The 70,066-nt window shown below is 33.2% G+C and overlaps 9 protein-coding genes across 14 annotated transcripts in view; 5 read left to right on the forward strand and 4 right to left on the reverse strand.

The window, feature by feature from the left end:
• The first annotated feature begins 4,423 nt into the window (after positions 1 to 4,423).
• On the forward strand, positions 4,424 to 7,743 carry LOC129313623 (protein AUXIN SIGNALING F-BOX 2-like). The gene is made up of 3 exons (XM_054956892.1): positions 4,424 to 5,761; positions 6,313 to 6,808; positions 6,891 to 7,743. Exons 1-3 carry the CDS (start codon positions 5,307 to 5,309, stop codon positions 7,647 to 7,649), a joined length of 1,710 nt encoding a protein of 569 aa, XP_054812867.1. The 5' UTR covers positions 4,424 to 5,306; the 3' UTR covers positions 7,650 to 7,743.
• Positions 7,744 to 9,563: 1,820 nt separating this feature from the next.
• LOC129313635 (protein CYSTEINE-RICH TRANSMEMBRANE MODULE 7-like) lies at positions 9,564 to 12,002 on the reverse strand. Of its 2 annotated transcripts, XR_008594020.1 has the most exons (4): positions 11,832 to 12,002; positions 11,466 to 11,706; positions 10,289 to 10,417; positions 9,564 to 9,929 (listed from the first exon to the last, which is right to left on the reverse strand). XR_008594020.1 is itself a non-coding variant. In XM_054956903.1 (3 exons), exons 1-3 carry the CDS (start codon positions 11,875 to 11,877, stop codon positions 9,881 to 9,883), a joined length of 336 nt encoding a protein of 111 aa, XP_054812878.1. In that variant the 5' UTR covers positions 11,878 to 11,991; the 3' UTR covers positions 9,564 to 9,880. The 2 variants fall into 2 exon arrangements, 1 of the variants encoding a protein (XP_054812878.1); XM_054956903.1 differs by lacking the exon at positions 10,289 to 10,417 and having other exon boundaries at positions 11,832 to 11,991.
• Positions 12,003 to 15,326: 3,324 nt separating this feature from the next.
• LOC129290455 (GEM-like protein 5) lies at positions 15,327 to 16,560 on the forward strand. The gene is made up of 3 exons (XM_054927231.1): positions 15,327 to 15,668; positions 15,761 to 16,035; positions 16,151 to 16,560. Exons 1-3 carry the CDS (start codon positions 15,422 to 15,424, stop codon positions 16,361 to 16,363), a joined length of 735 nt encoding a protein of 244 aa, XP_054783206.1. The 5' UTR covers positions 15,327 to 15,421; the 3' UTR covers positions 16,364 to 16,560.
• A 14,302-nt stretch (positions 16,561 to 30,862) lies between these two features.
• LOC129302471 (uncharacterized) lies at positions 30,863 to 31,351 on the forward strand. The gene has a single exon (XM_054941390.1). It carries the CDS (start codon positions 30,863 to 30,865, stop codon positions 31,349 to 31,351), a length of 489 nt encoding a protein of 162 aa, XP_054797365.1.
• A 2,296-nt stretch (positions 31,352 to 33,647) lies between these two features.
• On the forward strand, positions 33,648 to 37,186 carry LOC129322740 (uncharacterized). 4 transcript variants are annotated; one of them, XM_054969106.1, is made up of 12 exons: positions 33,648 to 33,796; positions 34,223 to 34,509; positions 34,676 to 34,750; positions 34,840 to 34,898; positions 34,986 to 35,121; positions 35,241 to 35,337; positions 35,438 to 35,504; positions 35,728 to 35,826; positions 35,992 to 36,081; positions 36,174 to 36,328; positions 36,411 to 36,512; positions 36,603 to 37,186. In XM_054969106.1, exons 2-12 carry the CDS (start codon positions 34,314 to 34,316, stop codon positions 36,796 to 36,798), a joined length of 1,272 nt encoding a protein of 423 aa, XP_054825081.1. In that variant the 5' UTR covers positions 33,648 to 33,796; positions 34,223 to 34,313; the 3' UTR covers positions 36,799 to 37,186. The 4 variants fall into 4 exon arrangements, 3 of the variants coding, with proteins under 3 accessions (XP_054825081.1, XP_054825100.1, XP_054825088.1); XR_008596284.1 differs by lacking the exon at positions 36,603 to 37,186 and having other exon boundaries at positions 33,656 to 33,796; positions 36,265 to 36,328; XM_054969113.1 differs by lacking the exon at positions 33,648 to 33,796 and having other exon boundaries at positions 33,902 to 34,509.
• A 1,568-nt stretch (positions 37,187 to 38,754) lies between these two features.
• Positions 38,755 to 39,722, reverse strand: LOC129322762 (CASP-like protein 1F2). The gene is made up of 3 exons (XM_054969136.1): positions 39,409 to 39,722; positions 39,187 to 39,319; positions 38,755 to 39,092 (listed from the first exon to the last, which is right to left on the reverse strand). The coding sequence occupies exons 1-3, from the start codon at positions 39,630 to 39,632 to the stop codon at positions 38,856 to 38,858; spliced, it is 594 nt and encodes a 197-aa protein (XP_054825111.1). The 5' UTR covers positions 39,633 to 39,722; the 3' UTR covers positions 38,755 to 38,855.
• Positions 39,723 to 47,963: 8,241 nt separating this feature from the next.
• LOC129319778 (phytyl ester synthase 2, chloroplastic-like) lies at positions 47,964 to 57,363 on the forward strand. Its single transcript, XM_054964846.1, has 14 exons — positions 47,964 to 48,461; positions 52,952 to 53,003; positions 53,214 to 53,269; positions 53,567 to 53,725; positions 54,027 to 54,131; positions 54,397 to 54,503; positions 54,784 to 54,905; positions 55,247 to 55,355; positions 55,528 to 55,658; positions 55,853 to 56,222; positions 56,359 to 56,472; positions 56,598 to 56,683; positions 56,806 to 56,915; positions 57,026 to 57,363. Exons 1-14 carry the CDS (start codon positions 48,074 to 48,076, stop codon positions 57,214 to 57,216), a joined length of 2,100 nt encoding a protein of 699 aa, XP_054820821.1. The 5' UTR covers positions 47,964 to 48,073; the 3' UTR covers positions 57,217 to 57,363.
• A 4,251-nt stretch (positions 57,364 to 61,614) lies between these two features.
• Positions 61,615 to 62,364, reverse strand: LOC129307163 (zinc finger protein KNUCKLES-like). The gene has a single exon (XM_054948048.1). It carries the CDS (start codon positions 62,131 to 62,133, stop codon positions 61,744 to 61,746), a length of 390 nt encoding a protein of 129 aa, XP_054804023.1. The 5' UTR covers positions 62,134 to 62,364; the 3' UTR covers positions 61,615 to 61,743.
• Positions 62,365 to 64,148: 1,784 nt separating this feature from the next.
• The window catches only part of LOC129311681 (uncharacterized), a 6,536-nt gene continuing 618 nt past the window's right edge, over positions 64,149 to 70,066 (reverse strand). The window contains exons 1-6 of one of the 2 annotated variants that reach the window (XM_054954095.1): positions 69,918 to 70,066; positions 67,849 to 69,539; positions 67,485 to 67,736; positions 67,147 to 67,227; positions 64,582 to 65,211; positions 64,149 to 64,367 (exon numbers count right to left, since the gene is read on the reverse strand). The exon at positions 69,918 to 70,066 is cut by the window's right edge and continues 618 nt beyond it. In XM_054954095.1, coding sequence (XP_054810070.1) covers positions 64,314 to 64,367; positions 64,582 to 65,211; positions 67,147 to 67,227; positions 67,485 to 67,736; positions 67,849 to 69,111 — 2,280 coding nt within the window. In that variant the 5' untranslated portion in view covers positions 69,112 to 69,539; positions 69,918 to 70,066 and the 3' untranslated portion in view covers positions 64,149 to 64,313. The remainder of the gene's footprint in view (positions 64,368 to 64,581; positions 65,212 to 67,146; positions 67,228 to 67,484; positions 67,737 to 67,848; positions 69,540 to 69,917) is intronic. The other variant, XM_054954086.1, reaches the window with a different exon arrangement.

Here is a 70,066-nt window from a genome sequence, read left to right on the forward strand (position 1 = left end):
AATATAATAAATTTAATTTATTTTACATTTTTTATTTGAATATATTATTTAAAATTGACTATTATCTGTCAATTAAATTTTCAAATAATAAACTTCTTAATTTGGACCGTACATGTACTTTTTACAATTGGCGATTTTTTTTTACCAGCGACAATTTGTGAAATTTAAAATCTGTAATTTTATTGCATGACACGCACTTACTTTCTACGGTAACTCCCACCACCAATATTCATTTTCTTATTATGGCCGTCGCACAACAAATTTTAAAAGGTCCTTGATGGTGGATTTGTTTGTTACCAATTGCAAGTTTTCTATTAGTGTCATCTAGGCTCATATATGTATCCAAACTGATTTGAACAGTTCCGATCCGCCTAAATCACTCAATCTAAGAATCGCATAGTGATTATGAATGGGAACAGACAGAAAAGGTTAGGGAAAGTATCGCTTAAGAACTATATTGAGGGTATTTAATGCTAACTAAGGATAAAAAAAATCTAAAATATCATTACAGAACTGGAAATTGATTTGAAGATAATTTTAGACAAGAAAAAACTATAGTGCCACTACCTCTTTTTTTTTTTTTGAATTGACAAGTATCCACTTGTGAATTAATAAATATTTATTTACATTTAACATCAAGTTATTTGACAAGTTTAATAACATGAACGAATTTGACTGTAAGAAAGAATAATTATAGATCATGTTTCAACAAGTAACAATTTATTAATTAATAAGTACTCATTCGTATTTAATAAGAAGTTATTCGTTTATTGATAAATTTAATGATTTCAAAGAATTTGGTTGTGGGAGGGAGCAAGTATAGATTATATTTTAACAAGTAGGCATTCATTAATTAAATAGTATTCATTTATATTTAATAAGAAGTCATTCATTAATTGACAAATTTAAAAATTTGGAAAGACTTGGTCATGGGAAAGAACAAGCGTATATCATGTTTCAATAAGTAATCAATCACCAATTAATAAATACTCATTTACAATTAACAAGAAGCTAGTCATTTGTTGACAAGTTTTAAATTAAAAAAAAGTAAGGATATTATAGTATTTTTTAATCCAAGACCATTTTCAAATCAGGGCGTTGATCCTGTATTAATATTTAGATTCTTTTGATGAATGTTCGAGTATTAAATTACTTTCATGGTGCTTAAATGGTATTTCCCCAAAAAAAAAAAATCTTATAGGAGGGTAATAATGTCGCTGACCAATCACGTGATGCACGCAAACTGCAGTAAATCAGTGACAAAATGGACTCGCACGAAAGCAAGCAGTCTGCAGATATGGTCAAGGGCGGGAATGATTAGGTTAATTATATGTAATTAGAATAAAGAAGGGGCGTGCGACAGAGTGAGAGAGAATTGGCGAGGGACGTGCGTGTGGACCAAAGTAAAGTGTTTTTGACATTAACTGAGGAAATTGAAAAGTTTGAAAATATTCCAGGACGTGGCATCTAGTCAGAGTAACGATGATTATGAAAGATATATCTCCCAAGTAATAATGATAATAACATAAAAGGGTCAGTGCCGGAATCATCATACAACCTAATTTAGCTCACTCTCTTGCAACATTTTTCAGAAACTCAAGGATCCTACAAATTCCCATATTTTCTCTCTCTAAATCCCAAAAACAGGAAAAAAGATTCACCTTTATACATGTATACTTGGACACGTACATTTAATGATCATTTGTTAGTGGTGGAAGTATGGCAGGAGTATCAAGTGAGGGACGAGGATGGATGTCAATTGTCAAGCAATGAATGGAAACACAAATCCAACATTTAACGGGCAGAGAAACAGGTAAACCTCCATTGAAATTGATTTCACGCATCACAATTGAGATTTGAGATTGTACGTACTCGCTTGACGCTCACAATCTCCAATTCCAAACAGTGCGAACTTCAATCATTCGTCATTCCTGGGTTCCTGTTTCCTCTCCATTATTTATGTCTCCGACCAATCAGTAGATATTCCTCGGCAAATAATTTTCTCCCATTCATTTTTTATAATTTTTCTTTCCTGCGAAACAAACACTGTCAATCTCTCCCGCCATTATTGTTGTATTATTCCAGAGCTGTCCGTTTCTGATGATGCACTGCCCAATCAACAAATTTCTCTCTCCCCCCTCTCTCTCTCTCGCGTCGACGTCGGTACGGTTTCTCTATCATGGGACTTGCTTTGCCACCAGATTGATGTGATTGATGAAGTGATGTGAGAGACCGAATGCGAGGTCATGGTTTAGTCGTAGAATGGACCTGAGCATACCCGATTAGCACTGCTTTGTAACTTTTTCCATGCCATCACCCTCATGGTCCGTAACACTTAAATATTGTCTTTCATTTTGTCAACATCATTTTCCGTCGCTTTAGATGGCCTCGAAGTATACCTCATTTCTCATCCCTCATGTTCCCCTTCCTTACGATGATCGAACTGGGCATCTTAAGGATTCATTTGATATGATGAAAGTGAAAGGCATGAAAATGGAAATGAAATTAAAGTTAAAAAGAATATTTATTTGATATAATGGAATTGAATTTTTTTTAATTTCATTTCCACTAAAACATGTGAATTTGATTTTCATAATAAGATATAAGAATTTCAAATTCTATATTCTCTATCTCATTTTTACCCTCGTCATTTAGTCATAGTGTTGCTCATCAACCTCCTTAAAGTCCGACCCTCTCCCCCCTCCCCGTCGATGACCTTCTCCCCACTCTTCATGGGCGACCTTCTCCCCCCTCCTGCCAACGACCTTTTTTACACTCTTGGCTGACGACCTTTTGACCTTCTCTCTCCTCATTGTCGACGACCTTCTCCCTACTCCTTGCAGGTGACCTTTTCCCACCCTCTCGTCGGTGACCTTCTCCACACTCCTCTTTGGCAACCTTCTGACCTTCTCCCCCCCACTGTCGATTCCATTTTCCAAACCATTATCGTTGAGCAAAATCTAGATTTGCCTCCAAAGAAGTAGCGTCAAAGTAATGAACATCACAGTGGAAGGAGGCCAAAACAAGTGGCGGATGTTGTAGCAATCGATCAAGAGGGAGTTCTACTCAACAAGAGCTACGCTCAAATTTCAAGCAGTGGTGAGCACCGGTTAGCACCGTCATCATAGAGCAAAGCATGATAGAATAGTGGTTCTATTTTTTTTTGGTTAAAAATTTTGGATTGCAATTGTAATTTTGCATCAGATAATTAGTGGGTTTGATTTGAGGAAAATAAATTTCATTGCTTTCATTTGTAGACTAGAACTAGATGGTGGTTTTTTCTTTTTGGGCAAGATTGGATGTAGTTTAAGGAGGGTATTTTGGTCCTTTGAATGACAATTATATTATGATTTCATAGACACACCAAACATATTTTTAAACCTCACTTTTATATCCATTTTTATTTTTATTAAAATCAATTCTAACATACCAAACAGGGTATAAGATGTCAAGCTTCAGCTTAGCCATTAGGGCCAGCTTCACTGGTTTGAAGGGCTTCATTACCCAATCATTAAAACGCCCATTTTCGAACACAAAGCACTTAGAAATCCGTATTTATTATTTTTAGATACTCAATCTTGAATTTTGAAATTAATAGCCATAAATTTTTTAGAAGCAGACCAAAAATTTTTCCTAAAAAAAAAAGAGTAGCAGACCAATATTAGTAAAACTGTCTGTGTAAACAAAGAGTAAAACAGTAAAAATTACTCCCAAAATTAAAATATAATATTGATAATTAATTTACAGTTTTTAAAAATATTAGTTAAAATCTCAATTTCTTAAAAAATTTATATTTTTTCAATTATACTTTCTTTAAATATCTTATGTAAGAGCCTTGATTATAATAATTAAAGTTTTAATACATAATTTTTTTAAAACAATAAATCAGGAATATAATTAAAAAATTAACTAACATTTTATTTTTTAAATCAAGTAAATTTTTTAACAGATGATTTATATTATCAGACGGAGGGAGTATAACTTCTTCCAAAAATTTAAGGGATGGTTGACTAGATTTATTAGGGGTTAAGCACAAAAGCTGACGGTCATAAATCATTTGCTTAATACTGTATTTTTTTTTTGGGTATAAATAGGCTGTGGAGACAAAAATTCTGCGGAATCAGTAAAATTTAAGAAGGGAAGATTGAATTAATGATGTTCTCCGCGAGTACTAAATTAATTGTACTCGCTCCTTTTGATGAACAGCTGTCATACTAGGGCAAAAGCTTCCGTCTCCGTCACAATCTCGCAAGATAAAAATAGGACGGTCAAACGCCGCGAGTCCATTTATTTGGGTGGTAATTTCGTAGTTTTACAATGAAACGGTGGCAATTATGTAGCGGGCCGCTTTCCCGTTTTCGTATTTCTCGAATCTCTGGGACTCTTTCTGGCTCCAAGAGAGAGAAAAATAAGGACTTTTTGCAGAGGAGGCTCACTTGGAAAGCAGGGAAAAGGACATATGCATGCTTATCCTCTCAACGGTCAAGATTCTCTCAATCCCCCAAAAAAGATCGGTGCCTACCGTTCGATTCAAAAGTCTGACTTTTGTGGAAGAGGGTAACCATGGCCAGGTATTAGCCCAATCAATTGGGTTCCGCATTGTTCTCCGACTTAGTTCAGCTTTGGCATGGGTATGCGAGGGAAGAGAGAAGGGCTGAGTTGCTAACTCCTACCTCTCCTCTGGGATGGTTTAGCCTTTTGACTGTAGAATACCATTTGTGGAAATTATGGATTCTGATATCTATTAGCTTCGTCTTTCCTTTTCTTCAATGCTTATTTATCCAACGTAATCATCACCGTTTTATTTGCGGATGATTGGTCACTCCGGGATTTTTCTGTTGTTCTCTTCTTCGTAATTTCAGTTTCCCCTTGTTTTTTCATGAGATAATTTAAGTTCCTCCTCCTTGTTTTGGGTTTTCCCCACTTATATACCAGATCCATATAGCAGATCCAGGCTGCGAAATCTCAAATCTGCAGTTTTTTTTTTTTAATAGTTCCATTTTGCTTCGTTAAGTCATTAGTAGTTTTTCGATCTCCCACTCTGTTGCAGAGTTTAAGTTATTTCGCGAATGCGATTGGAGAGAGTTATCTTACTCTTTTTGTGGCCCAAGATCTGACTTCCCAGTTTTCATCGTTTTTCTCTGATGTTGTTGCGAATATCAGGGTTTGGATCTTGAGTCTGTTATTGTGATATAGGTCTTCCGAGATAAAGTCTTGGCACTTGCTTCTTTACAACATTTTATTTCCTTCAAGAATATGTATATTTTCTGTGAAAGTTGTGGAATCTGGATCGCGAAGTAGGGAAAATGATGAATTACTTTCCGGAGGAGGTATTAGAGCACGTGTTCGACTTCGTGACGTCCCATCGCGACCGGAATGCGGTGTCTCTGGTGTGCAAAACGTGGTACAGAATAGAAAGATGTAGCCGGCAAAAGGTCTTCATAGGGAACTGTTACTCGATCAGCCCGGAGAGGTTGATCCAGAGGTTTCCTAGACTAAAATCTCTGACTCTGAAGGGGAAGCCTCATTTTGCGGACTTCAATCTAGTTCCTGATGATTGGGGAGGCTTTGTCTTCCCTTGGATTGAAGCACTGGCGAAGAACCGGGTGGGATTGGAGGAGCTTAGGTTGAAGAGAATGGTGGTCTCGGATGAGAGCCTGGAGCTACTTTCCCGTTCCTTCTCGAATTTCAAGTCTTTAGTTCTTGTGAGCTGTGAAGGGTTCACCGCCGATGGCCTGGCAGCAATAGCTGCAAATTGCAAGTGAGCAGAATTTCTTGGGTCTCTTGTATGTTTGTAGGTGCCATTGTCTTTAGTTTGATAACAAGGGCTTTTGATTTGGCGAATGTTAGTACCGTTGGTTGTGGATTATGGTTCATGCTTGTCTATGTTTTGGAAAGCCTCGGCTTGAAGTAGCGGCTTTGCCGTTATCAATGTCTAGATATCGTGTCCAGTTTTAATCTGTTCTGCGGTTTTGCTACTTTTTAGTTTATTGTTGTTGGGTATTATTATGTCCTCAAGTTAGATGGAGGAGATCTAAAATTTGAACAAAGTAGGTAATTACAAACTTCTCTGTATGATGGCTTTACCCGTCAACTTGTTCTGGTTTGCTAACAAATTAGTGCTCGTAGCATCTCGACAACTTGATTCATATATTTATCATTTTTGTTTGCTATCCCCTTATAATTTTTCTTTGGGGGGGATTTTTCTAGTGGTATCGCTGAAGTAGGTGAAGGTGATCATGGGAAATCTCTTGTGCTGATGTTAAGCATATGGAATTGACTCTTCAATTTTCTGCCTCTTTTGAAATGTAGGTTTCTTACAGAGCTGGACCTGCAAGAATATGAAATTGAGGATCACAAAGGGCAATGGCTAAGCTGCTTTCCTGACACTTGTACATCACTGGTCTCTCTCAATTTTACTTGTCTCAAAGGAGAGATCAATTCGGGAGCTCTTGAAAGGCTTGTGGCCAGATCTCCTAACCTTAGGAGTTTGAGGTTAAATCCTTCTGTGCCCCTTGACACACTCCAAAGGATATTGATGCGAGCACCTCAGCTGGTTGACCTGGGTACTGGGTCTTTTGTTGATGATCCAGATTCTGGGACGTATGCGGAGCTTAAAAGTACCATTTTAAAGTGTAAATCAATAACCAGCTTGTCGGGGTTTTTGGAGGTTGCTCCTCGCTGCCTGCCTGCTATATATCCTATTTGCTCGAACTTGACATCCTTGAATCTGAGCTATGCAGCAGGGATTGAGGGTAAAGAGCTGAGAAAACTAATTCACCACTGTGGGAAACTTCAGCGATTATGGGTGAATCTAATTAGCTACAAAATCTTTTTTGCTTTTGTTACTAAGCACTACTTTGGTGAGTGCTAATGATTTATGTATGCAGATACTGGATTGGATTGGAGACGAAGGACTAGGCGTTGTAGCTGTTACTTGCAAAGATTTGCAAGAATTGAGGGTTTTCCCATGTGATGAATGGGATGGATCTGTAACGGAAAATGGACTTGTTGCTATATCAATGGGTTGCCCCAAGCTTCACTCACTGCTTTACTTCTGCCAACGGATGACTAATGCTGCCCTCATAACAGTGGCCAAGAACTGCCCAAATTTTATCCGCTTTAGGCTGTGCATCCTGGATCCCGCAAAACCTGACCCAGAAACATTGCAGCCACTAGATGAAGGTTTTGGGGCAATAGTACAGTCTTGCAGGCGTCTCAAGCGCTTTTCACTCTCCGGCTTGTTGACCGATAAAGTCTTCCTTTACATAGGGATGTATGCTGAGCAGCTGGAAATGCTGTCCATTGCATTTGCTGGAGAAAGTGACAAGGGGATGCTATACGTGCTGAATGGATGCAAGAAGCTCAGGAAGCTTGAGATAAGAGATTGCCCTTTCGGCAACACGGCACTTCTAAGGGACGTAGGTAAGTATGAAACAATGCGATCCCTTTGGATGTCGTCCTGCGAAGTCACCCTTGGGGCCTGCAAGGCACTGGCTCGGAAGATGCCAAGGCTTAATGTGGAGATCATAAATGAGGATGAACAGGAAGAGTGTAGCATGGATGGGCAGAGAGTAAAGAAGATGTACCTGTATCGAACTCTAGTAGGGAAGAGGAAAGATGCACCAGAATTTGTGTGGACTCTGTAGGTATTCTAGGCCATTTTAATTGTCCTTTTATTGAGCAGGCTGTACTTGCTTAGGTTGACCGGTTAATGGAAATTTAGCCAGGTGTTCTGTTTTATTCTGCAATCTCTACTCATTTATCCGTCCTTTGAGACATGCCGCTTTCGACCCTCATTGAAATCGTATTGTGGGGAAGTCATACGCGACGAGAAAGGAAATTGAAAAATTGAATAATGAGATTTTTAAAGTAGTTTAACTATCGTCTTAATATTACAGCAGAATTATTAGACATTCTAGAAGGTCTCAATTTTTGTTGGATTGCAAAACTCATTAAAATTAATTTACACGATGATTATATGGAAGTCCTTTCACTCAAACAATATAACTTTTTGATAATTATCTCCGAACATCAAAAAAATTAGGGAGTTGGCTATAAGAGATTGGACTGTCATTTTTTATTATGTCTTCAAAAAAGCAAACAACTCACATGCCAAATTACTCATGACAACTCTGATCTCATTATAATAAATTGCCTATAAGTTGTAGGATTATCTTGAATTTTGATATGACTTAATTTTTATAACTTTTGTACAGTTTTTATTGTGGCTTTGCATAAAAAAAAATCATATTATTTTGTGATGACAATTCAATAACTTAATCGATAGAACCATGCTTGTCATTTTTTATCATGTCTTCAATAAAGCAAACAACTTGCATGCCAAATTATTCATGACAACTCCAATCTCATTATAATAACTGCCTATAGGTTGCAAGATCACCTTGAATTCAGATATAACCTAACTTTTATAACTCTTGTACAGTTTTTACCGTGCCATTGTATTAAAAAAAAAAATCATATCATTCTGTGATGGCAATTCAATAATTTAATTGATAGAACCACGCCTGTCAGACTAATATCGGGGGATTAGTTGATAACTTTGTTTTATTGGCCAGATGATACTTGTTCAGTTCTTATCTTGTTAGACATCACAATATTATTCGTGATACATCATTAGTTGAGATGACTGATAATTTGAAGTGGCCATGTCACTGACTCGTTAAAGCTAATGATTAGTTTTGGATTTCCATGTTTGACTGGTTAATTTCCTACAGGACGGACGGTACAATTGAGAGAAACTCATCGTGTATGACGCGACCGTTTATTTGCCCTGATCTGGAATCACACTCCACCCCGTAAAATTGAAGCGAATCTTTGAGAAATTCTTTTGGTAAATGATTTATGAGCTGTTTAATAAAAATATAACACTTAAATAATATTAAATATAAATTAATTATGATATTAATAATAGTAAAGTGAGAAAAAGTAAAAAAAAATATGAATTATATTATAAGAATAAAATTAATTAAACATAAAATTTTATCTAACTTAAAACACTTTAATTGAATAGATTACAAATAACATGACATTGAGCCTACTTAAATTTCTCACGAATTTTTTTGGCGTCTTTGGAAGCCAAGTATCATAGCTCTTCATTTCCACAAGTGCAGATAAAGAGAGAACCAATGAAGAAATTTGCATCCATTTATAACATCAAACTTCGGCGGCTCACTTTTCCGTACAAGAAATCATGTCTGCAAATATACATCTTTCTCTATATATAAGAGGAAAAATATGTTTTTAATCAAAATCCATTAAAATAGCAATTTTTAATTTTGAACTGTGTCTATTCTGTAGAACGTAATTTGTAGAGAAGTTGGTTAGAAAATTTGAAGATCCGTAAGCCCGGAAGCTGATCGAAGCCTATTTGCTCAGGGTGGAAGCAACATGAAATAAATCGGATATTACATTACACTTGTCTTTTGAGGGATGAAAGTGTCTAGGTTTAAAGAGGTTCAGGTATCATTTCATCAGAAAAAGCACAGAAAAGTTAAGAGCTTTAAACCCCCTGGGGGGGGGGGGAGTGATTGAACTAAGTCTTCCGAGAAAGAACAGGTGAAATATATAATAGTATATTATAATCTGTCTGTGCGTGTGTGCTTCATATTAGCTAAATGGAGATCCTCTGAACATGTAAGTTGATATCGGACTGCATATCAAGCTTGCATGCGATGATATATACACATATATATAGGCCCCTTGGACAAACCAAATCATGGCCTATAGACATAACAGCACTGACCGAACAAGGACGATAAAAACGACAGATCCCGGATTCCCGGTATCCCACACTTCTCAGAGGAGTGCCGTAACACAACTGCAGAAACGGCTCATTATCATTTTATAAACGTGACTATCAAAAACAACACTCCTCTAGCACACAGCAGCAACAGAGTGCTGCCAAGCTGCAAAAGCAAGAAGAACCACATTAGTTGACAGCAAAAGAAATGAACAGGACAGGCATATAAAAGACTGATCCTTCAAAGTAACTCAAAAAGATACGAATCCCCCATCAATAATTTTGATACCTTAGGCCTAATTGGTATGGCGATATCAAATATTTAAACCTGTTATGATCAGATATGGGTCACAGGATATGCGTAAAGAGCAAGTCAAATGTCATGGTCAAATCTTTGATCGAGCTGTCCAAGTTCAAGCACAACAAGGAACATATTGAAAAAAGCACGTATGTTGCAAATCAGTGTCTATCATCTTGATCATCGCATTTTAATTTATGACAAAGTATGTCATTTGCTTCTCTAACCTGGCCATCGTAGCTTGTTTAGAATATCAGACTCAATGGGAAGAAGCATCGCCTTAATTATCACAGTAATTTGTCATGAATTACAATGCTTGATCATCGCATTGTAATTTATGAATTGGAACTCGAGTCCTGATACAAAAGCCTGAAAATTGTTTCTACCAGTGGAAGCATAATATGTACTTAAAAAGGAAAATACATTGATTTGTCACAGTAAATAAGATGAAAGTCTAAATTTCAGACTAGCACACAAACATCAGTATCCATTATTTAACTCCAAACAGGCAAAACAACTACAGACAATGTAACTAATTCCCATCTAAATTAATAATCAAGATTGAAACATTTTGGAAACGAGTGCAATATCTCTTTTTTCATTCCATCTTAGTGAATCAAAGGACGGAGATTTTCTAAAGGCAAGATACTCTTTCCCAATCTGCTATGTTGGCCCTGCAGGCTGCAGCCCCATTCTGATACTAATGATAACCAACCCACAAATGCCTATGAAATTCATTACTTACAGGAACCGGAATCCGAACCAAGAAACTCATATCAGTATACATCGTTAGGGAGATTTCTCCCTGGTCCAAGGCAACAGATGTAATTATAAGTCGCAGGGTGTGCGAATAGTGCTGTCAGATTCTTATGCTTAGCTAGCGAGAACAACTCATCGATAAAACAAAATTGTGAAATGATAAGAGTTTATGGTGCCTTGGTGTGACAAGACAAAATGAGCATGGCTGTATGGGGGCTTATATCCCATTGTGGTTGGAACTCTGTTTCAAAGGCAACCTTTGCCACAGTTCGAATTCTACCCTGCTCTATATTTTTTTTCAACAGAATCCGAACTGTAGTTAATTTGGACGAGATCGGAGGGACAAAAATGTAGTGACCGGAAAGGAAAAAATATAAGAGCTTTGAGAGTGTAAAAACAGTGAAAATTGCAGAGAAAACCCGAGTTTATTTAACCATTTATGAGGTGAAATAAATTCACAAAGAAGGGTTCTAATTGTGACGAACTATGGGGTGAGACAAGTTTCAAGATAAATAAATTACTTACAAATTGGAAATGAAATCAGGGTTCAAGATACTAATTCAACCAGATAATAAAGAAAGAAACCCATACTTGAAAATTCAAACACGAAAGCAGGGCAGAAAGTTCATAAGAAGGAAAGCGTACCAGCCTCGCAAGACGGAATGACAGTCGGTCTCATGGTGTTGATGATAGTGACTGGGATATGGTTGAGGAGGTTGTTGATACTGGTCATTGAAATAACCCTGGTACCCTTGATACTGGGGACGCTGAGGAGGCCGCGGCGGAGGGTATCCGGAATACACGGGCGTCGGATAACCTTCGTAAGGAGGCGGCCGCCAGGAGGGGTCCGGCGGAGGGGGAGGGGGAGGATAGGCAGATCCTTGCCCTGGGTGAAAAATGAAAATTCAACGATGAAGAGAAGAAAATTAGAATTGAGATCGGAAAAAGAAAGAAGGAAGAACGAAAGAATAGGATTAGAAAAGCAGCGGGAGAGGAAGGAGGAGGAAGAACCTGGAGGAGGGTAGTCTTGGCGGTGGGCAATGTGGTAACTAGTCATTGTTGGGCGTCACGAGATACGATGTCGACGATGAGAGTCTGAGACTGAAAGGAAATATAGAATGATCCGCCTTTTCAACGCTCCTCGCTTCGATATCCGCGCGCCACGTTACCCGCGCACGCTTTCCCTCTAAACCAGCTTTGCCTTGAGCCTGTGACAAATGAAGGCCTTTTGGAATTTACAAAACTGGTTGATCAAAATATTTCTTTTATTTAGTATGTAATATAAATCTGCATCAAATTATAGGATTCATGGACAGTCAATAATGAGAATTTCTTTAAAATTTTTATGATATATAAAAAGGTATATCGTGAGAATCAATAAAATAAATGTTTGATATATAATATTAGAATTTAGATCGATGGATAAATTGATAAAAGTGATTCCATGACAGGGAGAGAAAAAGAAGGTAATAAACAAAAAGACAATTGGTGGCGTGCTTGGCGTGGGAAGTTTCTGAACTCCTCCTCGTCATGAACGGAAATCTAATGGAGGTTTTTTGTTTTTTTTTTTTTTTTTGTTTTTGTTTTTTGGGGGAAGAGATAATGCTGTGCAGATTCATGTCGCTCTCCCTTGTTCACCAAGTGCTCGGCGTGTTTTGGCCTTTTGGGGCTCGGGCCTTGGGACCGCGAGAGCAGAAGTATTTAACACGTAATTTATCCTATCTCATTTATAAAACATGTTTTGAAAAATCTATTCCCCCCATTAAAAAAATATAAAATATTTTTAAAAAGTTGAATATTAAAAAAATATAAAATATTTTTAATTTTTTAACATATAATTATTATTTTTAAAAAATATTCTTATTAATGATAACTTTATATTTATTGTAAGATGTTTAATATGAGTAAATAAAAAAAATAAGATTAGTTTGAAAGTAAATAATTACTTTATTGAAGGATGAGATTTAATTAAAAATACTTTGTATTTTTAAATGGAAGAACTATTTAATTTTATTTATAAATTAAGGTGTAATTTTTTTTTGGAAGAATGAAAATTAAAATGCTAAATTAGGAATTTTGATACTGAAACATAATAGAAGGAGTAGTGAAATTTTGAAATGTTAGTGTTAAAAAATTTAATTTAATATTAATATTCTTACAAGGTCTTTGTTTGTCATTCTCCCTGATTTTTTAGTTAATATTTCAAAAGCATTTTTAAAATTATCCTTTTATATGAGAGAAAAAGTAATATTACATCACTTTTAAAATGTTTTATATAAGAGCATATTTAAAATTTTATACATTTTTATTTTTTTATATTAATATTGATGAGATTGATAGGAGTAACTTATAAAGGAAATTAGAAGAAGTATGGTGATTAGATTCAAAAGCTACACAGGAAGTACACAACATATACTAACGTACGAGTCCCTCCAAATTAAGAACATGGCTTGCTTCCTCCCAGTTTCTATTAAAGCTGGACTGTCTATATTAAATATTTTAATTTTGTTACATTTTTTTTATTAAATATGTAATATGGACAATCTAAATTTAATATGAGTAGTCCAGATTTGATATTAAATTTTTTATACTTGTAATAATTATTAAATCTGCACTATTTATAATATATCTTGATAGCCAATTTATAAAAATTAAAAAATTATCAAATCTAATCATCAGTACGAATGATTCAGATTTAATATAAATAGTTTAAATTTAATATTAATTTTTTGTAATTTTAACACTAAATTTAGATCATTCATATTAAATTTGGATTGTCTAAACTAATAATAAAAAATATAATAAATAAATATATTTAATTTCAACTGTTCAATATGAACGGTTTAAATTTAATAGGATGTGGGAGAAAGATGGGAGGAGCAAAGCCAAGTTATCAGATTAATGGATCTATTTGAATTCAGTCGAATTGATGCGTAAATTAACCTGTTATTCATATTGGCAATTGTTGGAATGACTTATTCTCCCATGCTAATAAATTACGACATGACTCACTAAACAGAAAATGAAGGCCGCTTTTAAAGTTCGAAAGAATAGAGATGTTTAAATCAACTCTTTTAGACTTCTTTAAGACATCGCAATATATCATATAAAATATAAAGGTAAATAAGTAATTTAGTTCTTAAATTATAGATTCAGAAGGGTTTGAGATTATAAACTCATCTTTTATATAATATTTTTTTAATTTTTAAAAATGATGTAATATAATCCTTGCCATTAACAAAAATTAAATTTGATTATTAGTTGATTTGAAAATGACAAAAGACACCAAAATTATAGAAAATGATAAAAAATATTTTTTGGTCATTTTCTGTAATTTTTAAGTATTTTTTTTAATTTTTAAAGTTTTTGCATGTCATTTTCTAACCAGGTCAAAATTAGGCTTTTTTAAAAGTAGGGGTTAGATCACACAATTTTTTAAAATTAAAGTAAAAAAATACATTAAAAATGAGTTTACAGCCCCATATATTTTTAATTTATAGTTTAAGAGTCAATTTATTTATTTACTAAAAATGAAAAAACAAATCCTAATATTGATTAAAAAAAAAACAGATCATAACAAGACACAGCGGATACGTGTTGATTTGTCCTTAAAGTATATATGTTTTGTTGCAAGAGACTCATATAAACTATGAACTTTTTGTTTCTAGGTATAAATTATTTTTAATTAAATTTTATTTTTTAATTAAATATTTAATTATTTGTAAATAAATATTATTTTTATATTTACCTTTACTTAATAAAATATTTCATTTTTAAATAAATATAAAATAATTTATTTATTATATATACTTTTAAAAAACATATAAATTACATTTCGAACAATAAAAGTATTTTATATTTTAAATATTTAATCATTTAAAAACACTTTATTTTTTTAATAATAAAAGGTAGGAGTAAACATTTTTTTTACAAAAAAAGGTTGAAGTGATGCACAATCATACAAAAGATGAACGAGTAAGAATGAAAAATACTCTCTCTGTTTTTATTTATAAAAAAAATTATCACTTTTAATTTATTTTTTTATATAAGTAAAATTACATCTTTCAATAAATATTTATTGTAAATTTTTTAAATTATTCTCATGATTTTATCATCTATTGTCATAAGAAATAATTAATGTAGGTTTGATTAATATAATTAATAAAGAATATTGTAGTTTATTTTTTTATTTTCAAATATAATGTATATAGTTAATAATTTTTTTAAATTATATAATATATATATATATTATTTTCAAACGGATAAAACGGAAGGAAGTAAGATACAACGGGGACGACATTGACCGAAATTTTGGGTTTGGATAGAGAATCGCATTGAAGGAAAATTTGTGAAAGGTTTTGAAATGGGAAACAAAGTGGGGAAGCAGGAAGAGAGAGAAAGCGAGCCGTGTTTTGGAGTCGCAAGTCGCAACAATAACGCGGTTAAGCAACCCACCTTCTAGCTGCCTGTCATTATATCTCCTTATAATAAAGCCATGACCTTCAAACTTCTACCCCACGTCACGAGTAATTAAAAGCCTTTCGCTTTCGCACCTTTCGTTTGGCTTCTCTCCTCCTCTTTCCCGTCTCTGCTCCAACGTAATGAAGTCCGACCAGTCACCTCCATACCCCTCCGCCCCAACCGCTGCTCCTACCCTCCACGAAGCAGCATCACACGCGCCTCCATCTGCACCGTCCTCCTCTTCTTCCGCTCCCTACTACCACCATCCTTACGTCCAACACGCGCCGGCTGAGAAGCCTCCCGCTAGTCCCATGGAATCCATCCTCCACACCCTCGATTCGTGGGGTAAAAAGGCTGAAGTAACCGCCAACAACGTCTGGCACAATCGTCTGTGTTTATTCCTTTCGACCTTTCGTGTTTTGATCGATTTTGTGTAGATCGGAAACTGAACGTTTGACTCTGATGTTAAATGTTTGCAGTTAGGACGAGTCCATCGGTATCTTCGGCGGCTTGGGGGAAGATGAATCTGACCGCGAAAGCCATCAGCGGAGGCGGATTTGAGTCTCTCTACAAACAAAATTTCACAACCTCTCCCAACGAGAAGCTCAAGAAGACCTTCGCTTGTCACATCTCCACGTCGGCAGGTCCGGTTTCGGGAACCCTCTACCTTTCGAATCTTCACGTCGCATTTTGCAGCGATAGCCCCGTGTCTTACAACGCACTCTCTGGCCAACAGGCTTGGAGCCCCTACAAGGTAAATTCAAATCCCTAATCCCAGTTCTTAAACCTATAATTTTATCCAAATGATTCTTAAATTTGGTGAAAAATAGAAAAACAACGAACGTGATATTTTGATTGGGGGTGAGCAGGTAATGGTGCCTCTGGGTAAGATTGGGTCAGTGAGCCCCGTGATCATGAAGGAGAACTCACCAGAGAAGTATATTCAGATTGTGACGGCGGACGGATATGATTTTTGGTTCATGGGTTTTGTGAATTTTGATAAAGCGGTCGAGCACCTCTCGGAAAGCATCTCTAATTTTGTAGTGCCAGGAATAGCAGTACCATCATCGGCTTCTTCTTGAGAAGTAATGACAACTCGAGCCAAGTGAAGTGGGTTTTAGGATAAAATCTCCCTGCTTTGGTGTTTCTATTTGTTTTTGTTTTTGTTTTTGTTTTTTTGTTATTGATAATTTTCTTCATACTCACGCCATATTTATATTTTTCTTCGAATGTAGTTGTGTATATTTACAAAAATTGAGGAGGTTACATTTTTTATCTATTTTATTTCTTAAAGATTTCCATCGTATCCAAATTGAAAGAAAATTATTTTGTTACTAAATACAAAAGATGTTAATAATATTTTTAAGTAATTAAATAATTTTACTCTTGTTTTGAAAAATATAATAGATCATTAATTATGTATTTTTTTTCACCCACTACTATCATGATATTAATTGTGAGATCAAAATTAAAAAATTATTATTATTTTAATTAAATAATAAACATTTGTTGATATACATAATTTGATTAAATATATTTTATATACAAGCACAGAGAGAGTAGATAGTAAGGATGAGTGGCAGTTATTGGGGCAATGACAAATAAAGCTTCTAAAATAGGAGAATAATAATTTGGTTTTACAAAATTTAACAACGACGGTGAAGTCTCAATAAGTTTTTTAAAATTAAATTTTTATGTAAAATTATTTTAATATTCTTATATGATTTAAAAAATTATAATTTTTAAATTGTTTCAATTGTTAATAAAATTAAACTTGTAATATTTATATTAAACTCGTAAATAATATAAAATTAGTTAAAATTTGTTGAAAAAAATTATAATTTTTTAAATCATTTTAGTTATTGATGAAATGAAGTTTGTAAACTATATAAAATTAATTAGATTTTGCTAATTGAAAAAAATTGCTAGTAGAAAGTAATGATTTTTTAAATTATTTTAATCATTGATGGAATCAAATTTACGAATGTTTATACTAAATTTGTAAATAATATAAATTTAGTTGTAGAGGGGTACGTGTAATTTCTTATAGAAATTTAATCTTAAAGAAGTCTTTTAGAAATTCAATGTTATTATCATATTTTATGAGATTAAATTATTTTTTTATTTTAGAGGATTTATCTGTCATTCTTTCATTTTTATTCTTGACTAAATATGATATATTTATTATTTATAAACATATTACTAATTAAATAAACATTTGATAAATATAAAAAGAAGTGATAAACTACTCGACTCATAATTTAATAGAGTTTATGTTAATACTGTGCTCCATTAATATAGTCCTTTTTTTTTTGGTTGGATAAGTGTAACTTTTATGCATAAGAGTAAGCGATTCATTTTAATGGATTCAAAAAAAAAAAATTAATACTTTTTTTATTAAAAAATATAAAGTATTTTTAACTAAATATCAACTCCAATAAAGTAATTACTTACTTTTAAACTAATCCCATCTTTTTATATTTATCTTTATTAAACACCCTACAATCAATATAAAATTATTATCAATAAGTACACTTTAAAAAAAGATAATAATTATATCTTAAAAGACTACAAATGCTTTATATTTTTTAATATTAAATTTCTTAAAAAATAAGCAAGGAAGTATGAGAAGAACTGAATTAAAAAAGAGAGGTCCGATTGCATCAATTCACTAAAGTCCGCAATAGGATTCAAGGTAGATAACTAATACTTCCTCCATATAAATTTATAAGATAATTTTAAAAGTAATTCTATGCTTTAAAATACATAAGATAATTTGACAAAAAAATTTGTTAAATATATTTTTTCAATATTACTCATCTTCCTTTATTATATTTTCTTCCTCTAATATTTATATTAAATTAAAGATATTTTTAAAAATTTACATTTTTGTTTTTTAAAAAATGAAATTGTAAAGTAGATTGAATGAGTTTGATTGATAAATACAGTTTTTATTAAAAATAACCCATAAATTAGGATAGAGAGAAGAGGAAGTTCAATCATTGATCGTGGAATTGCAGTGGGAAGCCCTCAATCTGCGGTGTTCACTTTGGATGCGGATATGCTTGTGGGAAGTGGCCAGGTTCCTGACGAAGGATCGAAATTGTTGTCTCCTGTGGAATGGTAAATCCACTGTTTGGGACAAATTCAAACAGTGAATCCCCAAGACAAACTTGGTGACCGTGGCTCTGTGCTACGTCACGAAAGATGGGATGTTCGCGCTTGGAGAATATATTTTACCGGATTGGGTGATTGTGAAACTCACAAGGGACTGTGAATGTGATGATATGTTTTGCTATAATCCTCTGGGTATGGCACTAGTGGGTGTACGAGAGGTCAACTAAAGAAGGAAGGCGTCGAAGTGAATGATTACCATAATGATGATGATGATGATGATGTTTTTGGCTTGATAATGTTTGTTGAGTTTGAATTTTTGACCCAACTATTTGGTTAAACTTGTTCACCTTCTTATTATAACGTATCTTCTAAAAAAGAAATTAATGATACTTAATATAAGGTACTTAATCAGGTATTAATTATGAGAGAGAATAAAATGTAAATTTAACTTTTTATAAATATTTTTTTATCTTAATATGAGTAAAATTGAAAGTTTTTCAAACAAAGTTAATGACTTAATTAACTCTTCTTGATTTTATTGAGGTGATCATTATCACTTACTTCCACTATTTTTAAATATATCATTTTATTTTAAATTATAAGAAAAATTACAAATTTCAAATACTATTTATCATATTTTTTCCCAAATTATTCTTAATAGAGTTAATGTTTATTTTCAAGCCTTACCCTATGTCCAGTCTAAGGTGGTTAAGGGCTAGAAGTTGGGGCAATTGACATTTACACCCACTCTTGAGTGATGTTCAAGTAGACTTAACTTTGAACCAACCACCAAAGTCACTCATAGTATTGGTAATATCTATATGGACCTAAATAACACTAACTCCTTTTGGAGCAAGTTCCTACCTAATATGTGATAATGTCATTATACTTAATGTATTGAAAAGGGATATCACAATATTTAAAGTCCTCATTTCAATAAAAAATTAACATTTTCTACGTTGACCTTCTATCCTTAATATGAAAAAGGCTATGCTTGCATTTGAGTTTTTAAAAATGATAATTCATGTTTCTTGAGACCCAAAAAACATTCATCAAATTCACAAATACTCATAATTAATATGATAAGCAATTAGTACAAAATAAAATCTCTTAGTTACCTCAAAATTTTAACAAATCAAATGTTACCCCTGTACAACTTGCTTCTTGAGCCAAAGTTAAGCTTAAATGGTGCACAATAAAATTAGTCTACAATTAACAATAAAAATTCAAGTGCAATCTTGTATCCGATAGGTTTATTAATTTTCATTAACTTAAATAACACCTAATATAACACTTAACAACCTAAATTATTCATCATAGTGCCTAAGGTTTGTCCAAAACCCTAAACCCAATCTCACAACCATAAAAACTTCTAATTTGGGTATAAAATGCTTAAACAACACTCGCCGATCCTATTTGAACCAATGGGTTTTGACCTAAAGTCCTAACTTTGAAAATCATGATTTTTCAACCTTAAATCTTACTTCCAAAACTTGTAGATGGAAGGAGAAAGAGTATGGAAGACTTGCCTAGACGAAATCAAGTTCAGATCACCTCCAAAACTCCAAATGATTAAGTTATAGCAACGCACAATACTCCCTCCATTGTTGTCTTTCTCTGTTATTCCTTTCCCCCCCTTATTTTAGTTCCATCACAAGCACGAACTCTTTATTTAAATTTTTGGGCCATCTTTCGTGATGGATGGCATAGAATGGGCTATCATGAATTTGTCCCTCAATTTGAGCATAGGTGGTCCAATTCATTTTTAAACTTAGTCTAAAGGCTATTGTCACATTTAATAGGCCTATTAATCATCTTTAACAATTATTCAAGTCATTAATACATAATTTTATCTAACTAACCTTGATCAATTCATTTAATGTAAGAATTAAAATTTGAGATGTTACAACTAGGGCATAGTCTCATGCACGCATGTAACTTAGGTGGGAAGGGGAATGAATCGAGAATGGGAAAGAAAGCAATTTTATTTTTTAGCGTACCCTCCCTCACACTTATTACACAAACATTTAATACTAAAATTATTTGCATCTATAATTAATTGATGCAAATGTATAGGCTAGATTGACCTTAATTACTAAGTGACTATACTCATCCTTCATGTAACATTTTACAGGCACTAATTCTAGTTGGGACAAGGGAAAGACATATGAGGTTTAGTAATCAACATTCTTATTGTAATGCCTCAATTATTTTTTATTAATGTGTAATTGTCATGGTATTGCCAACTAAGATGTTCATATTTTGTTATGCTTGCACCATTAAATATTAAGTATTGAAATGTGTATTTTGGGCCCTAGTGCATGTGATATATTTTTAATTGAGATATTTGTGCAAGATTAAAATACTTGTGCAAGTAAGGAGTGAGTATATTTGTAATTGATGGTGATTTAAATGTGAAATTATATGTTTTGACTCCTCTTATGTTTGTGTGATTAAGGTTTGAGCAGTGAAAATGTGATATAGGTGTTGTTTAAATGTTGTGTTATATTGTACAAGTTTGTTATAGTCCATTAAGTGTGATCTAAGGGTTGATGTGGGTTTTTGGCATTTGGATTGAGTTTTGGACACCTTAGTTATGTTTTGAAAGCATAAAAAAGTGAGTTTGTTTTTTAGTGTCTAACTTTTAATTAAGAAATGATTTGATGTGAAACTAGTATCATTAGCTAGAGTTTAAAGAAAGATTTTTCTAAACACTTAAATTACCTTAATCAAACATCGAATGGAGATTTAGTGCATGTTGAAAGTTTCGCTAAAAAATCTACCATGACAACTTATAGCCGAGTTCTGCAATTTATGCTGTAACATAAAATTTTATGCTGCAGCGTAATTGTGCCAAAATTAATTTTTGCTATCTGATCTTAATTTGATGTTATTTTATTTTATATGATGTCTATGTTTCTGTGTGAATGTTTTGCTTTGATTTTAATTTTTTTTAAAAAATTATTTTATGGCATTTTAAGTTTTAAAAGCTTGTAATCCCATTTATAAAAATTTTACAAATTTAATAATTCATTTAGCTTATTTCCTTAGTTATCTTTATTTTAGGGGTTAATTGTATAAAGGAGACCTTACACTTTCATTTTGATTGCATCATGTAACTATACTTTAACGGTCCAAATAAATTAACTAAGTTTTCAAATTCATTGTTGCCTATATGTAAAGTAAAATAAGGATGCAGAATGTGTCTCACTTTACATTTCAAACAAAATGCAAGCCTCTACCTAGTTTTATAATACGACAAATAATTTAAAATACTGAATACTATTTAAAAAATAATTTATGAATAAAAATATATCTTAACTCAAAATATAATAATTAATGAGAATCCATTTATGTTTCCTCCTTTTCAAGGATTGTGTCATATAGCTGTACTTTAACCGCCTCAACAAATTCATTAAGTGTCAAATTCATTATAGCCTATTCATCAAGTAAGAGATGGATGTAAAATATTTATCACTTTACATTTCAAGCAAAATATAAGGCATGCATCTAGTTTCACAATAATTAAATCCGTTTTCATTTTCTTTTTTCATGAATTGTATCACATGATTGTACTTTGACAACCTCGATACATTCACCAAGTTTTCGAATACATTGCAACCCATTCATAAAGTAAAATACATTCGTAAAATATATCTCAATTTACACTTCAAGAACAATACAGGGCCTGAAATGGTTTCATAATAAATAAATTTATTTTATTTTCTCTTTTTTGAGAATTGTAACGCATAGATGTACCTTAACAAACTCCATGCGTTCACCGAGTTTTCAAATACATTGCAACCTATTCCTAAAGTAGAACGCGGACGCAACGTGTGTCTCAATATACACCTAAAGCTAAATACATTAATGAGAATTAATGAGAATTCATTCTTGTTTCCTCATTTTTGAGGACTGTCTCATTTATATAGCTGTGCTTTAACCGCCTCAATAAATTCATTAAGTTTTCAAATTCATTGCACCCTATTCACAAAGTAAGATATGGATGTAAAGTGTGTTGGAAATTGTACCCTAACACCAATCATTGTACTATGAACATTATTATTTAATAAATTTTTTATTATCATATTAATTACATGTTTACTATGATAATTTTATCCTTAGATAAATTATATTGATTGTCTTAAATATCTTTGATCGGTAGATATGATGAATCATAGATGAAACAAGACTCGTATAACTTTGATTAGCTTATGAAATAAGTCATAAACTTATCTCATATGTAAACATGTCACTAAGCTTTTTGACTTGAGATCATTATGACTTTCTACATGATGATAATTGAACTTTGACCTAGTCAAAAGTCACCGTTAACCGGCTGATCATAAATGTTGTGATTGAGTTTAGTAATATTTATGTAGAGGAATATGAGTGGTCAGGATAGAATTTTTCTCACATTAATTGAGAGATATTATCATGCCCCTCAATGAGTAAAACTGAAAAAATATATGGCCATGCTATAATAAAAAGGATTTTTTCATTGTTATAGTCAGTTCATTTAGAGATCGAGAAAGTAATGATTAGATAAAGAAGAAGGGCAATTTCATATTTCACACTCGATCGAAATATCACGTGACAAAAGAGATGTAATATGGTTATATAATAGGTTACAGTAGATCATTGATCCTTATATAAATAAGGCAGTTACAATGTCTTGTTAGAGGCCACTTGTAACTTATGAGTTTGTAACGTTATTAGCCCACTGCCAACTTCATATGGGCCTACAAGGTTGCATATAAGAATAACCTAACTCAAGCTATAATGTTTAAGTTCATTGAATTAGAAATGTGTTTAGATTCCATAGGATGAATGAATTTTATATATGTATGTATGTATGTATGTATTTGAATATTTATCTAATAAATATTTGTATATATGTGTATATAAAATATAAAATTTAAAATATAAATTTTGTGTGTGTGTGTGTGTTTTCAAAATGTGCATATAATATATTATATATTATATGATATTATGTTAATTTTAAATTTAGTTTATATGATAGATTAAATTTAATAACTAACATGATATTAGAGAATATAATATCAATTCTATAATTTAAATTTATAAGATAAATTCAAATAGGATATTATATCATAAATTTAATTTATGAGATAAATTAAGTTTTATTTTTTGTTGGGTCAAGATATAATTTTAGAAATAACTGTGATTATTTTTGAAGATTCAAAAGGAAGACAAAAACTTTAATTTATGTATATTTTAGAAAGGGGATATGTTTCATAAAATTTTAAGAGTCTCTTAACAGCAAAAAATTTCAAAGCCAAGAAAACACTCTAAAAAAAGAAGGAGCGTATGACTGAAGCCAGAAGATTAGTTCTTCCAAGGCTTCTACAAGTGCAGATGTTAGATAGATATTGGGAGTACTAGCACGTTGTTCATGTTGGTAAGCTGTTTGTGTGGACATTGGTAGGGGATTTTGTTGTCAATTCTTGAAATCCAAGTACTTAAAAGAAGCTCGAAAGTTCGACATCTAAAAAGTATTTTTCTATCTACCTTAACTTGAAAAAATTCAATCAATCTATAATCGCGATTAAAATTTAAATTTTATTCTTTCATTGCACCTTTCAATCTAACAATCCATCACTCTGCATTTCAAGTAAAATACAGGGCCTACACCTAGTGTCAAAATAATTAAATCCATTTTTATCTTCTTGTTTTTTTTTAAGAATTGTATCACATAATTGTATTTCAACAACTTCAATACACTCACCAAGTTTTAAAATACATTGCAACCTATTCATAAAGTAAAATACGACCGTAAAACACATCTTCATTTACACTTCAAGCAAAACATATATAGGCCATGAACCTGGTTTCATAATAAATAAGGCAATTAATGAGAATCTGTTTTTATTTGCACTTTTCCGAAAATAGTCATACTTCAACAATATCAATATGTTCATGAATTTTTCAAATTCATTGTAGCCTATTCATAAAATAAAATACGAATGTAAAATGTCTCTTACTTTACATTTCAAGCAAAATACAGGCCAAATCTGGTTTCATAATAAATAAATCTTTTTTTATTTCTTCTTTTTGGAGAATTGTATCTTATATGTATTTTAACAACCTTGATACATTCATCAAGTTTTCAAATACATTGCATTGCATTTTATTCATAAAGTAAGTGATGGATGCAAAATGTGTCTCAATTTACGCTTCGAGAAAAAATGGAGGTGGTGGATCGAGTTTTATAATCAATGCTGTAATCAATGAGAATTCGTTTTTATTTCATCTTTGTTTTTTTGGAAAATTGTATCATATATTATTGACCAATTTTTCAAATGCAATTAAGCTCACTGTTAATTTAATGCATATTTACAATTACACATGCACGCGCATTACAAGGGTGAAAGCATGTTAAAGTACACAAAACTCGCAAAGTTTTTTGCTGCATATTAAGTTGATGAAAGCATATAAAATTATATATATTATAAAAACAACAAAGACCATATCGATCCCAAAGGCCATCATATCCTCATACTCGTCTTGGATAACTTACTCATCAATACAAGACTAATGGGTAGTTAAACAACGATTAAGGCATAATGGATGAACGAACATTACATGAGAGGGATGAAGCAATGGCAGAAAGGGCATTGGAAGAGAGGGTGTTCCACAATGAGGTGCATAGGGACAAGGCTGCAGGATGCTCGAAACAGGTAAAATCCGGTCAAGTTTCTGAGACTGTGGTGTGTCAGTGTCAATAACAGAGGCTGAACAACCAGATTCTGGAACGAAGTTCTGTTTCCCATGCAGGACCACTTGTAATTATCCAAAATGATGCCACGTCCCAAGTCGATGGTGGGTCTTAAATCGAATACCGTTGATCTTGTTTGATTGTTCCTGTAGAAAATGAGCCCGCTCTGCAAAATTAAACACTGTTAGTAAACCAGACATGGCACAGTTTTTGAAGGTTCATGCGTTAGAACCTAGACGACGGAGGGAGTGAGAAAGATTTATAGTTACTGAGACATCGTAAGCTCGTTCCCATGGAGGAAGAAGAGGGTCTTCTGGAGTATTCATAAGCCAGTTGATCAGTGTTTCAAGATCCATGGCGACTGACTTGCAATCTGCAAGATGACCTCGAAGCTTGGAATTGAACTGGAATAGCAAATACGAGCGAGAGTCGAGGGTATTTATAGGAGGATGTGGAATCAATGGCGGAAGGAACTTTTATTGATATTTTTTTAAATAAGAAATTAATAATTAATTAATTATCATTGAATTTAGTAAGTTTATAATATAAAATACGAATTAGGTTGAAATATCTATAAGACGATATATACAGGGTGAATAATTCCATACTAAACATTCCGTACATTGCACTGGAGCATTTATGACGTCTAAATAATGCTCTCTTGGTTTAGTATTATAATTTATGAGACATATTTAGGTAAGTCGGGTGCATTACATTATTTGTGATTTATTTAATAAAAATATAATATTTAGATAGTATTTAATATAAATTAATTTGATATTAATGATGATAGAGGGAGAAAAGACAAAAAATTAAATATGCATTTTGTTATAAAAATAAGATTAATTAAAAAAATATCACATAAAATTTTATTTACATTACTTGAAGTATTTTAATTAGACAAAACACATATGACATGATGTCCCAGGTCTAACTAAATATTTCTTATAAATTATAAGGTATTTTAAACTGAATTATACCTTTCAACTATTTAATTAATTATCTTTAAAATTACATATTTTTTCATATTAATTTTTATTTAATAAGATGCATCCATTCAAAAAAATTTATTAATTACTTCCCAATTAAGAATATTTTTAATGAACTTTATTAATTACATCTTGACTAAATTATTTTTAAATATTTTGGTAATAATTGTCAACAAAGGAGAGTTTTAAGTTAGTTTGGATGGAAGATGATAATACACCTAAATTTCCTATGATACCAATTGACAGAATAAAAAAATGACACTTTAAAAAAATATTACATAAATATTGGAGGGAGACAATGCATCATTTGAAAAACATATAATTTTTAAAATAAATTATTAAATAAATATAAGTAATTAAATAATAAATATAATCTTGTGAGGTGACTTCGTTTATATATATATATATATATATATTTTAAATTTTTTCGAATTTGAAAATTAAAAAAGAAAAAACAGTATGATCAAAGGAAGCCACGGTAACCTTGCCAAGTGTAATCGCGCCGACCAATTCTCAAAGTACGGCAACAGTATGATCATATAATTTTCATTTATGACAACATCATGCTTTTAAAGTGCATTAATCATTTTGAATTTTAATGCACTCGTAATAAATACATAGGATTCTTCTAATATGGTATCCTCAATTTTATGAACTTTTTTGGTTAAAATCTAGGATATATTTTAAATCATATTATAATACTCTTTTTGTTCAGTATTATATCACGTGTTTAACCTTAAATGAGTTAATTAATTATCCTTAGAATAGCTCAATTATAACATTTTATTAATTGTGCCCCTAATTAAGTATATTTTGGAGAAATATTATTGTTTGTATTTTGAAAGTCCCAAAATACCTTATAATATTAAATAAAAATTTTCCACTTAATTTGTGCAAAAAATGATTTAAAAAATAAATCCCTCTTGCTTTTTAGAAATGTAATTTTTAAAATATTTAAAGTATGTCCCTAATTTTAACATTAGACTTTTACTCAAATATTTTTATTAAAAATATCTTATATTAAGATATAAGAACTTGTTTGGCACTCGTTTGAAGTAATAAGAGTGTGTTCTATCATATTCCTTTAAGTTCTAAACTCTTTTGTCTTTCATTTCTTTTTTTTTTCCCCCTGAAAGCTTGATCAAATAATAATTTACTTCTGTCATATAAAGATTCAAGTATGTTCTACATATACCTCTCAGAATAACTTGCATACTAAAACAAATTCAATCACAATTCATGAGTGTGACTTCCTATCACTATATTTAGAGATCTATGAGTTAAAGTGTTAAGAGATTGAGGATCCTAAAGTGGTGTAACTTTGTCCAAGAGAGGCTTTGAGGGACTTTATCTGAATAAGCATACCCTAAGATACATGAATATGAGAATCTTTGGGTCTAGACATGTATGAGATCCTACCTTGTGATAACAATTTGTTCTAGTAAAAAAATTTGAAAATTATTCCCTTTGTTCAATTTTATAATATATTTTTTCAAAGTATCATGTTAAAAAATCTAATATATTTTGGATCTTTTAAGGTATAAGTAAGACACATTATTAAATAAAAGTAAATTTATAATAAAAATATAAATATCATATTTTAATTAAGGTACCTTATTAAATAAAAATAAATATTAAAAAGATATAATTTTAAAAATAATTAACTGATTCATTGCACTAAAAATTGAATACAAGTATATTGTATAATACTCATTGGAGAGAGCATTTTATTTGGGGGGTGAACATTAATTTTTTCAAGTTACGTGTTAGGATTTCAACCACAATCTGCATTTGTCTACAAGGCAAGTCACATTTTAGAAGCAACTTGTGGTGATACATGTAGGTGATGTTGCAAGAATTTTTAAGGTATTTAATGTTCTTTCAAGGAAACGCCAACCTTGCAAATTTTGAATATAGGCCCTTTGCGCAAGTCTTTTAAAATTGATGTTGTCAGTGAGAGAACAAAGACTGAAAAAAAAATCATTTTAATTAGATATTCCCCTGATCTTTAATATAAAAAAAATTAAAGTAATAAACATTTTTTAATTTTATTCATTGTTTATTTATTATCAATTGAATTCTTAGATAATAATTTATTTATTATAATCATTACTCCCTTCATCTCTATACATTTCTCTTATCCTATTTATAAGTTATTTTCAATATGTTCACCAGTACTAAAAAAAATCTTAAAACTCATTTAAATTAAAATTTAATAAATTCTCAATTTTGTCCCTATTAAATATAAATATTTCAATAACATTTTTTTCTCGAGCATTTAATGGAGGGTAAAATAAAAAATATGTAATGAAACTTTAATGATGTGACTTATAAATATGATAAAAAAAATTTCTTCTCTCTCTACGCTATAAATAAAACTAGAGAGAGTATAAGGTATTTTTTAAAAGCTTATTTTGTCTCCAAATGGGTCAGGTGTCATAATATTTTTGAATAATTAGACAACTTTGCCCTTGCTTTGAAAAATGAAGGAGACATTAATTGTGTATTGTACTCATCACCACCATGATATTAACTGTGGTATTATTACTTTTCTAGGGGTAAAACTAAAAATTTATTGTAATTTTATATAATTGTAACTAAATAACAAACTTTTATTAGCATGCAGGATTAAGTTAAAAACATCTTATATATAGAGACGAGGGAGTATGTCAAAATGAAAAAGTTAGATATTTTTTAACAATTTTAAAGATATATCTATCATTTTTTAGTAATCATGAAGTTCGTTGAATTTACTTTATACTCTCTCTAAACCATAATATAAATAATTGTAAACTAATTTACATTTCTTAAAAAAGATAGATATTGATTTTTTAAAAATGTTTATATCTTTTCATTTACTCCCTCAATTCCTATATATATGGTGTTTTTAATCAAATTTTACATATTAATAAAAGTTTGTTATTTAGTTAAACTCACATAAAAACACAATAATTTTTCAATTTTACCCCTAATAATTTCATAATTAATATCATGATAATAGTAAGAAAAACATATAATTAATAATTTATTTTATTTTTCAAAATAAGGGTAAAATTATCTAATTATTTAAAAATATCATTATTATCCCTTATATTTAGGGACAAAATAATTTTTTAGAAAATAACTTATATATAGGAATGGAAGGAGCATACTCTTAAATGGAATATTTAAACTATCATCATTAATAACATTAATTTCATTAAAGCAAGAGTATAAATGTCAAGAAAAACATAAAATTTGCTTAATACCCTCTATTTTGGATCAAAAGTTTCTCATAAAAATCAATTTATATTGAGAATATTAATATTCAGAAGTAGTGGTTAAAAGTGACACATGCATTTAATACAGCACCGAGTACATAAGAAATCAAAATACTCCGATGGTCATAAATAATTAAATATAAGGTACTTTTAACTTATGAGTTTTAACTATTTATCACAAGCAATAAGAAATAGTTAATCATTGAAACAATCTAAAATATATAATGATTTTTAAAATTTGCTCATATTTAAAAGCAGAAATATTAAAAGAACAGGTCCTAAGAAGTTTGGATTTCTATTGGGGTAACAATGTTAGGAGTAGTAGGATTCATTGGTAATCATGAAAGTACCTCTCCTGCCCTAAATCTGATGGAGGCCTGGGCTTTAAGGATTTTCAAGTCTTTAATGATGTATTGTTAGTTAAAACTGCTTGGCATATTCTCAATCAACCAGACAGCTATTGGGCCCATATCTTGAAGGGAATCTATTTTCAAAATAAATCTTTTCTTGATGCTGAAAAAGGGCTTCGTGCTTCTTGGCTATGGGATAGTATTTTGCATGGTCCAGATTTTTTGAAAAAAAAAAAAAAATCTATGTTGGCAGGTGGGTAGCGGCCAGTACATCTAAGCATGGAAAGACCTTTGGATCCCAGGAGCAGATAAGTTTAAGTTGCAGATGATAGCAGGTGCAGTAGTAGATAAGGAAATGCTTCTATCAAACCTTATAGAAGATTGATGCTAGCAACTTAATGGCATTGATCTATCGTGCACCCTCGTATGATCAAACTAACTTAGAATATTCCTTTGGCTATTGGGCGAAGGCTAGACAAGTTGGTTTGGGTAGCAGCAAAGGATGGGCAATATAGTGTGAAACGAGGCTATGTTACAGCTACACAACCAAATATAGGGGTGGACATTTATAGGCCTGGATCATCACGGTCTAAGGTGGTGGATGGTAGTGTGTGGAAGGTAGTTTGGAACTCGAAGGTCATGCCAAAAGTCAAACATTTTATGTGGAGACTAATGAATAATGCCCTTGCCACAAGAGAAGCGCTGGCCAAAAGAAGATGTTCTCCAAATGCATTCTGCCCTCTTTGTGGAGAGGAAGTGGAGATGACTGAACGCTTATTTCTTTTGTGTAACTAGGTTTGTGTGGCTTGGCTTGGTTGTCCTTTGGGTCTACTCATCAATTTTGTGGAGGTGACATGAATTGTTGGTTTGGGGCTTTACTACTAGATGAGTTTAAAAATAATGATTATGGCAAGGCATATCTTGTCACCTTTTGCTAGTTTATCTGGAAAATGAGGTGTAGAAGTGTTTTGAAAATATAAACCCCGACCCTGTTGTCGCAGTTGATCTTACGAATGCATGCGTTGGTCAGTTCTGGGATTTAAGGAATTGATGAAATCTACCCCTGTGATGCCTTGAGCATGTTAATGAAGTCAAGTGGCAAAAACCCCTCCTTGGGTGTATCAAGATGAACTGTGATGGGGCCTTTGATGCTCGGACTCATAAGGCTAGATTTGGGATAGTTTGTAGAAACCACGAAGGGGAATACATTCATGGATGGGCTGAAAGCATGCAAGCTGATTCTGCTTTCTTCGTTGAACTCTTGGCAGTGAAGAAGGCGGTTTTGCTTAGTGATTTGTGGGAAGGTACTCCTATAACTTTTGAGACTGATTGTGCTGATGTCTTCAATGCTGTCCAGTGGCGAAAAAACTCAGCATGCCCCTGGAAGGACCATGAGGTTTTGTCAGATGTGCTTGAATTGATTGTGGACAGAAGATTGATCTCTATGTCTCTCATTTCTTGCAAGAGAAATTATGTAGCCGACTGTTTAGCTGCCTTAGCTTCAAGGGAGTTGGGACCTCAGGGTCTAGTTTCTGTATCGCCACCTCCTCTAGCTCTTATCATTCTTCAGGAAGCAACCACGAATAGTACCCTTGATAATGACCAGCATTTCTAGGAAGTCAACTGTGAAGGCATTGGCTAATTCCTTGGATGCCTTGTGTTTATGTTTTATTGGTTCAGTACTGTTTGTACTGGTTTTTTGGGTTTTCGTTTTCTGAACTCTCCAAGTGTCTGTAATTCCTGTTTGCTTTGCCTATGAAATATTTTGCTGGTTAAAAAAAAAAAAAAAAGTCCTAAGAAGTGGTAAACAAGTTTTTTTAGAAAAAAGATTATTAATTCATCACATTTTTATATTAAATAAATAAAATCATGAATTTGCCCTAAAAAGTTATGAATATATAGAATTGAACACAGTACTTCTAATACTGCTATACTTTTTTAAATACGAAATCGTGCAAATATTTTTGATCTCTTGATCAAACATCCACAAACTCGTAATATGCGAATGACCCCATAAAAAATGGAAAGGCTTGCTTCTAGCCCTCCACAGCTAAACCATTAACTGCATGAAATATGTAACCGTGTCTTTATGGCTCCTAGTGTTTTTTTGGTCGTTTGGCAATTAATGCATGTAAATGTAACTTCTTCCGCCATTAATGCACACGAGTATAACTGCATGTGTTTCAGGCTTTAAGCAACTATGTCTATGAGGAAGTTGTTCTGGCTGGTATTCTTATTATATAACATACATCTAATTACTTCACTGAAATTAAGGAAGATGATTAAATTGTTAATTACTTTTTCTGTTTTAAATTATAAAACATTTTTAGATAAAATATCACATATCAATAAATCTCATTAAATACACTTAACAATCTTATTTTTTTAAAATAAAAGTATAAACTTTTAAAAATATCTTTCATTTAATAACCTTAAATATACACTTAATTGGTATTAAATAGAGAGAGAGAAAGCATAATATTAAAATAAACCTATTTAATAAACCTTAATCTTCTCAAAATGTCTTATATTTTTGAATAACATATATCACCCAAAAGTATCTTATAATTTGAAACAAAAGGAGTTGTAATTTTGTCGAAAAAAGAATAAACTTTTAATTTTATCTCTATTTAAATGAAAATTTTTAAATTTGTATTACACTCTCTTTCATAATTTATAAATTTAAATAAGAACAATATTAAAAAATATAACTAATACCTCACTAAATACCTTATATTAAAAATTAAAAAATTCTTTTAAAAAATACCGCACAATTATTTAGAACCGGAGGGACTTTGTGTAAGTGTAAAGTACATGACACCTTTTTTTTTTTTTTTTAATAACTCGAATAGTATTTAATCAAGTGATTTCAACGGTAATCATTTACCATAGCGCAATTGATATGAACAGAATATATAACTTTAGGAATATATAAATAGAAGACAAAATAGTTAAAAAGCTACTAGAGAAAGAAATTTTAAATTAAGATAAATTAAAAATATATCAAAACTGAGATCCCTCAAACTATGTAGTTTAAGTGATTTTGATTAAAGTTGATAATTCAGAACAAATCTGACATGCCAATCCAAATAACCCAAATAAATCTAGGTCAAATTCGAACCCAAACATGCTTGGTGAGAACACCTGAATTTTTTTTTATTAATAAAATGAAACTGAATTTCACCTCATTTTTCAATTAGCATTTACAGATTCTCTTAGACTCCAAATTTGCCCACATTTGACTCTTAAATGAAGTTTTAATGTTTTTATAACTTTTTTATAAATATTTTTTAAAAATATCAAGAAAAAATAAATAAAAATAGCTATACTTTACATGCTTTCATGTTTACTTTTCTATTGTTTGGTCTCACTTTAGTAATGATAGAAAAATAATATAAATACTGAAATTGGTTAAAAAAATAAAAATAAAAGTAAAATAATATTTAATAATTTAGATGTTTGAGTATACCCGAGCAAGCTTGAAAGCCAAGGTGTTTGGACAGGACTTTTATATAAGTTTTTAATATGTTTAGATAATTGGAGTTAGATCCACTCGAATTATTGGCTATAATTTTTTTTTGATACAGAGTATGTAAGCAGCAGTTAGCCTGGAGAATCTGACAATTCTTATGTTAAAATCTTTTTCTTTTTCTTTGTGGGCGGCTTTTCGTTTTCAACGATCGTTAGCGTATTAAAAAAATCAGAATCTGAGACAGTCTCTTGCTTGCTTCTTCTCAAAGCCATGTGCATACCTCTTGCTGCACTGATGTAACGGCATAACTTCTCATCCGATCCGATCCATATTGCAATCATAGGACCCTCATCATCCAATCAGATTTGGTATCAACTTACTTTATTCTTTACAAAACCACCAAATCATATCATTACTCTTTACTCAAACTGAAATTCAACGATGCAGAGATTTCTACGCCTTCGCCACGTGATTCCTGTCTCAGTTCCTGTGCTTCCTATACAACTGAGGTGGCCACATTGCCATGCTTACATCTCGTCCTCGAAGCTTCGCTTCTCTGTCACTCTGCTTCTCTCCTCTCTGTACCCAGTAAGTCATTGTTTACGATCGCTCTCAATAATTCATCAAAAGTTATAACTTTTTCTCTGAAATTTCCGCTTTTAATATCCCATTTATTCTCTTCTGGTCTGTTTTCTCAACTTTACCTCCTTTCTCTGATCTGGGTTTTTAATGTTTTATCAGGCTAATTTGAATCTACCATTTTAAACTGTCTCTTTTGTCCCTGAACCACGCATGCATGTAGAGTGTGTGTTATTCATTTATTTCTATTTTCATTTTCTTAATCTGCTAATCAGAAAAACTGTACCTGATTAACTTCCATCCTTCTGCCAATTCATCACAGCTGAATTCTAGCCAGCTCTCTTTGCAGTTAAATGTGCCAATCATACTTGTTTTTAAGTTGCATCATTTCCCACTTGCTCATGCTCTCATCTTCACCAATGCTTGGTGTTTCAGAACACGGTCACTGTATTAGACATGAGTTTGGAACATGGGTGGTTGATTAATTTAGGATGTCACGCTTGAAAAAAGTCACTCTGCCAAAATAATGGGTTGCATCAACTCTGTGCACGCACTTGCTAAGAAGAAGAAAAGTATCCCTGAAGTGGTGGTTTTTGTTCCCTCTATCCGATTTCCTGTACAATCTGATCTTCAGAGGGCGCTCAAAGGTCTAGTTCCAAGGGATCTTGCTGACAAGTTATCTTCTCTTCGGAATCAGATAGTGTTAGTGGCCGAGGATACAGGTGAATTGGGATACTCATTAGCTCTATCTTTTTGTTCTTTTAATTTTTTAATGTTCTTCTGTTGATCACTGATTGCTAGAAGATGTAGACGTAAATGAACTAGGATGTAAACTCAAAGGTATAAGAAGAATGTCGTGATGTGATGAAGTTTAATTGGTTCTTGTAGGGGGATCTGCCATAGCAGAATTGCGGAGAGCTCTGAATGAATACTTGTCTGTGCTTGTTGGGCTCACTAAGAAAGGTATCACAAACTTGCGCACATCTCTTGCTGCTCCTTTTTAGCCCCCTTTCAATTTCTAAAACGGGTTTTAATTTTTTTTCATGTTGCAGAGTATGGTCTTGACGGATTAATAGAATTCAAGTGGAAAAATTTCCAGGATGGGCGACAAGTATGGCTGTCACCAAACCAACAATTAAACTTCCGTCATTTTCTTTATCGTTTTAGCCTGTTTGATCAAATCAACTCTAACTTGCAGGATAGCTGTGTAGCAAATGCCTGGTTTGAAGTGCTTTCTGCAGTTCATATTTTGGCTATGCTTACATTGTCAGAAGCTGACTCGTTATTGATCCCAAAGGATCGTTCAGGATCTGGAATAAGAGTTGTATCTTCAGGTTGTATTTTAATACATAAAACTATGATTATTCCATATCATAGAAGGCCGTCAGTGTGAAACCAGAACCTGTTTAATGATACATAAGCTGAACAGTGAATGATCATGTTGTGCTCCCAGATTGCAAGAGGGAAGCAGTGGATTTGTTACTAAAGGCATCAGGATACCTGCAGTTCTGTGTCAGGGATCTTCTTCCTCGCATACCACTTGACGTTAAGTGCGACTTTCTGTAGTCTCTCTACATTACAAGTACTTACAAACAGAATGGGAAATCTTTTGGACACACTGTTAAGTTGATTTCTTAACGCAACATGCAGGAAAATGCTACCCCAGAGCTTGCAGGATGCTGTTTTGGAGGCTGTGTCCATTCAAGCACTAGGCCAGGTGCTGAGTAATCATCTGACTAAAGTAGCCGTACAAATTGTTCAGTTGCAATCATGATACTATGAATATGGTTTTATTTCTCGGTGCGCTTCTGTTAAAATGCATGAAGAAAACAATATATCATGGCATGAAGCCTCCCTTTCTTCACTTTATCGTAGTGCACCGTATAGTTTTTTGTTTAAACAATGGATCCTTATAATAGTTCATCTGGATTACAATTCAGGGAACAGAAATTCAGCTTGGCCTTGCTGTTGAATGTCAGAACGCAACTTTGTCGGTGAAGAGAAGGCTGGCATGTGAGCAACTGATTTATTTTAGTCAGGTCTTCACCTTCAATCCTTTGAATACTTGCTCGTTATCAGACTTCTTAACCTCAATTTCATTTTGTAATACATACAGATTATCTTGTTAAATTCTACTGACATATCTTTAATTTCCTTACTGATACATCTTTTAACATCAGTTCGTTGGAAACTTTATTGAGCAGGCTTATCAGTGCTTGTTAGGATGTGGCTTCAACCAAGTGTATGGAAAGAAGCATCTCCGGTTCATCAAATGGAAGTTCCTTGAAGCCAAGGTTAGTAACTCCATCAACATTCAATAAAATCCGATAATCTGGACGATAAAATACAAGGTTGTCGTTGACCCATTTTGATAACGTGGTGTCAGGCTGCAGCCTACTACTACCATGGCCTGATTCTTGACAAGGATACTGAACCGAGCAATCACATTGTTGCTGTGTCTTGTTTTCTTGCTGCAGAAGAACTTGTAGCTGAGAGCAGGAAGGCCTGCTTAAGCTTTTGTGTTGCAGCTCCTGTGACCAGGTTTGTCTTGATCCTTGGATTTTGCCTGAATCTGTTGCCAGAAGACTCTTCTTCCTTAAACTGATTATTTTTCTCTGTGAAGGGCTGCTCCACTCTGGGGTGCTATGAAGCATTTACATCAGAAAATTCCTGAAGTTGCATCAAGGAAATCTCAGATCTATGGCTACCTCTTGGAACAAGAGAAGTAAGCAGCTTCATTTGATCGCATTTAGCATACTAAAATTCCTTAAAATTCTGCGGAAGATGAAAGCGAGGTCTTAAAAATATGATGCAGGGGTCTCCAAGCATTGCCTGAGCTACCTGATTTTCAATTGTCATTGCGTCCAGATGACTATGAGCTGCCTGAGATAGATGCAGCTTGGGATAGCAAAGGCTGGGAAAGTCTTGGACAACCTTTGAAGGAACATCTTAGGGATAGCGAAGATGACGAGGTTGAAGCCGAAATTAATGACTTTGGGAGGAATAAATGAGAGAGAAATTGTGAAGTGACATGGAAAACTTCAGTTTGATGGCTGGTCCAGAATTTTGCTAGTAAAAAATTGTGGACTGCCTCGTTAGAAATGAACATGATATATACATCAAGTATATGAGTCCATTCTAACGATTCTTCGATTCAATTTGGTCATATTTTCAACAATGATCGACAAACATAGTCTCGTTTGCTAAAATTATTAAACAATCTTGAGGATGTTATGTTCTAGCTTTAAGAAACACGCAGGACATTAAACGATGCAATAGAGATTAGATGATATAAGCTGTGTCTTGTTAACTTGTTTGAGTGATATTCAAGAGTGGTGTTTATGTCAACCATTGAATTTCGGATAAAGTGGACGGGATAATTGAATTGTATTTTTTTTTTTTTGTGATAGAGATATTTTGGCATATAGTAGGTCAATAAATATATATATAAGTATACAGCTTTAAATTGATTGAGAAAAATGACCAAACACCGAGACGCTTGCATCATTTATCGTGGCATGTGGTATAGAAAAGGGTCTTCATATTCAAATGGCACTATGAGCCGTGACCTCTTGTGCACACGTCACGGCATATAGCACAATCATTTTTCTTTGCTTTTCTCACTTCTTGATGCCCGAGTAACCCAATCTCACTATGAACTTAATTCTAGAGTTGAAATCACAACCCATAACACCCCTTACTTCATAACTACATACCATGTTAATTTACTCAAATAACTTCATTTATTTAACTAATTAAGAATTAAATTCTTCAGATGTTACACTATTGATGGAACACACATATGAGTTAACGTGTCTTTTTTATATGCTCCTAAGTATCATGGTATGAAGGGATTCCTAACATAGTATGTGTTAGAAATATGTACATTTGATCTAAAGTTTACTTATGTGCTCCCTAGATAGGAAGGTACTGCATCTGACTCAAAAATCATTAAAAATGCATTAACACAAGAAGATAGGCTTGTGATTCCCGAAGGTAAGCATCATTAATGACTTTTGAATATTTTGTTAAATGCTTAATCTGTAGCTCTTGAGCATAGAATGATGACAATTATTGATCTTAGTATTCATGTAAAAAAACTGATATTAATATTTGTATTTCAATTTTCTTAATAGGCATATTTATGTCTTGGTATTGCTTGCTTTTTCATTATTTTTTAGGCGCCATCTATCTCTACAATTAGTTTTTTATATTAGGATAATTTTTTTGCCCTTGTGTAACTTGAAAACTAAGATCATGTATAATACAATATTCATAGATGTACAACACAACGTTCATGAATTCTTAACACAATGTCCATGCTTGTTTAATTGATTAATAGATTTAATAAAATGTATAAGTGATGCAAACAATATACAACACCATATCCATGGATGCACAATATGATGTTCATATATTCTTAACTAAATGTCCATATGTGAATACGCATGTGCATTGTGTTGAGAATTTATGAATGTTGTATTGAGAATTCATGAACATTATGTTATCCGAAAACAATCATGATTCACGACTCTCCATGGAACCATTCTTTTGGGTACCAAGAAAATAAGGAATGGATAGAAATAATTAAGAAGAAAAGAAATGCCAAGAAAGGTTGGCGTAAGTCGTCAATTGCGTCTGCCATAATAGCATACTTTATATATTTTGATTGTTGATTGAACACGAGTCATAATGAAATTTAAATGATCGAAAATACTCCTTCCATGTTTTAATACTACAAACAAAATTGTAGATATGTTTTTTTTAATTTTTGATAAGCAAAAAAAAATAATTTTAAAGAAATATTCATAACATATGTCCTCAATTACCCTCGTTAAATAGTAGTATCATTAACCTATATAAAATAAAAATTAATTACGAAAGCATTTTAATCTAAATTAAAATTTTCAATTTGGAATATAATTATTGAGATTAGTTAATTTTTTAAAATAGTCATTGAGAAGGGATAGAAGAAATAGATATATAAATAATAATAGCTACAAGGTGCCTAGTGGGGTGATTATTAAGAGGAGGATATCATACAGAAATGAGCAATGAAGGTGGGTAGCTAGTTGGGAGGAAGAAAGGAGGAAGAGGAGAGGAAGTTAACAGGAGACAAGAGAGAGAGTCCGAAATAGGCAAAGAAGGCCAAATAAGAGAACAAGAGCGAGACAACGTTTAATCTGCAGAACTTGGGCACACTATCGCATGTCGCTCCCCACCCCATATGCGACTCTCCGTACTGCCCCACATATCCTATCGCCGTTCCCGCCGCACACCCTCCCATCATCAGCGCCATCATCACCTGCATCGTTACCCACCAAATCCTTTTCTTTTTATCTCTCTTAAATACCATCATCACTCTTTCATACTCGCACGCACACACATCGTTAACTTACACTATCATGCAGAAACAGCAAGAAACAGTAGTGTCTGCGTTGTGGTATTGCCTTGCGTTTCTCCAGATGGACAACCAGAATCAGTGTGACCACGGATGAGGCGCAGACTATAGCATCCGCAGCGACCAGGAATCTGTTGGGGGGAAAAAAGGAGCAAGTTTTTAACAGATTAAATGAGGACAAAACTTCCTTTGTTTATATCTGTATAATTAAAAATGATACTTGAAGGCAGAAGAGTAATAAAAGTGAGCTTGGAACTCCATCATGAAGACTGTGACGGTTTGGTGGTTGGTGACCAAGATTGCAATGGAAACTGCAGTGAACAAAACAGCTAGGCCTCTGAGGATGTGCTGGACCTTGAAGAAAGTCAGGTTTTGTGGTGTTGGTGGGGTTGGGCTTGACGCAGGGTCCACCATGAATGAATCAGCTTTCTGCTTATCAGCCATATTCTGCTGCTGAGATCTCCAAGATATGGACCGGACAGGTATAGCGAAGGAAAGAAAACATGAAAGAGAATGTCGAAGCAGGGCACAAGAATGGAGCAAGAGCTCCTGGTTTTATAGCAAGAAGCGAGAACAGGGCTGAGCAGAGAGGGGTTGCTACTATCCATGACTGTGGGGCCAATTACTCCAATACATGAAAGCAAGATGACAGGAGAAAAATATAAATTATTTTCTGAGAGGTTGGTTATTTAAAATTATAAGATTTTTAGTATTTTAATATATAATTAATGTCATTTTTTAAGATTATCTACAATAAATAAATTGCTTTACATTTATTTTAAAGTAAAATTTTTATTAAATAAAAATAAAAATACAGTATTAATTTAAAGATAATTAACTATGTCATTAGGAAGTCAAATTTGTTTAAAAATGTTTTATTTTTATTTTTATTTTTTTACTGAAAGGAGCGTATATTATCATGCAAAAATTGCAAGTTCCAAGTTTGGCATTATGCAAAAAAGATGGGGGCAGCCTATCTGTATGCATTGCTTGTAAGCCTCAATTCACTCCAACGCCTAAACACGCATGCTTACGTGTAGAGGGATCTACCTCTTACGCTCTTGTCGTTGTGTTAATTTGAAGATAAACAAAAATATTTGTTCGTGTTAATTATCAAACGATACATATCTGATTGCTCTTTACGATCAATTTTGACTGGTAGACTAGAGCTAGACTATGCGTTGCCAATAATTTAGTGCGATTGACATTTGAGACTCTCGAAACTCAGGGCTGGTGCAGCCCATGCGTAGCATTTTGGATCCCATTCATTACGTGCCTAACGCAGTAACTTGTTATAGCTTTAGTAATGAGATTGTCAACCAAAAATGAAAGGTGAAAAGAGCCGGTAGTATTTATAATTACAATGTTGAAGTCAGCGATATTGATGTGATGTATACTTGCCACCAACAATGCATATCCTCACACTTTAATGTAGAATTTGACTGCCTCGACTTGCTCACATTTAATTTCTAGTGGAGGGTTTTTTTTTTTTTTTTTTTAGTATAAAGACACGGTAAACCGTGTAAGATAACCAAAATTAAATTATATTAGAAGTCACAAGGTTTTTATAATCAACAGGTGGACTGTCAAATAAGTTAATATAAAAATTCTCAATTAATGCTTTGCGGATCATTACATTGATGCATTTATTAACTTTTTTATAGATATGATTAAAAATAATCTCTCAATCTTGCACGGTAAAATTTTTGATGTTTCTCTAGTAGTTGAGAAAGTTCAATTAACCCTGTAAGGCCAATTTGACCATACAATACCATAATTATTTCATACCAGGTAGGAACTACTTCACCTGTCAATAATACAAATTAATTGGCCCCTCCCACTTTACTGGCTTACTAAACCTTGCCCTTCTAGAAGATTTTTTTTTTTTTTATTGAAGTTTCTTAAAATGTGTGTTAAAGATGGTCTCCCGGTCAAGTCCATTATTTAAAATTTTTGAGGTGGCAAATTTCTATTTAGTATTTTCGTTTGCGTCACCATATGGATTTTGAATGCGGAGAATTAAAGTGTTTTTTTAATGAGCGAGAAAAAAAAAGGGGGGAGAGACCAGTCACCATAAAATGGATGCAAAAGAAAATGATTATTCAACAATTGCGAATGACAAATGCCAACGAACCATTTTAGATGTTCTCATTTTTCTTTTTTTTAAAGGATGAAAAAGACAGAAGATTGCTGGCCCAAAAAACAGACAACCTAGTATTTTCATATGACTGTCAGTTACAGGTCTGGGGAAAAAAATATAGTAACAGCATGTAAGATAAATGGACATGAAAATTAAAAAATTGAAAATCCATTCTATTGAGAATGGCCTCAAGAGGGCGAGGCTTTTATATACTTCTTCCCTTGTGTTCGTGATTGGATAATAAATATCAAACATGTCAGAGATATTAAGTCTCAATAGATAATAAAAAAGATTTTAATTTTCTTACCACAATTTACTCGAATGTAAAAGGATACAAAGTTTTGTAGAATAAACGTATGATTTTATTGAAGTGTAAACAAACTAAAAACTAAAAACTGAAAAGGACTTATGAATTTAAAATGTGTGAGTCTTGATAGAGTATTGACTAGCCTTCTCTATTTTTTCTTCTTTCTATTTATAGTGTCAAATAGCAGAAGTCTTTTCCTTGAGATTTAATACGTTTTGCCGAAAAATTAAGAATCTCGTGAAACTTATGGCACGGTCTCTTCATTTTGATAACTAGCCTGTTTCACCGAACTACTTGGGCGTAAATTTTGGCATTATTTAGGATCGTGTTTTCATGCTAATGGTATAATATTTGTAGCTGATGAGATTTCGACGTATTTACTTATTGTGGACTTTATTGAACTTCGGGGCCAGCCCTTTTGTTTATATTGGGCTTGACGCTTCGATTATTCAGCCCAACTAACCTAGTGATCTATTTGAGCGACGTTTCATATTTAGCCCAAACACCTTCAAAATATATAAAATAATTTTAACTAAATTTCACCCTTCAATAAAGTAGTTATTTACTTTTTAACTAACTCTATTTTTTTATATTTTTTTTATTTTACCCTACAATAAATATAAAATCATTTATCAATAGGAGTACTTAAAAAAAGATAATAATTACAACTTAAAAAACTAAAAATATTTTATATTTTTTAACATCCAACTCCTCAAAAGATGCCTTATATTTTTTAACAGAAGGAGTATCTTCTTATTTTAATATTTTATAATAAATTATAATTTGATCGATAAATTTTGATACGTTACTTACCTGCAGCCTCTAAGTCTTCCAACAAGATTCTTGGGATTTCTTCAAATAGAATCGTGCTTTTTCTCAGTCGCTAGTGACTAATTATTTATGTAATCAAAAGACTTGGAGCAATAACTAGTAAAGTACCAATTTTTTTTTTTTTGGGTAAAATCTAACTAACGCGTTTATTTCAACGCTGCAAGCAATTTCTAGTTTGATCACGTGCAGTGGCATCATAATGGATGGACGCTAATCCGCTTTTTCTTTAAAAGCCTGATATTGACAATTTGACGCTCTGGAGTTCTCGATGACTTGTCTTTGGCCCAAGCAAATGAAAAAAAAAAAAACATCTTTCTTTGCAAAGCCGGCTATTTTCTTTCTGTCTCTTTCAATAACATGAAATGAGTTAGTATTCATAATAGAACTAAGCTAGGCCCATGGGCAAATAGCCCGGCCCGTATACCGCCATAATTAATGAAGCTAGTTAAGTTGTTTACGATACAACTCAATTTCCCTACATAAATTTTCTAGCCCATCACTCAACCGCGTCAATTAAGTATGCTTTTGCTTATTAACACTTCTAACAGCAATTGCAGAACTTGCATCAACCAGAATTGAATCTAGTAGAAAGGATTAGTTTCTTGAAATGTTATAAACTAATGTTTGAATTCCTGTTAAAAAAAATGTTATATGTAGTACTTAATCATGTATCATATAAAATTGCTTTCAATAAAATGATATATGTGAGCGATAAAAAAATTACGAAACTTTTTTTTATTGTCTTTTTTCTTTTTGTTTTTAAAAGATCATAGCTGGCACAAACATAGACAATGTACTAATGAATGGTTTGTATTTTTGAACTCATCAAGATCTACGATACAAGAAGTTAAAAAACGTAGACAATGGACTTCAGGGAAAAAAATGGGCCATATGTGATGAAAAGTACCTTGATTATCAACCACATACATTTGAACTTGTTTGAGTTTAAACTCATGGGTATTCTGTAAAAAGTCAATATTTGCTGTAGTGCCGCAACAAAATTTATGAGATCTTAGAAGGACATAGCTTTTGTTAGAATAAAAATTCCACCAAAGTTAACATTTACTTCGATTCATTTAGCATGACTACAGCTAGAACCACCCTCTTCTCAAAATACTATAAAGGATAAGGGATTTAATCATGAGAAATTAGATTGTTACTTTAAAATATATTTTTAGATAAGCAAATAGATCCACACACATTAGCTTGCTTGTCATGCACCAAATGATAATTTAGACACCATAATTTTTATAAACCGTCTTTAGAGTGTAGAAGCATTATTTGCTTTGACATTGACTAATTGTTTCCCTAGCATGATTTTTTTCCATGATTTTGTATTAAAAAAAGCAGAGACCTTGTATTAAAAAATAAGATAAAAATGCAAGTTTAGCCATGATTTATTTTCCAATGAACATTTAGTATGATATATTATGAAGTTGTGGAAAATAAATGATCAACCATTTAAAATGGAGTGTCAAGCACCTCTTATTAAATTTGAACAAATAGACGTCTATTTTTCTTAGGGAGCCCACATTTGGTTACATTCTCTCTCTAACCTTCTTTTCAAATATCTCTTTCACCCTCTGGGCACACCATGAAAGATGCCACCGAGCTTCTTTCATAGTGTGTATCTAAGCTTCAATGCCACTCACACGAATCATGTCCTTTACTCGGTTGCAGTTGATAGTGCTAGCCAACATGGTGGTGTTGGAAGCCTCAAACGAGGATGTGGTGGTTATGGTCAAGATAAATACAGAGTAGGCCAATCTTGTGCTTGAGCTACAAAAGGAGAATCAATAGATGAGAATACATCTTGCAAAGCTCTAATAGAAACAAATGATTCTCTAAGCATAGTTCGTGGCTGCAAACACCTTTCCAACACCACCTCTTGCAACATCATCAATCATGAATCCTCCAACTTTTGCATAACCAAACTAGAAATGAAGGCCCACAACAATCTCTCTGTTTTCTGCCGCATGTTTCATCCTAGAGACTAAGAAGAAAGCAACCATGGTAGTAGTTGTAAAGGCACTTGAAAGTACTATGATAAAACTAGAGGCTGAGATTGAGATTGAAGAAAGATTATGGTTTGCAATTGAAGTAAAAAGATGATTTGATTCATGAGCTTTATCAGAAAGTGGATAGGAAGAGGATGGTGATTAGGAGTAGATTAAAGACCAAGGAGATTAATACTAGTAAGCTAAAAAGGCGGAGCCATTGGTTTGAATCTCTAGTAGTATTCTCATGGGGTTTTGATGAAGAGCAAGGTAGGAGAGAGGGTTCATGGCATGTCGAGAGGGTGAGAGAATGTAAACAAGTGTGGGCCTCGCAATTCAAAATAGACAGACATTTGTTAAAAATAAACAGTAGGCGATAGGCGCTCTATTTTAAATAGTTGATGACTTATTTTACACTACATCATAGTACAACATGCTAGATGCTTCTAAGAAAATAGTTCGTAACTAAATTGACATCTTTATCCTAAAAAATAAGAAAGAAAAAGAAGACAAAATGCCTAAAAAAATTTATATTAAGGTTGATCATTTTATTGGCACAATTTAAATTCAAAGAAACCTGCCCATCACTTCATTTGTTATAAATTTAACATATGATTTATAGTAGAATGGGTAATATGAGAGAGATAGGCTTATTCAGATCAGACTTCAAATACATGCACTTATAGAAAAGTCCACATGGCTAAGCTTATTTGAGCTGATCCGAATATTTGAAACTTTTTTAAAACATTTTTTTCACTTTTTTTAACCAATTTCAATTTTTAACTTAAAAATATCTCTTTTCCAAAATAATAAAAACACAACAACACACTAGATATAAATTTAGAAAGTTAATTACTTAATTTAGGTTAAATGTGCAAATTTGGCCCTCAATTATTTTTCTAAAAGCACTAAATAGCTTACACTGTAAGGTGGCACGAGATAATTTCTTAACTTTAAAAACAAAACATCTAACAGCTTTTGTTAATTTTTGGTTGACAAATGTTAATTTTTCATGTAGGGCCTCACAAATTTTTGATTGAATTGGCTCATTAAAAACTATTCAATCAAACCAAATAGAGCTTTAGTGTTGTGTTTTGTGGTATAATCATTATATTTTTTTTTTAAATACCCTTGTTAATAAATTATTTTGTATTTATTTTAAAATAAAATATTTTATTAAACAGAAATAAATATAAAAAAATGATGTTAATTTAAAAATAAATAATTATTTTATTATAGGGTAAGATTTAATTAAAAATAATTTATATTTTTTTACAGCGGCAGTTCATATTTTTTACTACATGTAACAGGACATACAAAGCAATTAGAGCATTTTTACTGCATTCATTCAGCATCCAAACTTCAAAGTAACGAAGAACGAAGCAATTAGACAAAGCAGATTTCAATATTTCATATTTTCATTCAGCATTCAAAGCAATTAGACAAAGCATCTAGCAGACACACCTCCTTACAAAACACCAGCAGCAGATTTCAATATTTCATTCAGCATTCAGATAGGATAAAATCAAAAATGGAAGAACGAACGCAATTTTGAAGTTTGAACTTACAGGACGCTAGAGATGAGAACGAATGCAGAGGAAATGTCTGACTCTGGAATTTGGACCTGAGCTTGCGCGTTCTTGCTTCTTACTCAGATCTGATTATACGAAGTCTGAACCCAGCTAGCAGCTTCAAGTGAAGAAAGAAAGGAGGACGAAGATGGAAGAAGACTGAGCGTGAGGCTGTGAGTGTCGAGCGTCGTCGTTTTCCGAGCGGAGAAGACAGTCGCCGTTGCCTCTGTCGAAGAAGGGAGGAGGAGAAGACGGACGAGAAGGCGAGAGGCAGATGTGCAGTCGCGTAGAGCCGAGAGAAGGGTTTCCGGGTTCGAAGTCGCGCGCACACGAGGCGCGAGCCAGTTAATTTTTTTTTTTTTTTTTGCCAGTTAATTACTTCAAGTTAGCCAGCCTTCACTCGATTTTAGTTTTTATTAAAAAAAAAATTAAGTGTAGGTGATCAAGCCAAGCAGGGCCATTGTTTTGAGCTTGTTTGCATAGCCCAAATAAGTTCTGAGGGTTGCCCCTCCTAAAATCTTAAGTGAAACCTTAACATTTTTAAACTTATTCAAGTTAAGCTTGAATTATAATATGCTTGAATTATAATATATTGCTTAGCTTCTTCACTCAATAGGTGTGCTTGTTTCGTAACATATGTAATTTATGGGACGTGATCTCTCCTTTTCTTTTAATTTTCTCAGTTTCTTTTTCATTATCATCGCATTAAAGCTTTTCAATGATTTAAATTTAATTTTTTCAAAATTATTTATTTTAATTTTATATAAACATGTAAATAAAATATTATAGTTTTAAATTATTTAAATTAAAATTTAATAATTTAAATTTATTTATGAATTTTTGTATAAATTTAAATCTAAATCGTTGAAATTGAAGGGGGGGGGGGAGAGGAAACCCCTTTCCCAAAATTTACAGGAAACAACTAAAAGACCCCACTTTTCCTTTGATGAATAAAACCGGACGCTCATGCTGGGACTGGTAATGTTATTGTTAAGTATCAACGTCGAGATCAGAGTTTGGGAAATTGATTCTTGGTTCGTTGGAAAGACATATAACGACGCGGAGGATTTTAAAATCTGAAAAATTGAAGTAAGAAGAAACTAATCCCTGCACTGATGTTATGAGATATTTTGAGAAATTAATTTTTATTGTCGATAAAGTATATATTTATGTGTGGAATTGACCTATTAAGACGAATCGGCTGGTCCCCGAGTTCGTCCTAATACGCATTCCGTGCTCATGAGTCTGATGTGCATGGTGTGCTCATCACACAAAGGTGATTCTAGCTCTCTCTCTCTCTTTTTTAATTAACTCTACCCTTAATTTTAAATAAATTTTTAAATATTTTAAATATTATATTTGTGAAAATAAAAATTATAAAAAATTATTATTAAATTTTAAGTGTCTAAAATATGTCAAGATAGTTAATTTGTAAAAATTTAAAAAAATATATTAAATTAAATCATTCAAATTATATTTAGAGTGTTTAGAACATATCTGAATAATCAATGTATAAAAGATATAAAAAAATTATATTAACTTAGGTAATTTAAATTAAATCTGAACTAATAAGATTGATTATCAATAGATTTACTAAAAATTTAATTTTTTATGCATTTTTATTTTGATTAATATAGAATAAAAATAAAAATTTAATAATGTGTATAATAGTGCTCAAGAACATTCCAAATTTAATATTCAATTTTTCATAATTTTTATCTTTAAAAATATAATATTTAAAATATTTAAAAATTAATTTAAAATTAAAGACATAAATTATTTTGAGATAAAATGAAAAGTGAAGATTAGCTTTCAGGGTGATGAGCAGCGAATCCGGGCCCATCCCGCGTTGACACGGCTGAGTATAGATATTTAATTACATAATCTATATTTAATTTTTAAACAGTTTCACTCTATTGTATATTATAAAGCTCCTTCTAGCTCTGTTTGATAAACTCTAGAATAATTATCATATGATTAATTAGCTGTACTCCGATCCGTGCTTCAGACGCATTTTTCGAATCTGGAAGAACAGAGCCATGGCGGCCTCTGCGGTTTCTGTACTCCCGGGCGGTTGTCCACCGTGGCTGCGGCGCGAGTCGAGGTCACCGTCGGGGAGTCTGAAGTCGAACCGGATGCCGTATAAAAATTGGAGAATGGCGGTGTCGGTTGAAGAGGCCAGCCGGTCGACGGCGAGGGGGGTGCTTGAGAAGCGGGAAGAAGCAGAGGGAATGAAGATGGAAGGGGCGGCGGTGAAGGAAGGGAGTGAATGGTGGGAGGAGGCGGAGGAGGAAGGGAAAGGATGGAAGGCGTACTTAGAGGAATCGAAGGAGATGATCAGGCCTGACGGTGGACCGCCTCGCTGGTTTTCGCCGTCGGTCGGCGCTTTCCGATTCAACAGTTCTCCACTTCTGCTCTTCCTTCCTGGTTAGTGCTCACTGGGTCTCGGGGTGAGGATTCACTCCTTTTCCCCTCCAATCCTCTCTCCATTCTTTTTCTTTTTTAATCATAAGATTATAATTCAAAAATATAAATTTAATCTTTTATAAAATTATTAATATAAAATAGTTTAAAAACTTTAAAAGCATAGTAAATACAAATTAAAAAAATATTTTTTTAAAAAAATCAAATTTCAACTGCTCAAAATATTAATCTTATTATTTAAAAAAAAAAAAGGCGAAGAGATGGAAAGTAAAGAGGAGAGGATCTCTTCCCCTGGGGCTCACCTCCTCTGTCAACTTTTCAATCAATTCTACTACTTATTTGTTGATTTCTATTAAACGTAGAATTATCTTGCGATTTAATTTGATTTTAAATATCTTAATTTTAGTTATTCTCCTGTTTTTATTCTTTTAGAACATTTTAAATTTCAATTTTTAAGTATAAGAAAATTATGCTTGTTTGCTTTCGTTATCTCATGAGTTTTTTTTTTCCCACAGTGTCTACGAAATTTTAAAATGTAAATGCTGCCTATTACGATTTATAAATAGAAAGAAATTAAGGTCTAGTACTTTACTTCGAACAAATTCGCAATCTGAGTTGAATTTTAAAAAAGAATTGCAGACAAATTTTGTCGTTTTTTCTCGGGGGCCAAAAAAACCAGCTTGATATACTATATCGCACATTGTTACTATTCCTGTATCATTATGATGCACCAATCAGGGTCAAACTTTCAAAGAAAGGTGGGCGGCTGTTCCGGGGTAACTGCGATTTGTAAGGGTTACAATCTACAATGATAGTAATTAGCAATCCAATAATAAAAGACCTGTAACTGGGCATAGGTTTTTTTAAGAGAGAATCTCACTTTGAGCCTTCAAATTATAAAAAATGTATCTTTAAGGCCTAATAAATTTTGAACACACACTACAAGTCTAAGAGTTCTTCTTAAAAATTTTGTCAATAAAATGTCTATATATATAACACAATTTTCACAAATCTTCAATATAATGTTTATGAATACACATTACATTTAGTGAATATTAACTTGAACTATTTTGTTTTGATGAAAGTATGTTGTTTATTATGAATTTTATGTTATACAAATGTTGTAGATCTATATATGTTTATCTTATTGAGAATTGATAGATATTGTGTTATTTATTATTTGTTTGCCTGTATATTTCATTTCAAGTCAAATCATATTTACTAGATATGTTTTGCATTCATAAACATTATATTAAGGATTTGTAGATATCATACTGGGCATTCATGAATATTCTTTTGAGACAAAGGCAAATGCATCTTTTTATTTATAAAAAAATTTGTTAGAATAGCTTTGAGACTGCAGTACATTTTCAAAATTTATTAAATTTTAAATGCAAATTTTTCGAGATTCTTCCTTTTTTTAAGTCAAGGTGAGGGTCCTCTTCCAGATCATGGTTATGATTATGACCAGGAAACACCTTATTTTAGGAGAAAAGATCAAGGTTTAAATAAAAAAATTATGTATAAGTTCGGTGGAGCAATATTTAACAATAAATCTTATGAAATTTAAAACCACAAATTTAAATGTAAATTAAAATTAAATTACAAAGACAATAATACCTTTATTAAGCATATATTATATCCATTAAATAATTAATTTATAACTACTTTATCAATAATTTATAATTATAATTTTAACTTTTTACAATTATAATTTCACATATCTAATAATTAAACCATCATGTATTATTAACAAAGTTTAATATCAATTATTTACAACTACTTTATTAGTAATTTATAACTATACTTTTAAATTTTTACAATTGTAATTTCACATATTCAATAGTTAAATTAATTATTTTAATTATTAGATAGATGAAGTTATAGTTGTAAAAAATTAAAGTTATAATTATAAAATACTGATGAAACATTGTAAATTATTTGATTGATATACTATATATAAGTTTAATAGGGATATTATTATCTTTTTATATTAATTTTAAATTATACTCAGGTCTCAAAAAATCTAATTATAATTATTAAATTTTATGATATTTGGTTGCAAACAAATTTATTTTACGGGATTTATATGTAATTTTTTCTTTTAAATATTGGTCATTTGGCATAAGTTTTAGGGCTATTTATTTTTTTAAAAAAATATCTAATTTTTAAACACGTCTTTAATACTAAAAGACGTACTTAACCAACTTCACATTTGTTAAAAAATTTAGTTATATAATTAAAATTGTTAAAAAATGTGTAAATTTTCAATTTTACATTTCTTTATAATTAATAACCATATTAAGTTATTGTATAGGTAATAAATAAATAAATAATATAATTGAAAAAAATATTTAATTTTTTATAGAAAAAAAAAGTCAAGTCACTTTTATGAGATTTTATTCAGCTTTAATTACACGAGAAGATAACTTTTACACACACACTCTAGTGTATCACGTTATTCATATTTATAATTTTCTGATTTAAAAATTTAAAGGTTACGGGGATAAACTTTTCTTACCATTTTGGATGATGTGATATATATTCAATAAAAGTTAGTAATTTTTTTCTAATTAAATGAAAAAAATATTATGACTCTTTCGTCGTAAGTTGACGTCGAAGACCCATTTTATCTTTTTAAATTGTGTGGCACTGGAACGTTTATTTATTTTATTTTTATTCGGGACCTAGTGTGGTGTAACGTTGATCAAACGTGGCTTTTGAGGATCCATAGAAGTCATGGCCGAAAAGAAGGATGTATAAAAGTATATTTTGATTTTTTTTTAGGTCTATTTTGATTGGCCTACTCAAGACTTTTCTATAAATATTAAACTATATCAAAGATAATCTTTAAATCCTTATCTGTTTGATATAGTTTTAGATATTTTAACTGAGCATATTTAAGAGAAAATTTCTAAATGTATGCTTTTTGTGGATGATATAATTTTTATTGTGAGATAAGAGAAGAGATTAATTGTAAACTTAAGTTATGAAAAAGAATATTGGAGTTAAAAGGTTTTCGCGTGAGTAAAAGTAAAACGGAATATTTACATTTTAATTTTAATAAGAAGTTAGAGAGTAATAATTTAGAAGTAAAATTAGATGATCAGATCATATCTCAAGTTGAAAAATTTAGATATTTGGGAGTGATTATTTAACGCAATGAGAAAATTGATGGAGATATTGCACATTGGATATAAGTTGGGTGGTTTAATTGGAGAAAAAGGTTAAAGAAGTTATTTACAATCGTAAGGTACTTAATAAACTTAAAGAAAGTTTTGTCAAATTGCTATAAGATCAATAATATTATATGATAGTGAATGGTAGGCTTTAACAGGATAACAAGAGCATAAAATTAGAATAGCAGATATGAAAATATCGAGATAGATGTGTAGATATACATGTAAAGACAAAATTCAAAATGAATGAATACGGGAAAAAGTAACCATTGCACCTATTGAAGGAAAAATGATAAAAAATCATTTGAGATGGTTTGGACATGTATAAAAAAGATCACGGAAGGCACCTATGAGAAGAGTGAAAGAGATGATTTTGAGCCTTGTTATGAAGGATAGATAAAGGCTAAAGAAAATACTTTTAAAAGTTGTTGAGTGAGATCTTTTGATTAATAATATTTCTAAAAATTTAATAAATTATAGAACATAATGATGTTATATAATCTATGTAGTCGACCCCACTTAGTGGGATAAGACTTATTGTTGTTGTTTTTATCTTGATTTAGTCTAATATATAGATTAAATTAAAGAAAGACATTTAGTTGAACTTTGCTCATTCCATTTATTTTTCAGTTGTTATTTATTACAATGACAATTGAAGACCTATAAAAAAATTAATGCAAAATAAAGACCTTTGAGTTATAAATTGTGATGTTTGAGTTGTAAATTTTTTTTGTTTCAATTGTAAAAGGTCTTTGATATTTTTCAAACGTGGCTTTTGAGGACCCGCGGAGGTCATGGCCTAAAAGAAGGACGCATAAAAGTCTATTTTGGTGTAGTTTAATATAAAAATTAGATTAAAGATATTTTGTTGAACTTTATGCATATTCGATTTAAGCATCATCATTCATCAGCGGATACATATAAATACGACATTTGTTAAAGCAACAATGGTCTAAAAATTGTTGGTTATGTATCTCAATCGTTTCTTTTAATATGAAATGAATAACCCAGTGAATTGTCTGTGAAAAATACTATAACCACAAATATGCACAATCTGATATATGTGTGTGTTTTTAATTTTTAGACTCAATCATTACGTTATAAATTATTATTGCATTGATCTTTTTTTCTGTGTGCGTACATGATATAGATTTCTTTTACATATCGTATCATTTTACAAGTGTTCACTATTATCCATCCACTTTAATGAGAATCACAATGTGGAGGGGATCCATTCTTCATTTTTATGCTCTAATTTATAAATTATGACAAAATGGTATTCATAAAAGTATACTTCGGTCACATTTATTTCAGGGATTGATGGCGTCGGACTTGGACTGATTTCAAGTCATAAGAAGCTGGCGAGGTATGCATTCGCTCGGTGTTCACGCCTTGCTCTCAAAACTCATGTTAGGGATGCACTTTATAATTCACCACACAAATAATTGGATGCCAATTGGTTTCTGCTCGCTTGATGTCACTCTAACAATGTTATTAATATTAACTGTTTGCAAGAAAAAGAGATAATTTGTTGACTGGTATGTGACAAATACTCTTTCTTTTTCCTTGAATGAAGGATTTTTGATCTTTGGTGCTTGCATATTCCGGTTGTGGATCGAACACCATTTACAGGTCCTTCTCTTCCTCGTGTCTCTTTCATAACATATCATATGCGTGCACGGTGAACGCTGAAACAACGATTACCTGATGCTTTAGCAACGCTGAGGAATAAGCTTCGTAATGAACTTAATAGAAAATGGCGGAGAATGTTGATTGCATTGAGTAATGAATATCTCTTTTCCCTTCATGAATTGATATAAAGCGAACAATGGTCATAGCATGTCGTTTTTCACTGACTTTGCTTCTGGCTGAATAAGATGTATTCTGCGATAATATATATTTGTCCCGATTCCTCGTTGGTTAATGCAGAGCTTGTGAAGATGGTTGAGAGAACTGTTAGGTCAGAGAACCAACGCTGGCCAAAAAGACCCATATACCTTGTTGGAGATTCCGTCGGAGCATGCCTTGCCCTGGCTGTTGTTGCCCGTAACCCTGATATTGATCTGGTATTGATTTTGGCCAACCCAGGTAAATTTAAACTTCCAACTTTCACTATGTTTTAGTCTTTCCGATTTTATTAATTACGGGCACGGAATAGTTAAATTAAGATAATTCAACATCATAAGCATGAATGGACACAGGAAATGCTGAGTAAGTTGCATGGTGAATTGTAGTTCTATTGTGGTGAATGTATCCCATTTGTTGTAAATGGTATTGTGTTGAGCCAAAGTTTTGGAAGTCAAGTATTACGTGAATGTTTCTGCTGCACAGTACATGTCCATGAATTGATGATGTCCCTGTTCCTCACCCAAATTGCTCATTTTGGCAGCTACTTCATTCGGCAGCTCACAGTTACAACTCCTAACCCCATTGTTGGAAGCTATGCCTAGCCAGCTATCTCCTGGCCTGCCTTATTTTCTCGGTTTGATGGCAGGTTTGGTTTTCTTGCTTCTCAAGTTACAGTATTTGTGCTAGTGTTGTGGGTCTGTTTTCTATCCCGAAACCTATACATACGTTGAAATGCAGGACAGGAGAAAATCTGAATATTAAAAGTATCATTTGATGATCCCCGAGCACTAAAATTTTTTTCAAGGCAAATGCATTTACCATAGATGAAGTACCAACATGGTGTCTTTCTCTTTAACCAAATTAAGAAAAATTGTCTTTCTCCATTTATGCCTTCAGCAATTCTACTTTAGGTGATCCTCTGAGGATGATATTGGATAACGCGTTGAAAGGACTTTCCCTAGAAAACACAGCTAGAGAGCTAACGGACGATCTCAGTACTTTGTCATCATTTCTCCCTGTAAGGTTCAACTATATCTTTGTTTTGGTTCTCAAAATAGTGAGGTTCCTAACACCAGCGTGACACAGCTTATCCTAGATTTGAATATGCGATGGTTTTTCCATTAGCATTATGGCATTGCCAAAATTGGATGGCTCAGTTCTTTCTCGTTATGGTAGTTATTAAAGAGATCATTATGCTGGATTTGAAAAAAAGGACATGGACGAGTGAGATGACTGCCTTAAGTTTTCCTTTTAGTTTGTTCCTGTTCTGAAAATCTATTGTTGATGGGAGTTTTCAGGTTCTTGCGGATATACTACCAAGAGAAACATTTCAATGGAAACTAGAGATGCTCAAGTCAGCTTCTGTATATGCCAATTCACGCCTTCATAATGTCAAAGCTCAGACTTTGATACTTTGCAGGTCCGTACACTGGGACATTGTCCATTCCTGTAGCTATGGGACTATGGGTCATATTGTGGAATCATGTATAATTTGTTAACTTGTTAATATTTAGCTTCTTGTCAGGTTGAGGAATTTGCTTTATAATGAAATAAATAAAATGTCAAACGATCTTGGAACAAGGAATTGCTTGATTTTTTCCACTTTCCCTTCTTGACCATTATTTTTTTGGTGGAAGCAGCTGCTAGAAGTCAAGCTGCAACGAGGGAAATCCTTTAACTGAAAAATCTATCATTATCTCTGATGATTTCTTTAATCTACATGGAACGTTAGGCTGAGTTTTAATATATTACCCTTTTTAGCGGAAGGGATCAATTGCTACCCAGTCAACAGGAAGGCGAAAGACTTCGTCGATTACTGCCAAATTGTGAACTTCGTAAATTTGATGACAGTGGTCATTTCCTTTTCCTGGTACAATTCTCTCTAGTCTTCACTTCAAATTTTCTGTGTGACTTATGTTTGTCGTTATGCGCACATTCGGAGTATGATCGTCTAAATTTAAAAAATACATATATTTTCAGCCTCGTGTCTTTTGAATTATGAAGACCTTAGTTAAGATGGTTCTTTTCTCCTCCGGTTTCAGGATGACAACATTGACTTGCTAACCATCATCAAGAAAACTTCTTACTATCGCCGCGGCAAGTGTCACGACTATGCTTCAGATTTTGTACCGCCAACACGCAAGGAAATAGAAAAAGTACTTGAAGAAAACAGGTGTGTGTCGCGCGATATTCTTGCAACTTATCCACGGATTGGCATCTTGGTTTAGAATAACACCTGTAAAATCAAGGATAATACAGGCTAGAGGAAATTTAGGCGATGTCTGACCTTGACCATCTTTGATTGAATTATAGTGTGGGGGAGATGAATTAATCATTGCCTGCTACCAATTGTACTAATGGTTACAGATTGTTAATTTCCGCCACAAGTGCTGTGATGCTGTCAACGTTGGATGATGGAACGATTGTTAAAGGTCTTGCTGGAGTTCCTTCAGAGGGACCTGTCCTTTTTGTGGGGTACCACATGCTGCTGGGATTGGAAATAGCTCCTCTGGTTTCTCGATTTCTTCATGAAAAAAATATCCTTTTACGAGGGCTGGCACATCCGGTGCTGTTTGCGAGACCAGAAAACGAAAAGTTTCCTGATCCGTCTGAGTTTGATAAATTCAGGCTGATGGGTGCAGTTCCAGTTGCAGCATCTAACTTCTTCAAGCTTTTCGCGTCCAAGTCCCATATCCTACTGTACCCTGGAGGGATGCGCGAAGCTCTTCATCGGAAGGTAATTTCCAATGGTTAAACCTGTTCCATTGGAAAGTTTTAACTCTCAAGTCTCAACAGTTGCACTCAATAATGAGTCATGCTTGAAACACTAGTGTATGTTGGTAATCTCTGGCTTTTGAATTTAACAATTCCAGGGTGAAGAATACAAGTTATTCTGGCCCGAGCAGGCTGAATTTGTGAGGATGGCAGCCAGATTTGGAGCGAAAATTGTGCCTTTTGGTGCTGTCGGGGAAGACGATTTGGCTCAGGTATGTTTTGTTCATATTTGATGTGTGCTTTCCATTTTCAATCACACATTACCTCTGCGAGTCCATTACACTAGCATTTCGCCATACCATGGATTTATGGAATAACGACAGCATGTTGGTTTCAGGTAGTTTTTGATTATGAGGACTTGATGAAGATCCCTTATTTTAGGTCTGATATAGAAACTTTAACGGAACAGGCTGCGAAGTTGAGGTATCTCCATATATATATATATATATATATATTCTTGATTGTAGTTTCCCCTTCTTTTTCTGTCCCTATGCCTTTATATGTAACGTGTGTAATTTTAACACTTTTTTTCCGGTGAAACCAAGGACTGATGCTAGCGGCGAGGTGGCTAATCAGCAAATGCATCTTCCAGGACTTATGCCCAAATTTCCTGGCCGGTTCTATTATTATTTTGGAAAAGCAATTGAAACGGAAGGTAAGCTCGATGCACATTAATTTCACGGCTTGAAATGCCAATAAATTGGAAGAACAAATAATTATTAATGCTGGTGGATTGACTTTTAACACTTTTTGATTGTTGGAAAGGGAGGAGGCATGAATTAAGAGATAGGGACAAGTCTCAAGAACTGTATTTACAAGTGAAGTCTGAGGTTGAGAGATGCATTGCTTATTTGAAGGAGAAAAGAGAAACAGATCCTTACAGAAACATAGTGCCTCGCTTGTTGTACCAGGCCACGCATGGTTTTACATCTGAAGTTCCAACCTTTGAAATTTGATGTTGTTCTGATCAAATGGAAAACTGGGCTTCAAGCCTAATAAGGCATCAGGATCAAGAGATTAATGGGATTTATCATGAAATACTCTTGTATTTTTTTTGGATAAAAAGATCGATTAATTAAAGAGAAAAAAAAAATTACAATGCATGGGGTTTAACAAATGTTTAGGGGTAGGGGGAATTAAAGAAAGAACAATCCCATGTAGTACTAAAGGCTACAGAAGAGAAATGACTAGCTATTTGATGAACATCCTGTACCAGTGCTCGCTAAGAGTGATGTTTTGAATGAAAGCAATGGAAGAATTTCCTCTTGAAACAAAGCATGGAGACTCCTGAGGTATGAAGGGTATTGGCAAGCGAAAAATCCTTAACCCATTGTAAAGCAGCTTTAAGACAAAGTAAGTTGAAACAATTTGGATCAGTGGTCGAGGATCTTTCCAAATAAAAATGTGAATGTTAACCGACTTTAGTGTTAAAAAGAAAAAGATAGAACCTACTCGGTCCCTGTTTAAATTTCCTCATAAGTATATGCCATTGAAATGAAACAGATAAAGTTGGTGGCATATTCAATGCTGGTAACATTATTCCAGTGATTCTCTAATCATCAATAGCCATACGAGTCTGAAGCCATTGACATACTTCCAAAAGATAATAACAATGATCATGAAATTCTTTAACAACCTCATCTAGCGACTGAATCTTACCATGATGAAAAGCAATATTCCTTTTTTGCCAAATCGGATTAAGTAGAATGATGATACTTCTCAGAATAGAATCTTGGCTATCAAAATATAAATATGAAAAGGTAAATGCGATCCACCTAGAAATCCTAATCTCCTCAATTTGTGAGGATTGAATTGACAAAACACCAAACTGGAGTGATTTGACATAAGAACATCTGCAAAAAAGATGATTCGACAATTTTGTGTTTGAGAAACCAGAAACACAATAGGAATGCACATTGAGATGCTGATGTCAAAGAACATCCTCAAGAGATAAAGTAGAATGAACCAACTTCCATGTGAAAAGAAGTTGCATATATGGTAAATTTATCTTCCATAAAAAAGTCCAAAAAGGATCATTAGAACCTAATCTTCTGTCCTGAAAATTAAAACAGTAGCCCCTTTTAACAGTGTAAGAGCCATCAATGTTACATATCCAGATCAATCCATCTAGAGAAGAATAAGTTGCCAAGGGAATCTTCAAAATCTGCTTAACTATGTCTGGACAATAAAGTTGATATAACAACTTCCTATTTCACTTAGTAGTTGACCATACTGAAGATGAATGAACCATAAGATAAAAGACCTTTCTAATATCAAGACTTTGAGATAAAATAGAATTTGAAGGTTTCCACCAGTCATGATCAATAGGAATACATGAACCTAAGCCAACTTGCCATGATAATTGTTTCAAAATTACATCCGAGAATCCAGAATACCTTTCCAAAACCAAGATGCATTGTAAGGTTTCTTGAGCTTGACATTCTTGGAAGAATCAATGTACTTGATCTTCAAAGTATTACCAAGTAAGGAGTTCTCATTAAAAGTCAAAATTTTCCAAATTTGTTTTGCTAGCAAAGCCATATTCATTTGATGAGATGAACGAATTCCAAGACCTCCTTCTTTCAAAAGGGAAAAAAGAGTATCCTTTTTATAAGATGCATTTTTCTCCCTAGATCAAAGCCCCAAAAGAAATCAACCAATTTTAAATCAATCAAGTTGCAAACCTTCTTTGGCAATCTAACATAGGACATGAGGTGAATATTGGTTGCAATTAAAACATATATAATTAAAGTCAGTCTAGAAGCTTGAGACAATAATTTGACCCTCCAAGAGTAGATCCGCCAATCAATAGAGTCCAAAATTTGATAATGAAATGCTCTTGTAAATTCATTTGTTATATTTATCAGGGAAATATCATTTCTTGAATTTAGAGATGCTCTCTTTAATCTAAAATATAAGCATTTTCTTTTAACTAATTATGATTTAAAATATAAGCAACCTAATACCTGTAAATTTTTTTTCACATTTTACCCTTTATATTTATTAATCTAGATATTTTTGTAAGTCTCTCACTCATCATTAAGTGCTTTGGTAAATGGAACTACAAGAAAAAACAAAAATAATTTATATTTTTATTAAAATGATGATTTTATTGACATACAAATTTTTCTTAAAAGTTATTTATATTTTAAACTGGAGGAAGTATTTGGGAATTGTGCGCTCAACGCTAATCCATGTAAGTTTTGTTTATTAACTAGTCCAAGTAAATTTTTGCTCCACAAAAAAAAAAAGAACCAGTCCAACTAAATTGTAACCCCGATAAGTGTGATGTTTTCTGGGCTAGGAAGTGAAAAGCCCATTATAAGAAGAGGTGCGCGCGCATATATAAAATAGATTAATTTATTTATTTAATATCTAAAGTAATAAATTTTACAAAATATTCTAAAATTTAATCTACGAGATGAAGTGTGTGGAAGTAACGCCGAGTAAATGGTGAGGCGTCTCCGAGAAAAATGAGCGAGGTTGTGTGGGCCCAGAATGGAGATAAGTTATAGGTTCATGTCATGCCAAAAACACTGCACAAAACGCCAGACTCAGCACAGCCGCGATGCCAAAAATTGGCACGTACTGGTTTAGTGGTAGACGCAATCATCAGGTGATGAACTTTTTTCCTTTCCCATTTTATCCTCAAGTACTCATCCTCATTTTTTTTTTTAAAAAGGCTTCCCTTGGAGTAGAGAGAGCACGTTGTTTTTGTTTGGACTCACTGATTTTATTTTCTATTTGTAACAGTAAATAATTCTTCAAATTCGTTACTGATATGATTTGGAATTGTTTTTTTCAGACAAAAATAACATAAGCAAATGAATAAAAATGAGATTTAAATTGTTTACATGAAAAGCAACAGAATGCGGTGGATGTTGATTTTTTTTTTTTTTAAATTCACAACAGCAAATAGTTTCGTCAGGCATGACAAAAACTGTTTTTTGTTTCAATTATATGTTCCATTCACCTCTGAACCGGGCCATGTATAACGGTTAGTCTTTTGTTTGATTTGAAATATTGTCATCTTTTGTCTTCGATCCTCAATAAATTAAATGCATTCAGGAAGGTAAGGCAGACGATTTTGAAGCTTATAATAATATACAAATAGTCAAGGTTAAGCTTCTAAACATTTATTGACGTCTGCCCCGAAAAAAAAAATTATTGACGAGTATGGAGTTATAAAAAAAATAATATTAATATATGATGAAATTTTGTTGATATTTTTCTCCCTGTGAGTTGATTGGCGGCAATTATTAATAAATTAACAGAGAAACTGAGACTTGAGCTGCAAGGAGGAACGACATGAAAAGAGAGCGTGGTTGTGTGAAGCCTCAGTTAGGTTCATAATTTGGCTACTATATAGAACAACATGGCAAGGCTGTCATTATTCTTTAGTAAAGAAAGCAGCATATGGTCTCGTCACATTGTGTTTTAAGCAGAGAACCTCTCTCTGGTTGATCTTCAACTCATGCTTATTTCCTTTTGGAGCAAATCAAAGATGATGAAATTGGGTGACACAATTTTCATGAAAAAGGAAAAACGAAAGGAAAGGAAAGTTGAAAGGACAGACAGCAAGAACTGCACTGCAAGTAGCTGGCTACGACGCCTCCGTCCCTCCCATCTATAATGTCCGTATGAAACATCCCTTCACAGAATCAATCAGAAAAGATGATGGACGTGCTTTGCCATCATTCATGCCTCATGCTTCCTCAAACAGTATCACTTCTCTCCCAGGCTTACATCATAGTCACACACATATATCACCCTTAATTTAATTAATTATCTCTCAGAAATTTCGCCTATAAAAATCACTTCATCGACGTTCGAAGAAATTACATTTTCCCTTGAGGCCTGGGAATTTACCCAATGATCGAGATTTAATTAAATGTGTTCACGATATTCCATCGAAGGAGCTTTCCAGAAAAATAAGAGGAAGCGAGAACAAAACGTTTAAACCATTCCGATTGATAAGCATATCAAAATGAATGCCGAGGGTTTCATCATTTATCCTGTTAAGGGCATATCATGTAGGCGAGAAAGTTTGGTAGAGTTTAAGCAGCAGAACCTGTTGTTGAACAAAAAATACGATAGGGTTTTCCAGTACATTAAGGTGATCATAAAAGTGAACGGTCACACTCCCCAGCGAACAAGCTTCGTTCCATTTTGCTACTTTCAACGATGAATACGTACTAAAGATATAAAACGAGAAGATAACGCCGCGAGCGTAACAGAAAAGAGCATCAGCGAGCGATGTGGAGTGGCGAAAAACACAAACTCATAATAAATGTAAAGGAAGAGGAGTCTAAGGAGCAAACTATAGTGAAAACAGAAAAGCTGGAGAATTAAAGTGAAGCGAGCATGTACAAATATATAAATAGCAACAAGTGGAAAGATAAACTTAAAGCAGCCGGAGGCAGCAGGAGGAGGTCCCCAAGCGATGCGCAGGAAAAGAGAGACGCTTCGGTGTGGAAGGATATTCATAAGCGAAGGGTGAGGTCGAGGTGGTTGACGTGGTCGAGGAGAGGATCGGAAGGAGCAGGGGGTGAGGAGGAGGAAGGAGGGGGAGCAGGGGGGGAGAAATGAATGGGGTCGACATGGAGCCAGTAGGGGTCGAAGAAATGGGAGTGGCGGGACTGGGGAGGGTGGCGGCCGTCGGCGGGGCTGAGGTTGCGGTCGGCGGCTCTCTCTCGCTTGTGGGCGTTCTGGTGGCCGCCGAGTGCCTGGGAGGTGCAGAACTTGCGGGGGCAGTAACGGCAGGGAAAAATGCGAGGCGACGAGGGCTGGGACTGCTGAGACTTGCGGAGGGTCCTGGAGGAAGCAGCAGGGGAGTGGTTCAGGAGCTGGTACATGCCTGCGGGCTCTCCCATTTCTTTCTCAGATACCAAGGCTTGTGAGGTAGCTGGAGAGTGGCTTCGGCTTTATATATAACACAGCTTTGGTGTTGATTGACGCATTTGCCCTCCTGCTCCAATCCATTCCATCACTTCTGGGAGTGGGAGGAATAGAGTTCGTTTTGCAGAGTACGTTGCCTGTCTACAACGCACTCCCACTCCCACTCCTCCTCTTGTCCTGATCACTTACGCCCACATTCAATCCCCTATTTCCATCCCTAAATACATATTTATACTTTCATTACTTATTACTTATAAGCATCAATTAGTTCCATTTAATGGACAAGGGCAAGATGAACCCTTGGGATGACAGATGATTGATCCGTTTGGAGTTAAATAATATGACAACTAGTCATTACATTTTTAGGCTACATATAATTAGCAAAATATCATTATTCGTTTTATAATTTTACAAGCCGAACATTAAAAAAAAAAAAAAAGCCAAACGAATATTCTGTTTGGGGACGAAGGAGGAGGCTGCTTGTTCGAGAAATGGCGGCAAACTGCAATACTGCAGGCGTCGATTAACCATCCCAACATCCAATCCGATACCTTCTCACTTCTTCATCTGCGTGAAATAACATAATATCTCTACTTATATTTTATTAAAAATGATAATAACACTATACTGAATTGCTGACAGCCTCAGAGGCACTAGAAACAAAATGAAGTGACTCTTGTAACCTCATCTCATCATAAAAAATATCTACCGCATTCCATCAATAAATTTAAAATTTACTTTTAACAAACACCATTCTCATTGTCTCATGAAAAAGCACATTATTGTGATCCTGTTATTTCTTAACAAATTTAAAGCATTAAGCTTTATTTTAAAAATCAAAATTTTATTTTTAATGATGAATTGTTTCTATTTTAACATTCATAATTTGAGTTTGAACGAGCATATACAGTTATGCTCCTCTTTGTTCAAATAATTTCGCATCTCAGGATAAGAATCACGGAAAATGAGAATAAAACTTTAAAACAATAAATTTATGAAAGTTAGATTTTTAATAAAATTTTCTACAAAATTAATTATAAATTCAAGAGTTTAAACTGTAAATAAAATATAAAATTTAAATATAATCCTCAATTTATAATTAAAATTATTATTTGAATCAATATTTATAATTTATTTTTAAAAATTTTTTATTAGGAACCTGATTATCATAAATTTTTTATTTTAAGACTTCATTGACATTTTTCCTAAGAACTATGCACCATGGGCAACCAGTCTTATTTTTGAAAATAAAATTATTCCTTCAATTCTAAATATAAAACCTAAATTTTGTTTACCTTCCATGTTTATTATCTTTTTCTTGAAGTTCCCTGATCAATTGCACAATTTTTTTAAAAATTTCATTAGAGAAACCAAGACGTGAATAGAGTTGATAATTTAAGCCAAGCCCAACAAATCAATCCGAACTTGTCTGAAAAAAATTAGAATTAAGCTTATCTATAAGAAGGTATGATACCTTAAATTCAATCCAAATAAATCCAACCTAAATTGAGCCCAATTGTTAAAATTTCTGACTCTGTATATATACAAAATAGGTAATTTCGGTCAAACTCAACCTACCCGAATTACAACTCTAAATGTGAAGTATTAAAGGAAAACTAGCATATATATTTTAAGAAAAAAATATTTAATTTTTTAAAGTATAAATTAGTTAATAATTCTTACATTCAAAACGACTGTCTTTGATTCAAATTTTCAGCAACAGATCAAATGCTTATTAGCTGATTAGTTCCGCGCATGCATGACCCTTCTCTGTCAATTATATATAGACCAATCCAACAACCACACACGGCCATTATACGCAGAACATTTCTCTTGCAGCTCTACCTGACTCATCGTTTTAGGCTTTTGGTATCAGTAATTACAAACGCAAACCTCCAAGGAAGGTTCAATTTGGGTTTCCACACCAGTTAAAAGGGAGACCACCACGTTCCAGGCACTTTGATTATAAAAATGTCAGAAACAATAGAAATAATTAACCCGCCATATTATTTAAAATCAAAGTATTTACAGGAGGAGTAAAAGGGGTTAGTGTCATTTCCAACAGCCATGACTGACGACCAACATGTTACTGTACAGAAGATGGTCAGCAGCAATAGCAGCATCATGCTTCGGAGGAGCGAAACCTCATTTTTTTTCAGTTGATGTCGAAGTATCTTGGATTCTCAGGAAAATGGTATTCCACGTTCAACTGCCAAACAATGCTCGTCAGAAACTTGGAATGCAAATCAAGAAAGAAAAACACTAATGTAAACACGTATGCCCAGATCCCAACAAACACAGACCAAAAACAAGTAAATTAATTGCTTTTCACATTTGTGAGCAGAAGCCAATATTGCTTTTGGATTGTGATTGTTTTGGGATGGGCTGCTGCGACAGGTCACAATACAAGCAATTCAACATACCTTGCCCTCATCTGCATCTGAATGCCGCTGAGGGAACACAACCCTCAAATCATTATATAAGTAAAATCTCCGATCCCCTTCCACATGCAATCCAGTTTTTTCTGGAAGTGAATTTGGTCGGGATTTCTGAAGTGATGTTCTTGTAGTCTTTTTAGGAAAAGGACATGTGAACCGGAGATGAAGAGCATAACGAAGCGGACCAGCACTGTTACAATTCTCATTAACTTTTGAACAGAAGTGCAATGATTTCCGGGATTCTTCACATGTTTTATCCCAGAATGATTCCTTTCTGTCATCCTTCTTGCATTTAACAGAAATACATCCATCATCAAGCTTTACCAAGGAAGGAATTCCCGTCATTTTCATGCTGGGAGATTGTTTCAATTCCTCTTCGTTAATTAAATCCACCAAACAACAGCCATTTCCCAATTTCTGATTCATCAACCCTGTTCTATTTACTATGTCAACTGCATCTGTGTGCATTAACTCTTCACAATGCGGGTCATGACACTTTTGTTTTCCTGGGATCTCCTTACCAATGATTCCACTGTTTGGAATGGATGGACCTTGCTTTGGCTGAGAGCAAGTTGAACTGGAAGATTCAAGTGTAATTTTCTGTCGCAAGAATGTCTACTCCAATATGAACAGAAAATGAAATCAGAAGTTGATAAACAAATTAATCCCAAAAGTTTGAAAGAAAACAAAAGCATTATTCAAACTCAGGCAGAGAAAAAATGAAGCAGATCCAGTTCATGATTTATATAATCCACAACATTGCATTCAATGTTGTTCGATATAGGTGGAAAAAAATGGATGTTTGATATAACCTCATATAGGAAACAAAAAAGCTCGATGAATATAACATTATGCTGCTTAAATGTCGAATAAATTTCAAGTTATTCAAAATGAGCAAATCTGAACTCATTTTTTTAACTTGCAAGAACTACCATCAATTTTCTGCTGTACATCTAATGTGATCTGATATTATTAAATTCATAAATTTTGTTCATAGAATAAATTCTACTTGAAGGAAACAAATATCCAGTCACAGACAACTATTAACATTCTCGGCACAACAAAAGAATGGAATTATCATCTTAGTAGCTTCTACATACTCTCTCCACCCCCAATGTAAGAAACAAATTATTACTTCTCTCAATACCAAAGAAAATTTAGTTTTGTTGGTTAAATGCTTTAAATATGCCACAATTTAATTTAATTTTTTTTCCCAAAAATACTCCTAGTGAAGTCATTAATTGTAGTCACACCTTAATGAATTCCTGATAATCAAATGAAGAGCAAAATGGGAAAGATGCATTAATTACACCACTAGCTTCCACCAATTCTCTTAAATTTTGGGACAAAAATAAGAGTCCAACAATTCTCTTATAAATGGGGATGGAGGGAGTATTGCATATGGCATAAGTAGTCTGTTTTGTTTTCGTTGCTTTGCTTTGTTTTCCTTTTATCATCAAAAAAAAAAAAAAAACGGTATAAGTAGTCAGCAGGCATTCTTAGCTGACGAAGAATGTAATTACCTACTTAACTTTATAACTGATGTCAGGGTAATTTGGAAAAGGAATAACTGTGGATAAAATAGCTGAAGTCATGCCTGATAGCAGAGGTTATCAAATTTCATTGAGTATCACCCTAAAACCTTGTTGATCAAATCTTTGCCATATTCACTAGTTAATTAATAAAGTGACTATAATTATGTACCATTTGTAAAGTAATATCATCAAACTATAGAAGCCTGTCAATACCAATTTTCTGTCATGGCAAAAGGACATTGCTACAAAGTCCCAACGTAAGGGAATGGCTTCAATACCTGACACCAGATCTTCAGGATTACAGTAATTCAACAAACAACGATTCATTAAATCACCATGTGAGTTCAAGCATAAATGTGAGAGCCAAATAAGTACTTGAAAAGAGGAATATGTAACAGTTTTAACTTCAAACAGATTCAGAATACCGTTTTTTTAAAGTCTAACTGGTATCAATTGCTTTTTCTCAGGTAAATGAACCCGATCAAGAACAGCTCTAGCATTGTATGTGTGAGAGAGAGACAGAGAGTTTTTTTTTTTTTTTTTGGGGGGGGGGGAATGATCCGTTGCTAGATTTCAACTTAATTGTCTATGCTAATGCAGGATGGCATCTTTTTTTATTTTTGCATTATTAATTTTGCATTTCTGTGGATCATAAATTTGTCATCTATGGAGGATAATTATTTTCCTCACCCCTTACATAAGATTACTCCTCTCCCTTGACATGCCATGCTCCCTAAACACAAACGAACTGGAACTTCTATTACATCAGGAGATACATGCAAAGTGAAAATTATTGAGTTCTGTATGGGATGGGGGGCAACAAATAAATATTTATATTCAAGAAAGAGGTTACTTTTTTATTTTATTTTTTCAAATCTCAAACTACAAAATTCTAGCACTCATAATTTGAAGAGTCCATGGCTAAAATCTGCCTGGCCAAACCATCATGCTATTAGAAATAAAGAAACCCAGCTCAAAAGAGCCAGAGATTCACCCAAACTGAGAGATATCTTACTTTGGTACCAGCCGGCATGTCGCTCAAATCATAATTGCAAAAGAAAGTGTGAAGGGGAGTCTTTTCTGGATTGCTTAGAACCTGCAGAGAGCAACTAAATGTAAGAATAAAGCATTTTTAACATGATGTTTAGCAATGTTCACAAATGCCCCGAGACTCACAGTTGAAAACCAAAACAACATTATATATAACAGAAAGAAAATAGGGCATTTTTTAAAAGCATAAGATTTTTTTTTTTTTTGACCGGGTTGAAAAACATAGATGAAATGTAAACTAGGAAGATCTGTAGGCCCTTGAATAAAGGGTTATAATTGTTAAACTTGTAAGCATGTCAATACCAATTGTATCCGTCCTTTCATGGGAATTCGCAAGCGACTTTTGACAATTTGTGAATCATCATTGCTAATTCCTCGTTTCAGTTGTTGGCCTCTAGCCTTGTTTGGTGATGAATTTCCAGCAAGATTTATTGATGCATAATACAGCAGGTAGCAATCTTCATCGACACTAGTCACTGAAAACGGAAGCTTTTGTGATTTTGGAGAAAAGTTTCCCCCAGTAATACTTAGCACAGCAAGAAAACCATCAATTCTCTACAGAAACAAAAGGAAAAACAATAAGCAACATGTCAATGTCTGAAATTATCCAATCCTATATTCAGAAACATTTACAACATCACTTACAGAAAGCAGCGTTTATACAAACCTTACTAAGGTTTCCAGAAAAGAAGCGGCCAGATAAAAGAGACTCCTCGAATGAACCAACCAAGGACCTCCTTATTGGAAGCCCACTCAAACTTCTGCTGAACCTCATGGAGTGGGAGGCAGGCACTAATTCTTGAGCTATTTGCCAACTTGTATCAGCACCACCATCCAAAGAAGATGGACAGAAGTCTTGGCACAAAATATCAACATCTTCAAATGATTTGCTTGCAATATTTAATTTATCTTTCTTTCGGCATAAGTTAGATTTGTCCAGTGAGTTCTCTATATTCTTTAGGGTAATGCTGCAATTCTTCTTCTCTCTAATAGTATTCCTACATCCTCCCACTGCATTTAACCTCTCAGAAAATTTAGGACCAAGAGGCGAGAAGGAAAGTGGAGGCGAGTTCACTACAGGGGATGTGGGCATCATGTCGCTTGGGAATTTTACTTGCATTGATTCCCTAAAGTGATCAACGGCAGGTGTGGAAGGACAACTACCATGGGATAATAGTTCTCTATTGACCAGCAGAGGACCATCACTGAAAAAAAAGGAATCTGCCTTAAGGGGCGTGTTTTTTTGCTCCAAGCAACTTGACAAGGACCATGAAGGCATGTCACTGCTGTTATTACTTCCAATATTTGCCTTCTTGTTATCTTGTGCAAGAGTAGTTTTGAAATTATCAATCTTAACCCCACTCTCTATATTTCTGCAGCCAATATCCAGAGGATCACCTTTGAAATGGCTTGGAGAGAGCATGCTACTCAATGGTGATAGTAGTCGCTTCCTGACCAATGAGCTGGCAGGTTCAGTATCATTGGCTGTGACATTAGTAACAGCAGAAGAATGAAGATTAGTAGCTGGAGCTCCATTCAACCCATCAGTTGAAGAACTTGCTGGGCCTGATTCAAAACCCACAATTCTAGAAGCCGGGGTGTGAATACTTCGCCCATTTCTTGAAGTATAAAAACAACTGCTATCTGAAGAACCAATCTTCAGGCTGTGGACATTAGAAGTAACCTCAATCGCTCCTCTATAATAACACATATTATCAGATGTATTTGAAATTTCCAAAGAGGCTTTCTTTGGGAAATCAATGAATGGGGGACCCCGAGGATATGCAGCCAATCCACTTGTACTTTCGCTATGCACATTGTCAATGCCAGAGGAGCCTGCATCCGAAAACTGTGGAGAGCTGTGCAAAACAGCTGTGGCTGGTGCGACATCTTCTGCAGTTGCACTTAAGGGTATCTGTGGCAAGCCCATCACTGGTGTAATATAAATCCTGATTTTCCAAAAGAAATAAGTGGCTTGCTTATAATATCAATTTGATTTCTCAGAGTGGTTCTTTATATTACCTACAATTTTCAACTAGCTAGGGGAATCTCAGCCTCCACCCTGATCCATTTTACTTTTCAAGATTTTTTGCTATCTACTTGCAACTAAACCTGGAATGTAGCGATCTAATCCTGCTCAAGTAATTCTAAACTGACAAGAATCTCAAACTATGTATCTAACAGAGGCATCCAAATATGAGACATTAAAACCGCCATCTCCTCTGCTGGAGGTATAGAGAAAATCAAGGACATGGTAAATATCTGAGCACTACAATGGGCACAGATCATGCGATCTCCATACTGGCAACAAATGAAGCACAAACAGTTCATGTTGGGAAGCAAGATCAGCGAATATGCCTGAAACAAGAAGTGAAAAGGTACATTATTTCGCAGAGTTCACATTCATAAACAGTCCAAAGAATCACAGCAAAAGATATTGATAGCAGTATCCCAGACTTTTCGAAGATAGTAAATCTCGGCATTACACTAATTCGGAGTCAATCACCCCTTGATTAAGTTAAATCAGACCCTTGACAATCACACTTGGAATCCTCAGTTCAATAAAGCAAAGATTCATATAAGTAGGCCGCCAATATATGGAGGACGAGGAGTGAGATATAGGAAAATACAGAGTATTGGCCAAATTCAAGCGCGCAAGACTGGTGAAAGAGGGAGACCACCCCTGACCAATTAAAGTAGTTCGAAGAGAAAGGGAGGGGCTACGAAAGCAGCAACCTCATAGAAAGAACAAAGCTGAAGCAAACATCGATCTGAGAGGAAACTTTGAAGCTGAAGTAAGAATAATCAATAAATGCCCGGAAGATTTCCCATGAAACGATCAACAGAAGGATAAAGAAAACCGAAAGGCTGACTTGCACGGCACA

This window comes from Prosopis cineraria, unplaced genomic scaffold, assembly GCF_029017545.1.
Source record: "Prosopis cineraria cultivar Desert tree isolate PC_DT_omini unplaced genomic scaffold, ASM2901754v1 PC1, whole genome shotgun sequence".
NCBI classification, from domain to species: Eukaryota; Viridiplantae; Streptophyta; class Magnoliopsida; order Fabales; family Fabaceae; genus Prosopis; species Prosopis cineraria.

Bases quoted from the DNA above. Each gene is read 5' to 3' on its own strand.
- LOC129313623 (XM_054956892.1), top strand. From the start codon at position 5,307: ATGATGAATTACTTTCCGGAGGAGGTATTAGAGCACGTGTTCGACTTC. The intron at 5,762-6,312 runs GTGAGCAGAATT...TTTGAAATGTAG, and splicing joins GCAATAGCTGCAAATTGCAA to GTTTCTTACAGAGCTGGACC. The intron at 6,809-6,890 runs GTGAATCTAATT...TTATGTATGCAG, and splicing joins GGAAACTTCAGCGATTATGG to ATACTGGATTGGATTGGAGA.
- LOC129313635 (XM_054956903.1), bottom strand. From the start codon at position 11,877: ATGACTAGTTACCACATTGCCCACCGCCAAGACTACCCTCCTCCAG. The intron at 11,707-11,831 runs GTTCTTCCTCCT...TTTTTCACCCAG, and splicing joins CCAAGACTACCCTCCTCCAG to GGCAAGGATCTGCCTATCCT. The intron at 9,930-11,465 runs GTACGCTTTCCT...TTGCTTTTGCAG, and splicing joins CATTCCGTCTTGCGAGGCTG to CTTGGCAGCACTCTGTTGCT.
- LOC129290455 (XM_054927231.1), top strand. From the start codon at position 15,422: ATGAAGTCCGACCAGTCACCTCCATACCCCTCCGCCCCAACCGCTGCT. The intron at 15,669-15,760 runs GTCTGTGTTTAT...AAATGTTTGCAG, and splicing joins CAACAACGTCTGGCACAATC to TTAGGACGAGTCCATCGGTA. The intron at 16,036-16,150 runs GTAAATTCAAAT...GGGGGTGAGCAG, and splicing joins AGGCTTGGAGCCCCTACAAG to GTAATGGTGCCTCTGGGTAA.
- LOC129302471 (XM_054941390.1), top strand. From the start codon at position 30,863: ATGAACTGTGATGGGGCCTTTGATGCTCGGACTCATAAGGCTAGATTT.
- LOC129322740 (XM_054969106.1), top strand. From the start codon at position 34,314: ATGGGTTGCATCAACTCTGTGCACGCACTTGCTAAGAAGAAGAAAAGT. The intron at 35,505-35,727 runs GTGCTGAGTAAT...ATTACAATTCAG, and splicing joins CCATTCAAGCACTAGGCCAG to GGAACAGAAATTCAGCTTGG. The intron at 36,513-36,602 runs GTAAGCAGCTTC...AATATGATGCAG, and splicing joins TACCTCTTGGAACAAGAGAA to GGGTCTCCAAGCATTGCCTG.
- LOC129322762 (XM_054969136.1), bottom strand. From the start codon at position 39,632: ATGGCTGATAAGCAGAAAGCTGATTCATTCATGGTGGACCCTGCGTCA. The intron at 39,320-39,408 runs GTATCATTTTTA...TCCCCCCAACAG, and splicing joins TATTACTCTTCTGCCTTCAA to ATTCCTGGTCGCTGCGGATG. The intron at 39,093-39,186 runs GTAAGTTAACGA...GTAACGATGCAG, and splicing joins TGCTGTTTCTGCATGATAGT to GTGATGATGGCGCTGATGAT.
- LOC129319778 (XM_054964846.1), top strand. From the start codon at position 48,074: ATGGCGGCCTCTGCGGTTTCTGTACTCCCGGGCGGTTGTCCACCGTGG. The intron at 53,270-53,566 runs GTCCTTCTCTTC...TGGTTAATGCAG, and splicing joins GGATCGAACACCATTTACAG to AGCTTGTGAAGATGGTTGAG. The intron at 54,906-55,246 runs GTCCGTACACTG...TACCCTTTTTAG, and splicing joins CAGACTTTGATACTTTGCAG to CGGAAGGGATCAATTGCTAC.
- LOC129307163 (XM_054948048.1), bottom strand. From the start codon at position 62,133: ATGGGAGAGCCCGCAGGCATGTACCAGCTCCTGAACCACTCCCCTGCT.